This window comes from Periplaneta americana, chromosome 1, assembly GCF_040183065.1.
Source record: "Periplaneta americana isolate PAMFEO1 chromosome 1, P.americana_PAMFEO1_priV1, whole genome shotgun sequence".
In the NCBI taxonomy this organism is placed as follows: domain Eukaryota; kingdom Metazoa; phylum Arthropoda; class Insecta; order Blattodea; family Blattidae; genus Periplaneta; species Periplaneta americana.
In genome coordinates, this window is record NC_091117.1 from 151,239,029 (window position 1) to 151,311,117 (window position 72,089).

The window sequence follows — 72,089 nt, forward strand, 5'->3', positions numbered from 1 at the left end:
AATGAGTCCGGGGTCTAGCACCGAAAGTTACTCAGCATTTGCTCATATTGGATTGAGGGAAAACCTCGGAAAAAACCTCAACCAGGTAACTTGCCCCGACCGGAATCAAACCCGGGCCACCTGGTTTTGCGGCCAGACGCGCTAATCGTTACTCCACAGATGTGGACCTTGGATGGTGATGATGATTATGAACAAAATAATTTTCATATTTAGTCAAAATATTCCTTGATGTAGATAAAGAATAACTGAGTTTGCAGTAAATTTCTGACGAAATACTACACTAGGGTTAGATTCACATTCGTCATCGAAATATTTCACTCGACGTAGAATCGCTCAGCTGACGGATACGGTTCCCTCGGCCCTCGCTCCTGGCACGGAATTTTCCTAGCAACGCTGCACCTATAAACATAGCCACGTAAACAGGTGATGGAAGCAGACAGTTCCGTCGACGACAGCAGGAAGCGCTGCTGTTGCGTAAAGATTATTTACGTCACGCCACGTGACGAAATGAGTCATTGTTGACTGTTCATTGACAGGAATGTATGGTCCTGTCTTCTTTTAGAAGTTGAGCATGTTTTGTCACATAGGTTTTAGTATCTCGTTGGGGTTTGAAGATGAAAGTGCTAGGGATTTCAAGGATTTTATGTGCGTTGATTTCTTTACAAGCTCACGATACTTTAGTAGAAGCTTTGGAAGTATCCCAAGACACAAGTAACGCTCACGTTATTGAAATCAGAGGAGACTACAAAAAGACGATAGCAGGCAAGTTATTTCTGAATTTTTAGTTCATAATGTGTGTATATTCGGTGAAATACTGTGAAACCAGTTCGTAGATACCACGAGTAGTTTTTCTGGGGACAGACAGTTGATAGAGGTGACGGCGTATTTAAGGTGAAGGAATTTTTAATAAGGAAAATGATCTCATTTTGTAGGGTGAATAAATTATATTATGGTGAGTAGAGCTGGGATTTCTACGTAAATACATATTGTATTTGCTCGCCATTTAGATGCTCAGGAAATAAAATTGCCAACGAATTGGAGTAGTTATATTTGATTTTTCATTTTACATTCTTTTGCATATTTCGACAATTTCATGAATTTTTAATGATTTCTGTTAAAAGACAAGCAAAGACAAGTACATATTACGTGGTTTTCTATAGTGTGTATTAATTGTTTTTTTTTATTTATTATTAAATACTGTTTGGTTGTATAATAACATCCGAAAGGAATGTGAGAATGAACTGTAGCAAGGGATAAAACTCTTTTGGGATTGCCAGTGGGCAATACCCATAAATGTCAAGTTATTTATTTATTTATTTATTCATTTATTTATTTATTTATTTATTTATTGTTTTCCTTTCTCTGTTTCTGTTATTCCCAAATATAATATATTTATTTTTGTGCAATGAAGTTTATTTAATTAAAAAAAGAAGGGATAAAACCCAATTAGGTAGTCGAAGGTTTTCCCAAAAGAGTAGGCCTATAAAAATAAATCTATTTGGAGTGATGAGTAACGCAAGTACATTACCCCTCGCCCACACTCACGTTCACTCATGAGCCTTGGGATGGATATTTTTAACAATTTATTGAAAAAAGATAAAAATTATTGGTATTTATTTTGTATTGGAAATAACATCCTCCCCTGCATACTTGTCCAATAAGGCTTACAACTTGTATTCTTCTTTAAGTCTCAAAGTGCTTTTTTTTGTACATGTGCAGTTCAAAAAGTAATTAAGTCTAAGAGTATGCTTTTTTCGCTATGGCACCAGCCGCTTCTTCGAGGCTACAAAATTAAAATAGTGGGCAGTGATCAACCGGCGGTAAAGTTATCAGACTTGCTGTAAAATTTTGACATTTCGAAATTAATCGTGGAATTTGCCATTGAACTGCCTGATACTAATCATAATATAGGCCTAGTTTAGGAAAACCTAAGAGAAAAAACTGAATTCCAAGCTTTGGAGTACGAATCTTGTATGTTTATTGTTCAGATTTAAAGTTAAGTATGAAGTTTCACATATACGAGGCAGATACTCATTAATGAATCTGGGATTTTTATGTAGTGTCTTATAGCAAAAGATCTAGGCCTATGTAAATATGGAGTAAACTATAGTGAAATATGTAGTTGGCTATGTACAGTAGACCTAAAAGTTAATATCATGCATTCCACGAGTGGACGTGACATCTGGTAGAATATAGGCCTAAATATAAATAGTGTCCTATTTATTTTTATCCTTTATTTCTATTTGGTAATCACTATTTAAGCATAAGGAAAATAAAACATGATGGCAGTTATAACCTTCATTCTTATCTGTAATTTAAACATTTAATGATGTGACGGTTGTGACAGTGGTTGAACATCAGATGTCAGCAGTACAAATATAGGTAGGCCTAATTATTTCTGCTAATTCTGGATACTTATCAAATTATTTGTAATTTATATATGAAGTTCAAGCACTGAAGATTACACTCCATCTTAGTTTCATGCTGACTGATTTATAAGTGTAAGTTTTAAAAATTTTAAGAATTGTGTGACGGACGTGACAGGTAATATGACAGATGTAACACATCTAAAAAGGGGGTTTTGTTAAGATCATAATTAAGTTTATGCTCGACCATGCCGAAATGTAGTAATTATACACCTGGTAGTAGCCCTTTAATGCATCTCATTAAAGTACACCTCTTCATTATAGTTCAGTTGTTCAGCCAATGAGAAATCACCATTGTAGCATTATAAAAGCGCAAGTATCGATTATTCTCGGATATGCAATCGAAAGACAACTAGCAAAACGTCACGGAGGCTGGAAATCCAATACTGTTGCAGAAGGTTATGTTCTGTTACTATGATAATTAGCGTTAATTGTAAATAATATTCAAATAAATTCAATTTGTCATCTCTTTTTCAATTCTAAATCAATCTCCAGCTTATATCAAGATTAATGTTCATGTTATTCTTTAGATTATATCAAGGTCAATGACATTCGTTGCTCGGAAAAAATCAATACTTCCGCGTCTGCGCACATCTCACAATTTAGAAGGTCAGTTCCATTCCTCACTTCGATAACCATAACATGAATACTTATGAATAATTTCAAGTTAGAAATATGGTCGAGCATAAAAAGTCGTATGAAACTTGCCTATAATGGTAATTAAGACGTTCGTATGAAAAATTATGAAACTCGCTTGCGCTCGTTTCATAAACAAACATACTTGCGTCTTAATTACTACCATTATAAGCTCGTTGCATAATGTACTATTAACACATAATTATGAGAAAATGGCACTAATTAAAAACCCTACTGTAACATAATATTCAAGCAGTCACTGAATGAAATATATTCTTAGAGTAGTATACAGACAAATTAGTAATACACAAACAAATAATTTAAAAATACAAAGTCTTAAGTCATTAAACGTGAAAATTGCTGAAATAATTTCACGTCATAAAGTTTACCTATGAAAAATAATACCCCTTCATTCCATACTCAAGTTTAACCATAGTACAGCTACAAAACAGACAAATTGAGTAATTCCAGGAAAGTAGAGAGAGGTTCACAGTTGCTGTACTGTATAAAGAAAATCTCCTCTCATTACACTGTGCTAATTTTCCTTGTAAAACACAGGGTTCAATGAAATTCAACTATAAATATGTAGCAGAAATACATAATAGAACACGAGAATCGTCCATGATAGAATTATAAAGGGTCCAGCTTCCAAAATTGAAGGGTGTCCACCATAGAGGATATATTGGACATGTGAAAACATAGAAATTTGTCCGGTTCCGAGAAAATATGTCCAATATAATGGGGTGTCTAACATACAGAGGTGTCCAAATATAGAGGTTTCACTGTAATACCACAGTCTGGTATATACAGTCATGAAGCTTGAGTTGTGAGGGTGGCGGTACTATTTCGCATTGTCTGTAATTAGGCGATATTAGCGATCCTAGTGGTTAGCAACTATCTATGGATGCATATTTACTATGTATTGAGCTTCGTGACTGTATATACTAGACTAGGCCTGCAGAACTCGCAAAGTAGGGGAACTATGACGTCAGCCTCACTCCACTTCTATTGGGGATGATCGACTTCCGCCCCGAGAATGAATGTTGAGCGAAACTAGAACGCCGTGACCGCACAGGTAGAAAAGGTGGGTGGGGGTAAAAGAGGGGAGGAAAGCAGTCGCTCTCAGGAGCTACAGTTCTGCATGCCTGTACTAGACTATGGTAATGTAAATTGAAAAAAAATTGAATTCTTTTTTGACGAGTCATGTGATGATAGTGAAAATAACAAAATAACAGTACTAGTAGTAGTAGTAGTAGTAGTAGTAGTAGTAGTAGTAGTAGTAGTAGTAGAAGAAGTAGTAATAATAATAATAATAATAATAATGATAATAATAATAATAATAATAATAATAATAATAATAATAATAATTTACTATTGTTTACCAGGGATTTCAGACACATACCGAAGTGCAGTTAAGAACGAAGGACGAAACGATAAAAAGTTGAAATCAGGTAAGTTAAGATATTTTTAAATGTAGTTCACAATAACTTATGAACACTGAAATGTACTGAATATTATACTCGTAAATTTGTAAAGAATTTTAGTTTAATATCCAATTCTGATGAGTCAAATTAAAATGTATTATAATATTAAAACCTTTTTACCACTGTTTAGCAGATGTTTTGGACGTTTATGGAGATACTCTTACAAACAACATCCCTGATATAAAGGGAGGCAACAAAAAAGCAACGTCAGGTGAGATATTCACATATTTTATCATTCATAAAATAATAATACACGATTATTACAAAATATAATTGTGTAAGCAATAGTCAGATGGCTGTCAAATTATTATAATTTAAAATTTATAATTACTCAACAATAAAATAGTGTTTATTCTTTGTTTAGTAGTCTATTGATCTATTTTTTTAATACTTAGCAGGGTTTTTAAGACTTTGATATAATTTTTTCCATTCACACTCAATAAAATACGAATTCCCGGCAAAGTAGGCAACACTGCTGACTAAACAAATTTAACAAAGTATCCAACTTGCGCGAAAGAAAAATCCTAAACTATTACGATGTTCACTGGATAGACGCAGATAGGCCTAAGCTTAATAATTTTTGCAGCCACACTTTGAAGCAAGCGAGTTTCACATCATGTTACTTCTTTTAAAAAACAGTTTCTTATTATAAATATAACATTATCAAGCAATTCATTTTTGATTAAAGTGCAATTTCTTTGAAATCTAGACAAAAGGGCGTCCAATCCGGACACTAGCAAAAAGTAACCTGTACGGGTTAAATTCGGACGTCTGGTCTTTCTACTGATAATATTTATTTAATCAATTTTTGCTTTAGAAATTCTATCTTGCAATAACAACACCAGTCCACGAAATTAAAAAAAAAAATGCAGAAAAGTAGCAATAAAAAGTTTCATTCTGAATTTTGTGGTTGAATGGAAGGCTAATATTGCACCAATAGAAGACACCCATGCATCCACAGTTTTAGGTGAAAAATGATTTTATTTCTCTCCTGTAAAAGTTACTTGTTTGGACTAATGTTGTTTATGCAATTTTCGATTCAATTACGTACTTAATTTTGTGTGTATTTACATGATACAACTATTTGTATGTTGTAATCACTTCTAATGTTTTATGTATGATTATACGTTTTACGAGTATAAAAATAATATGAATATTAAAATACTCGTACATTGGCGGTTTATAATGATACATTGTTCTAAGTATATTCCTTTTTTTTTCAAATAACCAGGATGATTGCGAAATCAGATCGTTGAAGAGAAAGCTTTAAAGCTAATTGATTTTGTGAAAATTACAGTAGTCCATAACTAGAAGTCCTAGGACTAGGAATAGAAACAGCTAGGCCCTAATTCTTTCATAAAGAGCGAGTCTTTTTACCTGTATATTGCATGGTCTTTTGTGATTATTCTTCTGTACCGTAGGTAATAAAACGTAAAGACAAAAATCATATATTAAGGTGTAAAGTATAAATTTTTAAGGACATCAGCCAATTGACGTAAATTATTTTAGAAAAACAGAAACAAAAAAAAATATATAGGTCTATTAATTCAAATAAAGGTTTAAAAATAATTGTATTTTTTTCTGTTTCTTCATATGTACGAGGTATTTTGAAAAAAAAAATAGTACTATATTAATGGTTTATTTTTATGATTTTTTTAAATTCAAAAAGATGCAAATTAGTGGCTGATGCACTTGCAAAACAAACATTAAAAAACTACTTCCTAAAATGTTCCCGACATTAGATTTCTTGACCACTCACAGTTATATCTTATATTCTTATGCCAGTTAAATTACCAACTTCAGAGGATGTAGCCTATTACATTATTAAACGAGATCATAGGATCGAATCTCCCTTTCTCAACCTTCATCATTTGCTTTTATTTCGATTATCTTTTACTGATGAGTAAGGCCCAATATTTTTCTTACTTCAAGGGTTTACACATACAGTAGAGGCTCGTTAATCCGAACAAATTGGGACCAAGACTTATTAGGATTACAAGATTTTCGGATTAACCGAAATATTTCCTGTAATACAATGCATGCTATTCACGAGCGCTGAGAGACGGTAGTGGGAGTACCCTGTTGCTATTTTTAGAACCACAACCAACAAGTTCACTTCATTACAACAAAACATTACCGATTTTATGAACATGACAGATATGTAAATTATGTACAGAAAACACTAATTGTTGTAAGTACCCTTGAATGTGCTATTTTCATAATTTTTTTAAGTAAAAGAAATTGAGTGAATTTATACATATTTTCCTTTTCGCTACTTTGCATTATTACAATCAATTTCGTTTTTTCTTAAAATAATTTTGTTCGGATTAACCAGATTTTCGTATTATTGTAGTTCGGATTAACTAGACTGCTGTATTTAGATATGTTTCTCACTTACGTCCAACTTACAAATGGTCATAATTTGTTGCATCGAGAAGTGCATGAGTCAACGAAGTGAAAATTACAGTGCATATATTTTATCTTTCCACGCTCTCGTACGGGACTAGAGTCGGAAAAGTTAGCTGCGTGCGTTGCTATTCAAGGACACGTATAGTCGCTGATAAGACGATTGTCTGCTATTATGTGCAGTACAGAGTTGAGTTTCAGAGCAGTACATCTCCTTTGGTGTCAGGGCCGAATTTAGTTACAGTATCGCCCTTAGGCATTGCTAATATTGCCGCCCCCTAACTCCCACAAACAGTTTATGAGCAGTTATTATACAGATCACGTTTAGTTTAAATTAGTTTCAAATGAAATGTTACAATTCAGAAAACAAATTACTGGAATCAAAATACATGCATTTTACTTGTGAATTATAAAGATTTCCTTCGCACTTTCTTCACAGAGATAGAATTGTTGAGGTCATCAAACGAAGCACATTAGACTCGATTCAAAGAAACGTATTCAAATTTATTCACTTTTTTAAACAAAATTGATTTGTGAGAAGCAGGTTGGTTTATTTTTAAACATTGGTTTTGTTGGTGGTATAATTATTACGAGTATTTCTTACTTCGATAGAAAGTATAAAGTAAATTGAAAAAATAAACTCCAACTATTTGCGGAATAAACCTTTCATATCGAATTATATAGTGCACATGCTGGATAGTAATTAAATAGTATTGTTAACGATATATGTATATCGGAAATGTAACCGAGATTGTGGTCACTATTCATAGCGATGCCGATAAAATAATAAATACACATCCAATTTTATTTTCAAAATGCATTCTTGTTTATACAAGCAGTTAAATTTAAGCAATTTCATAGTATAATAACGCCATACCGGCATTACAATATAACTATGCAGCTGCACACTTTTCTTTTACTCTCGCCACGACTGCGACAATGTGATAAAACAACATCCGACTTTCACAAGGTGGTCAAGAACAAACTTCAGAAAAGATTTATCAACAAATGTTTCAAAAACAAATTTCACTGTAAAATGAAAACGGAAAAAAGGAAAGAAAAAATAAAGAGAAAGAGAGAGAGAAAATGCCCCCTCCCTCCTAGAAATTGCCGCCCTAGGCAACTGCCTAGGTTGCCTGGGCCTAAATCCGGCGCTGTTTGGTGTGCAATATTGAGTTTCATTTCTCTGTTTGTGTCTGTTACTTGAGTCATGGTTCAGAGATTTAATATAGAGCGAAGAATTTCATTGGCCGTACCTTTTCTTAAAAAAAAAAAAAAAAAAAGCAAACCCCTGCTCCTTGTCAGTGTCGTACAGAATACAGAATTGCAGGAACGTTTTCCTAGAATTGATCCACCAGAAAGGATTACAGTTCATAATATAGTGAATAAATTCAAAACTCGTATAGGATCAGTTTTGGACAAGAAAAAAAGGAAGGCATCATATTTTAACAGGGTAAACGTTGTAAGTTATGTTCAGGCTTCGGCCTAGGGACACAGAGTAACCAGTATGAGGTTTAGAGTACACGGAGTATAAATGACGTCATGACCCGTGTGCAGTCACCCTACTGCAACAGCACAGGTGGGTCCGTAATGTGCATTACCGTTGTGTGTAGGCCTATTGCTGCTTGGCTGCGGTACGTGTAACAGACTTCGGCGTAGGGACACCTGATTGAAGGTTACAACTCACGTTAATACTTTAATGGTAGACATTTATTGTCTACACTAGGATTGTACTGTATATACTGCATCTGTACAGGGTGAAATATATTTTTTGCCGTACTGTGACGGAGTGAGACACGAAGTGACGGCGCGCTCCATCTCCCACTCCACTCGACCAACACAACACTGTCGTCTGTGCGTTCCGAACTTCATGCGTTTCTGTGCCCAGGACCGAAGCCTGATTATGATATCGGTGCTCGATCATAACAATCGACGCGAAAATCTCTCACTAAGTTAGCATAACAAGCGGCGACCAGCCGTACATCAGCACATACAGCTTCTACCAGAAGTTTCAGGACACTCCTTCAAAAGAGATGTTTCGTTTTTGTTCTTATACACTTATGTCATCATCCCTCCAAGTATTAGGCCATGTGGCCCATTACGGTCTCAAACAAGAATTCCTGATGTTTATACAGAGAACAAATTCCTTTGCAAAATGAATTTTTTTCACTGAAAACCCAAACACTATCTTTCAAACTATGGATTATATAACAATTTTTCTGTTATGAAAACTTATTGAAAAATTAAATATTTTGTATGAAAAAATTAATTACTCCAGAATGAGTGTACTTAGATTAATGAATTTTGGCATAGAGTTAGACATAGGGGAGACTCTGATAATTCCGCAATATTAAGAAGTAAATCTATCATATTTTTATCAAAATGTTTATTGAAAAATATTATCAAGGTATGTAGACATGGACGAAACCTTTCATTAGCAAATGAGATAAACAGACCTATAAATGTCGTTCCTGTGGTTTACTTCCTACGTTCTAGACTCATAACGGAGCGATCAGCTGGCCGAGTGTAAGCAGCTGCCCCGTGCACTGCCGCTTCCACTCTACTACCGCTAGTGTGGAAAGATAAAATGTATGCGCTGTATAATGGTTATATAAAAGCTACTAAAAGACGACACTACAAAATAACAAATGAAGTGAATGTATGGAAACCATTCATAGGTCTATAGGCCAAACATAGGTCTAATCATCATTTTGTGATGTTAGCCTTTCAGCGGTTCACAAATGATTACGAAGTGGTATTGCTTTATTTAATTCATTACCTAACAACGCTTTACCAAGTGCGAGATTATTATCTAGCGTTGGAGAATTGACGATAGCGATATGGTATTCAACCAGATTAGTTCGAGGATTCGTTATGGAATTATCAGAAAGTTGCAACCAGGTAATCAATCCAAACGGGATTCGAACCCATGCCCGACTGCAGCATCGGGTTACACTGCTATGAATGCGTGCTTAAAGAACCCAATAACGGTTTCATTTTAAAAAGTCGTTTTTAGGACCGTCTACGCCAAAAATCTAAGTGTAGTGATCACTTCACTTCGAATTCTACAGCTTGTATGGGTTTCATTAGCATATCGCGTTTGTTAATATTTATTCAATCACATCAAGAGGAAGAAGTCTGTAGGCTATGACTCAATGTATGAGGAACAGGAGTGGTTTTAACCGTCTTAGTACGAAAGATAAGATTATTTTCGTAAGTTGTAAACAATGTTTATAAATTTATCATGACGGAGTAGAAAGTGAATGACGTTTCAAAACGGCAAATGTGTCGTAAACCTCAGAAACAGGGACAGGAAAGAAGCAACACGGAAATATAAATACAACAGACATGAGAATTCTGGGAAATTTAGCAGGAAGGATTCCACAGGACTTACGGATAGAACAAGGTAAAAGACGAACTAAATCGGATGTTGAGTGTGTTAAGGAAAACACGACAGAAATGAGCGTTGGAAGTAAGCAAATTTATTAGGCGTGACAAGAGCCGACCTGTTGAAATGGTTTATAAATGATGTAATTTTCTAGTTTTCACACAGTTCTGTCAAGACAATTCATAATTCCCTGTTTAGCATCAATTCTCAAACGAAGATATTCCAAACAGTGTAGACCTAATGATATGGCGAAAATGGAGCAAAGGTTTAATGATATAATTTTCGTTATAACATTTGGATAGGTGTATTTTTTTATTTTTATGAAGAAATTGCATTGCTATTACCTTCAAAAATCATGATACACACTTCAAGAATAGTCACCGGCGTAGCTTAGTCGGGTAAGACACTTGCCATCCGATCTGGAGTTGCGCTCGGGGTGCGGGTTTGATTCCTGCTTGGGCTGATTACCTGTTTGGACTTTTTCCCAGATTGTCCCTAATTGTAAGATGTCCGGTAATATATGGCGAATCCTAGGCCTCATCTTACTGTCACCAATTCTATCAACGCTAAATAACCTCTTAGTTGATACAGCGTCGTTAAATAACAAAGTAAAAAACTTCAAGAATAATTAACATTTTGAAGTTGTTACAATGGTCCTATTCATTTTAGAAGCGAAATATCTGCATCACAATCGATTTCTGCACCACAAACATCGCGGATGTAATTCTTGTCTTAATTCTATCATTATTAGCCTTAGTCTATCACTTCTTCCAGATGTTTGAGATGGGCAGGGCATGTAGCACGTATGGGCGAATCAAGAAATGCATTTAGAGCGTTAGTGGGAGACGGGAATGAAAAAGACCTTTGGGGAGGTCGAGACATAGGTGGGAAGATAATATTAAAATTTATTTTAGGAAGGTGGGATGTGATGGTATCTTGCTCATAATAGGGACTGATGGCGGGCTTATGTGAGGGTGGGTACTCTAAAAGTAATTTGTAAGTAAATATTATTATTTAATACTTATTTATTAGGGATATCAAGAAATATAGAATTTATATAATATGATATAATATAATATAATATAATATAATATAACATATATATATATATATATATATATACTGGGTGTTCAGTTCAAAATGTGTCTTGGCTCGCTGTATGCCGTCATGTGGCTAGTTGATGAGCCTAGAGAATTCAATCTTCCTACACTTCCGCAGCTCAGGTGTATAACCTAAGAGGCAGAGAAGATGGCTAGCAAGTACGACGTTCATTCTGAAGAGTACGTACCGATACGTACGATAACGCCGGTAGTGGCAGGAATGTGAACTGTTTGGAAATACGTACTGTCGGGATATGGGGAGAGGGTTAAGACGATTACTTACGTATTTGTTGACATTAACTTCGACGGTCAACATGGACACGGAGCATTTGATTTGTGTTGTGGAATGTTACCGTACGCAACCGATGATAACAAATACCCTGCGTACGACTTGCCGGCGCAAAACACAGTTCGAAAGAGGTTATGGTAGCACACAGACCGTACAGACCGCCATCTGTTGCTACGACGTTCAAGTTATACCGTACACGTTCTCAAGTTCAGATTGAAGAACGCCTTAAATAATAGGCAACTTCTCTAACATATCAGCTGAAACTCGCTTCAAATCGGTGACCCAACAACAGTGACGTGATGACACACTTTGAAATGAACACCCAGTATATATACACACACACACACAGTTTAAGATTTATAAAGGCGTACTTGCATTCATGTTTATTAGGTTCTTAGGGCATAACTTCCTGAACCTGGTGATCAATGTAGGGCGATATTCTTTATGATAATGTAAATAGTAGGCTAATTATACCCTATATGCAATGTAGGTCTACTTGACTAACTGCTCACGCGACTCATATTTGGTCAAGTTGGGCACAACAAAACATGGACCACTTTATTATTAGACTAATATTTACAATTAAAATTATTTACACTAAGACGTTAAGTGTAGCTTACAGCAGTAAATTTTGGAATATTCAAAATTTTTTCCTCCATTACCGTATCTTGTACAATAATGAAAATTAGTATGTGTAAAACATTGTCCTGCTGCAATATGCAAAAAATATTTTTACGATTTAAAAATATTAATTACTTTTTTTTTTTTTTTTTTCAAAATTCAGTTCACTGTGCATTGATGAAGCTTTTCCCACACAACTCAAAAACTATCCAACATTCTGTGATGACATTTTTTGTGTGTATTTATGTGTGTCATATCTACAATATGATGCCAGATCACTTCTCTACCTTTGATAGATGGTGTGATAACAAATAAATTCAATTTAAAAAATGGTGAAATATCAGTATTATCTTTTAACACAAAATAAAAAATATATTATTTAATAAGGAAAGTAGTTGAAAGAGCATGATATTGTAAACATGAGTTTCAGCAATAAAATAAAAGCTAGAACATGCAAAAGTTAGCAAGTTTATGAGTTATGAGGGAAACGCTTCATTACTACACAGTAAACTGCCATCATTTTGAATTAAAAAAAATATAAATAACTTTCTTTAAATCGCAAAAATATATTTTTTTTTCATATAGCAGGAAGACAGTGTTTCACACATACCAATTTTCGTTATTGTACAAGATACGGTAATGGAGGAAAAAAAAGTTGAATATTTCCAAAAATGTTACTGCTGTAAGCTGCATCTAACCCCTTAAGCAGCTGCTTATAACACGGCTAGCATATGCACTCTCACATGCATTATTAACTCTGTGTTTCAGGATGTTACATCGATATACAAACAGATTTGAGCCACAAGTCACCGATTATACTAAACGAACACCTTCAAATCATCATGCCAGATTCAGAAACAGGATTAATCACCTTGGAGAGGGATCAGGAAGTGATGCTTGCATGTGTCGGCGAGGAAAACTACTTCACCGACACAAGAATATCGGAAGATGTAAAACTACTCGAAGCCAGCTGTTATGAAGGTAATTCAATTAGTTAATTATTTACTTATATTTATTTCCTCTATTACAACCGCGATAGCGATTAAACAAATTGAAAACAATCCGGGCACTTGTAATAATATGTTTTAATCGAACTCTGGTTACTAGGAAAGAAATACCAGAAGAATTTCTGTTCCACAAGAGAGTTTTCTACAGTTTAATCGCCAGATTTGAAAACCAATTAAGTCCATCGAAACCGCAAAAACATTTTACACAGTTGCGGAGTCTTCTTGGTGACGCGAATCGTAGTAAGAATGTAAACGAAGGTAGTCCATCTCCAACCCAGTTCTCCAATTCTATAAAACGCATCAACAGCTTAAAATTTGTCAATAAAGTAATGTATGAAAACGTTTTTTGTCTCTCCTGTAAAACTTGGTTCCTTGGACTTAGTGTATTTTCAAACCTATTATTCGTTGTACTTTACTACTCCATACTTACAAATTACCAATGAAGTTTCGTGATTGTCTTCCACTGAAGTAGTAGTACTTGTAACTTACCAGCGAATTGTCAAGTATTCTCTACCAGTGAAAGGAGACTTATACATAATATTCCGTAAATAATGAGACTTATGATGTCACTGAAAGCCACCAATTTATAGAAAATTGTATGTCTCTCATATAATATTTCAAAATATTTTCATTATTCACAAATGTTTTTTTATCGTAATTTTCTACATTTCCTAGGAAACTACACCTTTTCCAGTTGTATTTCAGAAAATAGCAATTGTATTTCAGAAATTATCAAATGTATTTCAGATTTTTCAATTCAATTTCAGATAGTGTCAATTGTATTTCAGATTTATCAATTGTATTTCAGATGGAATCAAATGTATTTCAGATTTCTCAATTGTGTTTCAGATGGTATCAAATTTATTTCAGATTTGTCAATTGTATTTCAAATGGTACCGAAAGTATTTCAGAAAATAAGCAATGCATTTAAGATTATATAGTCATTTTTATTTCACAAAATAACAAATGTAGGTCTACGTACTTGAGATTTTAACATATATTTAAAAAATAGAAAATGGTTTTCAAAAATAAACTTTATTGCATTTTAGCGTCGGACAGGCATATTCACCATAGTAAAGCTGCAGCTTGATGAATTGTACTGTGTTGTACTGCACGAGCACAATCACCACCAACAATATTGTGTGTGTTACTTCATCAGTTTTACTCTTTACAGTAGGTAAATTAGCCTACAATACTAGGAACCATGATGTCAGGAATTTCAAGATGGGTTTTTACGTACGTCTTCACTTCGGACTCGCACTTAATCCAAGTAAGACTCAAGCCATAATTATTGGACATAAGCGTTTAGTTAACTCCCTTAATAACAGTAATCTTTCAATTGTTACCCTTAACAACACGCTAATTCCTTATTCATCTGTCGTAAAAAATCTTGGCTTCTTTTTTTATAATAATCTAAGTTGGAATTTTCAAGTTAAAGAAACGATAAAAAAAATCTGTTCCTCCTTTCACTCTTTGAGTCGCTTGAGAAACTTCTTGCCCCAGCAACTAAAACTTACCCTAGTACAAACCCTAGTAATGCCGCACTTCGATTATTGTGACGTTTTGTTAAGTGATCTAAGTTCTGAACTGTCAGTCAAGTTACAGCGAGCTCAGAATATGTGCGTCAGATACGTGTGCAACATCCGACGATATGATCACATATCACCGTCCTTCGCAAGTCTCTCGTGGCTCCGACTTAAAGAACGCAGAACTTTACACTCTTTGTCTTTACTCTTTCGAATTCTGCACACCTCAACACCAAATTACCTTTCGTCTCGTTTCTCTTATCTATATTCTAACCACGACGTAAATACCAGATCACTTATCTGTGGCACGCTAAATATACCTCTTCATAGAACATCTTGTTATTTCTCATCTTTTACAATATCCACCTCGCGTCATTGGAATTCCTTGTCACAAAGTATTAGGGGCTGCAAGACAACAAACACCTTTAAGAACAGCTTAAAAGATAACCTTATTAGCATTTCACTCCAATCATACTGATTTAAAATATTACTGACTACACTGTTGCTTTTTTCTTTAGACAGCATCCTGATTGTGCTGCATTTTCAAAATTGTCTCATAATAATCTCTTTCTATTATCTAATATCATTTGAAATATATTAACATTCTATGTATTTTAGTTTAATTCTGCTACACAGTTTATTTCAGTGTTTAATTAATAGTTCATAGTATTTTGTTGTTTAATTCGTAAATAACTCTTGTATACATGTAACTTTCATCTAAATCAAATTGTTGAATTCTTTGTAAGTTCATGCATATGTATATACACTTTCTGCTGGTTGAGTGGAAGAGAAGGCCTTACGGCCTTAACTCTGCCAGCTAAAATAAATCATTATTATTATTATTATTATTATTATTATTATTATTATTATTATTATTATTATTATTTTTAACCAAATGATCTCGATGGTATTTAACATAGGAGAATAAGGTGCCAACCGTAACTTCTGAAATACAAATGATAGTTTCTGAAATACAATTGACAAATCTGAAATAAATTGATACTATCTGAAATTGAATTGACTAATCTGAAATACAAATGATATTTTCTGAAATACAATTGACAAATCTGAAATACAATTGATACTATCTGAAATTGAATTGACTAATCTGAAATAGAAATGATACCATCTGAAATTAAATTGACAAATCTGAAATACAATCTATGTTTCCTGAAATACAATTGGTACTATCTGAAACTGAATTGACTAATGTGAAATACAATTGATATTTTCTGAAATACAACTGGAAAATATGTAGTTCGGTTCATATGGGTTCATTGTACCCAGCAAAAATTTTTAATTTGAGCAGGTGATACAAATTGGGTTTGTTAAAGAAGCAGGAATTTACCTACTAAAGTATATAGAAATTATTCGGAAAAGTTATTTTATCACATGCCAAAGATTTTAGGTGGCATGGGTAGATTCTTAGAAGCCTGAAAGTCAATCAGAATTACTTGCAGAGGATTCATCTGTATTACTTTTAAAAATTAGTGATATATTTAATTACAAGTCTCCAGGACATTCTGAGGTTCTTTTCCTTCTTCTTCTTCTTCTTCTTTTTTCCCTTAGTTTAACCTCTCCCTTTTATGTTCTTATTACACGACCCACGCCACCCGGGCGTATTCTGAGGTTCACTAACTCAAAAAAAAAACAGATTAACTTATGTTAAATGGAATTCTATTCTCACCACGACAAAATCAGCGGAAACTGCGATTATGGAGTGAACAATAAGACATTACCCTATTCACTGGAAGTAATTTTGTTTGCTAAGATACGAGTAAACAGTTCAGGAATATCGATTCTCCCCGGATTCAGCTTACCATTGTTGTTTACATGCTTCGTAAGTTGACAATATCGCACATCCTCTGGTTGCTAGCTGTTATAATGCAATTACTTACCACACTAGTGCAGTAAATAAAAACAAATTAAGCTTTATTTAGGAAAAATAAATGTTATTAACTTAGCGCAACCGATACTCCACGCCCCTTCAATCTCTTCATCCACTAAATTCTCAACTAATTCTTCTGCCATAATCAATAAATGATTGCAAAACTTCTAACTTGAACTCGTATATTGATAAAATTAATATAAATTTAATTACCAGAAACGACGATAGGCTAACTGTTTACACTGCATATTACACTTTTACTACGTCATATTACTTTTGACCAAAAAAACGGTAATAAATGACGTGTTTCAACCAATCATGGCTGCTTATCGCTACAATTTTATCACTTCCCTAGCATTTGTTTATTTTTATCACTTTGTTGTTATCACTTTCCTAGCATTTGTTTCTTTGTTTGCCAACATTTAAAACTACAAATTCTCTACGATATTATAAAAGATTTTTGCGATCGTCATTTGTTTCCCGCATAGATAGTCGACTGAAAATGGCGACTCCGTTTAAACGTCTTTGTGAAAGTAACATCAGTGACACATAATTTTAATAAGTCAATTAATATCTATTTTACTGTATTAGAGTACTTTATTTCTTCTAATCTTTATATATTTTCTTCAGTTTTTATCATCTCTCTATCATTTGTTTTTTTGTTTGCCACATTTCAAACTGCAAATTCTTTACGTTACTATAAAACATGCTTTGCGATCGTCATTTCTTCACCGCATAGACAGTCAACTGAAAATGGCGGCTCCGTGAAGCTAACATTCGTTAAATAGAACTTTAGCAAGTCCATTAATATTTTATTGTAATCTTTATATACTTTCTTCTAATCGTGTAATAGTCAATTAAATTTCACTCTAGTTTTGATTTTCGCTGGTGAGATTACTGTTGAACATAAACCTACATACTACCTTGGCAACGACGTTCAAAACTTTCTTACAGGAGAAAGTTTTTACTTATAATACAAATTTATACAGTAATTAAAATTAAAAATAAATTTATTTAAATAACGTTCGTTCAAAAGAAAATATTCAACACACATGCATTAAGTGCATAAGAGAATCTTAGATACTGAAAAAAGATTCGGCTTCATCTCTTTTTATCAAACTGTTTCCTTGATTCTATTATAATCCATTCACCACACTAGTATCGCAATATACTATTTCCATCGTGAAACTACTCATAAAAAGATAATTTACTTTAATTTAGAGATAAATGTAATATTTGTTGACTATTTAAAAGCTTTTGACAATGTTAAAAGAAAGTTTGTTTTGATATATTAAAAAAAAAAAACAAATATGAAGCTCTAGATTAAGATCTGTTATAGAAACAACTTTCCAGTATTCGTATAAAACTAAAACGACAATTTATTTTAATTGACTAGTTTCGACTTCATTTGTAGCCATCTTCAGATACTAATGAGGTCCTTACTTGTTTCCGGGTGTTTTTATGGTGGCGGATACAACAATACTAATCATAAATGCTCCCCTCATGAATTCGGTAACCTTCTAGTGGAGCGAGATCTATATTTTTGTACTGAAGAAACCCTACTACATTAAATTGTCGACAATTGAAAGTAGACCTACCCATTGAACGAATAAGCAAGACATCGTCCACATTCACTAAAACTAAGGCTTCAATACAAAAGCCAGAAATCCTTGTCTGAAATTAAACACCATCCAGCACACATCACGGAATGTTCCTGTAGCAGAAGTTAATCTGTGAAAATAGAGGATTGGACCTGCGTCACCTACCATATCAATGAGATCGTTAATCAACTGATAAATGAAGTGAAAATTATGTTGATCAATTTAACAACAGCTCATGGGCCGCTTGCTATGACAGCGTGGCAGGATATCCAGCATGGTTCAGGGTCTAATGAAAAGTATTACATGCTCGGAGAGAGAACACAAGCTTTGTTCAAATAATCATATGGAGGGATGGGGGATTCATCAGCGTTAGCTTTGATTACAATTGGAATTTAGTGTTCATGTTAGTGAAAGTCTGTGAACAGTTATAATTGTACAGATAAACTCCTAACTCCATTAGCTGTGTGGAGGTAGGCCTATACATACATGTTCCATTAAAAATTACAAATCGGTCCTCACAGCCATATAATTCTCCTTTTCTTTTCAGCTCACGAGCTTGTTCCAAATTTGGGTTTAAGCAACGGATCATATCATCCACTGTGATGATCCAAATTTTGACTTCAACATTATTTTTAACGTGAATCTATGTTTTCAGCATCCATGATAACGCAGAGGTTGTTTTGAACATGTCGGCAGTCTCTCTCTCTCTCTCTGTATTATGCACGTATGCAAAAGTATGTATGTTTATATACAGGATGTCCCAGTTATCTTGTGCACCTATTATAACTTTTTTGTTTGGATAGGTATTGCAACTTTTGTTTTTGAGCGTTATGTTAGAACGAGGGGCTAACATGAGTGTGAAGATTTGGTGTATGTAACTACATTATGGTATAAGATACACGTGACGTCATCAATTTTTCAAATAGCACTACATATTTTAATCATGTTACATTGATTACACACATTAAGACAGTTCAAAAATGTATCACAATGTCACCTTCTGAATCAACTTTTTGAGACGGCTTTTGGTTACTGATGAAACCTGGACCCAGTATTACATATCAGAGACAAGACAGCAGTCGAAAAAATGGAAGTACAGTGATTCTCCGCCTGCAAAGAAAGCAAAAGCTGTTCAATCAGCTGGGAAAGTCACTGCGTCCGTGTTGTTAAATTCTAAGGGGATAAGTAAAGGCGAGAACAGTAACTGGAGATTATTATTCAGATCTCTTGCAGCAACTGAAAAGAAAAATTCAGAAGAGGCCGGTTATGGCCAAGAAAAACATGTTATTTCATCACGACAATGCGATCACGGTTACTACACTACAGGAACTACCGGTACTGTTCGAATTGTTGCCGCACCTCTTCCCCACTCACCAGATCTCGCATCTCAGACATCTTTCTTTTCCCAGAGCTCAAAACTCACTCGACTGAGGAGAAATTTTCGTCAAATTAAGAAGTTATCGCAGCAGCAGAAGGCCTTTTTTTTTTTTTTTTTTGCATACCTCGTGGAATCTGTGTACAAGCATTGCAACACCGGTGGACAAAGTGCGTGTGTGAATCTCAGGGGGGATTATGTTGAGAAATGAAGATTGCTTGAGAATACTAGTTTAATTTCTATGTCGGGCATGAACTTTTCGAGTAACCCTCGTAGTAATGCCATCATTATTACTGCCTTATATTACAAGAGTTCCAGCTTATGTCCACCTTGTCAGTTGATAAAAGAAAACTACTAGTATTTTTTCCGATTATTATTATTATTATTATTATTATTATTATTATTATTATTATTATCATCGTCATCATCATCATCATCATCATCATCATCATCATCATCATCGTAGTATATCAAAATGAATCTTGCTAAATGTATGCCTATTTACCTTCATTTAAAATTTAGTCCTCTGAAATGCCAGGCTAAATAAATCATTATTATCATTACTATTATTATTGTTATTATCATTTTTTTTATTTTAGTAGGTTATTTTACGATGCTTTGTCAACATCTTAGGTTATTTAGCGTCTGAATGAGTTGGTGATAATGCCGGTGAAATGAGTTCGGGGTCCAACACCGAAAGTTACCCAGCATTTGTTCATTTTGGGTTGAGAGAAAACCCCGAAAAAAAGCTCAACCCGTTAACTTTCCCCGACCTGAAATCGAACCCGGTCCACCTGGTTTCGCGGCCAGACGCGCTAACCGTTACTCTACAGGTGTGGAATTATTATTATTATTATTATTATTATTATTATTATTATTATTATTAGGGTAAACTAGGGTCTGTTGGACAGTTGGACATGTTGGACACTCTGTACTTTAACGTGTTACCTCGCCACTTGTGGGCATCACATTCTGCTAGAAGTCAATGACGGAAGTAGCCACGAGTGAGGCTACTTCCGTCATTGACTTATAGCAGAATGTGATGCCCACAAGTGGCGAGGTAACACGTTTAAGTACAGAGTGTCCAACATGCCCGACTGTCCAACAGACCCCAGTTTACCTTATTATTATTATTATTATTATTATTATTATTATTATTATTATTTTTTTTTTTATTATTATTATACTTTACAAAGACCTTCATTATTGAACTTCAGTATTCAGTTTCCTGAAATATATTTTTAAACTACGTTAAATGGTACATTTTTGCGAACTCTTATTGTACATTGTAGGCTAATTGAAACATACCGGTATAATGATACAATAAATCAAAATATCTAAATTTCTTAATGTTTACCCTATTTATACTATAGGTCTATCATACAACATCAAGGAATTATTATGACGTCATCTTTAGCCCTCGGAAGCTTTACATTCTGCTCTGGCCGGATAGGCCCACTGAAATTTTCTCGTGATGTATTGTTTATTTTCTCATTCGACTTTTATTTAACATTTCGAATCGACAACAAATATTTCGGAATGTGTAAACTTTGTGAAACATAAGAATGAATAGGTAGGCATATATATATATATATATATATATATATATATATATATATATATCTTGTATTCCTTCTACAAATCTCTACAGTTTCGCATGTTTTCGACCTGTATAGAATGTCGGATATAAGATTCTTCTACACGGTACAAGACACAAAAATTTTGTTTTCGTCTCCTTTCAAGGAAAGCTATGTAATTGTTTTATCTCTTCAAAATCCTTCGCCATGGAAGAAATGCATAAAGCTGCAATTCAATTTATACACTATAACTTGACTACTGATATACAACTATAATAATAATAGTAGTAATAATAATAATAAATATAAAAATAATAATGATATTTCTATTTCCCACAGGCCCCATGATCAGCTTGAAGAACCTTGTTAACATCAGGAATATTTCTTGCTCGAAAATCCCTAGATCCACATTACGAAGAATAGGCTCTAAATGCAATGGGAACACTTACACGACTGCAGAAATTGGCTTCAAAATTCATAAAGATAAATTTATAAAACTAATAGACATCTGTTTCGACAACAATTTATTCAGAACAGTTTACACCACGCATATTCTGCATCCACATGCTCACAAACAGAAGGTTAACAAGCACTTCGACTTCAGAGACAGTGACCATGCCCTGTTTGATAAACCTCAGATTAATCCTTCCAGTTTCTATTCTTGTGAATCTCAGAAAGTCATGTTAGAGGTGACGCTTGGTTCAACCGAAGCAGCAACCAATTATATTAAATGTTCAGAAGGTTCAGTAAGTCCAACTCAGTTTGTAAGAGGCCATTTATCTCCAAATGAAGATTTCGTCTTTGCATATGAACAAAAGTCAACATATTATCATGCCAACGCTGCACCTCAGTGGCAATTCTTCAATAGCAGGAATTGGAAATCTCTTGAAGATAGAGTTCGTTTACATTCCTTTGCTGAAAAATCAAAGTTGTTAATTTATACAGGAGTATCAGAAGAAGTGACATTTTTACCAGATGTGAATGAAAATATTGTCGAAATTTTTGTTTTCAACGAAATGAAGAAAATTCCAGCACCATTGTTTTACTGGAAACTGGTTTACGATCCAACATCTAAGTCTGGAATTGGTTTCATAGGCTATAATATTCATTATAATCAAAGTCGACCATTTTTTGTTGCACCGAAGTATAATTCTGTGTGTAATAAGACTTTTTGGTTCAGTGACAACGAAATAAGTATGGAGAAAGGTTTGATATATTGTATCAATGTTAAAGAGTTCTTAGAAATTACCGGGCTGAAGGACTTCAACGTAAGTGTTGTCGGTGACTTAATGAAATATAATGGTAAAAGGAACAAATATTTAAACGGAACCGTAAATAAAACTCAATCTGTATTCATAGAACTTTTTCAAAATAAGACTAGATACAAAAATGCTATTACAAATACGATAAAAGAGGAAAAATATTACGAAAATGTTGAAAGAAGAAACAGGGTGGGAAAATTGATACGAGGAAATAGTGATATTAACTTAAGTATAATGGAGATTTCTGAACAAGGAAAGGTCTGAGAAATTTGAGTATACCGCAAGTAAGTAATACTGTTTTGAATATAATAAATCTCTGTACAGAAGAATGAGCCATACAAGAAAGACTAAGTTTCTTATATTAATTTCTGGAAATACAAGAATTGTACACTGATGTGTATGTACTAACGTTTTAAGAAACTGAAATTACGTGCGCATGCCTGATTTAGAGCTGAAAATCAAAATGATGTAGGTAGACAATATCTTTTGAAAATACAATAATATTTTTCACTGATGTAATTATAGTCGTCTATTTGGTTAACATTAAGGAAATAGAAATTGTGTGTAAAAACATAGTTAAAGGCCAATTAAAAAGAAAAATAAAGAACTTGAAAACAATATCTTTCTCTCAAAATACAAAACGGCGAAAAAGAATAAGTGGAGGCACGTTTCATTTAATATCTGTAAAGCAATAAGATAGTAGGCCTATTTGAAATTATTAAAACATGAAACTGTAAAGTAATCTGAAAATCTGTGTAACTGTTACAAAAGTGATGAGAAAAACTATCACTGCAATATTTTCTATTACACTAGTGTTATAAAGAAAAAACATTAAACCCTTCAATTTGTCTAAAAGTACCAGTATATATCTACCTAAAACAATATTACTGTATTTTAAGAATACACACTATTGCGATGGAAAATATTTGTAAAATACCTGAACTTATGACCAAAGGCTAAAAACAAAATTATATTTTAATAAAAGGGATGTTATTTTTAAGGGAGAAAATATTAAGCTGAAAAGGAAGTTCTTAAAACTGAACATTACACAAAAATAAGTTATTGCAAAATCAAGTAAACTGAGGTATGTACGATACAAAATGTGGTAATTCTTTAAGAATTATATAAATAAGTTGAGATGACGCCAAGACACAGATGCCTCTGAGGATGGTGTCAAGTAGCACCGAAACAGCTGTAAGCCGCACATGCTTACGTAATTAACACGAGTAAGATCGCCATTTAATCAATTATTTATATTCAAGTGTTAAAAGTAGTGTACGAAAGATTCAACATGAATTATCAAGAATTATATAAGCAACAAAAACATTATGGTAATCGTAAGGACAAAATACAAGGTGGGCCAAAAGTCGCTTTCCTCAATACTCGTTCTTAAGTTTCATACGTGTACACATATACAGATGTGATAACTTGAACAAACAAATAGCTGGTGTAATAAAAGTTGGGTTGACAACCATGTTCGTGCGTCAACTGTTTTTCCGATGTCATGCCTTGAAAACAGCCCTCGTTTTGCCGATATTCATTTGATATAACAGGATTGGTGTATGAGTGAGGGACTTCTTGAACCAGCAATTTTATGAATGGATTGGCCGTCGTGGCACAACAGAATGTCCACCCAGATCATGCGACCTGACACCATGTGATTTTTCGCTGTGGGGTATCCTAAAAATGATGTTTTTGCTCAGAAACCGCAGGATCTGCATCAGTTGCGACAGATGATCGAACAGTTAATCGTGAAAATCGATTAAAATCGTGAGTTATGTTCTGCCATCTCTAAATCAGTGTCTAAACGTTGTGAATTGTGTCTCTAGAAACAGGGCTTCCATTTTGAACAAAATCTGTATAGGAATGTGTAGTCAAATGTACCCTATTTAAATGTAAGGAAGTGTTTGGGCAAAGCGACTTTTATGTAAGCATTTGCAAAGAAATTTTATGAAAAAATAGGTATAATTTTACGTTCGAGTACCGATAAATAAAATAACGTAATTAGGGGTAAGTTGGACAAACAGGGTACTTTTTCTTTCAAATTTTTATTACAATTATTACAATCAGGAAACTACAAAATACATATTAAATATAATAGAAACAAAATACATTTAAAAACTATTATATAGGCCTACATAAATAAGAATGAACATGTCAAATAATTAAACAAAACAGAAATATAAATTAAAGAATTTACCCCCGTATGAGCAAACTCTCGTGGTAGGGAGTTGAAAACCGCACTGTAGATAAGCAGAAAGAAGAAGAAGATAAAATAAACAATTAATATAAGCAATAAAATAGCACAGATTCAAAAAGAAAAGCCTATATGATAAAAAGCAATCACAATTAAAAAAGTTTATAACCAATATCCATAAGTATATAAGATTAATATTAAGCAATTAATTATCTAACCCTATGTTAAGTTTCCTTAATAATTTCTTTAATTTTAAGTTTAAAATTAATCGTAGTAATAAGAAGTTAGTAATAAGCAGTATAATGCAAATAATATAAGAAAATAATTTTTTTTCTGGGAAAACTATCAAGTTTTGACCCTATGTTGTATGGACATTTTTTGATCCTGTAGACCATCCCCGATGACTGCGAAAAGGACGGTACTTATACCCCTTACATCCTGTAAGATATATAGTATGTATGTATATTTATATATAAAAAATACGTATTTTGTTATTATATTTGCTTTATACTGCTTATATCGTTAGTAAAATTACGAAAACAATTACATCAGTAGGTATATCTAGCAAAGAGTTAATATTAGTTTAAATAAATATTTGTGTGTTCTATTACGTTTTCGTGAAATTAAATAAAATTGCATGCTTAAATTTGTTAATATTCTGGCGTGAGAGACGTGGCAACGTTCAGCAGGCAGTACTCTGCACAGACATAAGTACGACTCAGCTGAGTTCAAGATGCCTGTCCATAGTTCTACTGCCGAGCGGATGGCAGTTCAGTACAGGGTATTCGATAAACAACTTACAATGTCATTCATAGTTTAGGAATAACATATTTTATTAATTGATGGAGAAAGTCGTCGTAATTCAAGTGAGGCAAGACGGATGTACCGTCAACGTTTTCCTCAAAGAAGGTTACATTTTGGCGAACTTTTGTAGCAGTTTCTCAATGATTATTAGAAAGTAGAAGTCTCTTACCCCGTTTCGACAATCACACAACCAGAAATTTGTTTAAAAATGATACTGCTTTACGGAAGCGGGAGAGATTAAAATGTTGCATTAGAAAGAAGTTCGTGTGGTTTTGTGCAGAAAACCATTATTGTTTAATCTTTAGACGTACAATTAAAAAAGGGACCAATATTGTTACATAAAATGGAAATTTACCATAATGTTCTATTAATGAGATTGAAAGTTTGTATTTGCTGCTCTTTTTATGTAAACAACAGTATTGTCATGCCGCTCCTGCATTAGAACAGAGCACCTGTTTTTCACGGGTATGTCTGCACCGGCTTGAGCTGTCCTGTGTACTTCTAAACCCCCTCCTCCCCTGTTGAGCTGTGCTTTGTACTTCTAAACTGCCTCCTCTCCATCCATCAACGTTGCTAAACGTCTATTATCGTAAACTTTAATAATTAGTTAAATATTGTAATTAGAGAAAAATTATAAGGACATTTTTTCTTTCTCATGATATGAATAATCATCAATAAAAATAATGGCACTTATACCCCTTACACCCTGTATATGGTTTTTTGTATGTCTCGAGATTTCATCTGTAGTTACTTTTTTGTTTCTTTAATTTTGCGTTAGGTTGTAACAGTAATAAATTAATTCCATTTTTCTGTTATTGTGTAAATACAGGGTTTTATCTGAAATAAATTTCCTTTCCTTTTAATCTCATACTAGGTTGTAATAATAATAATAACAATAATAATAATAATAATAATAATAATAATAATAATAATAATAATACATCATTTAATGTTTCTGCTATTGAACAAAAATGTGGATTTCACCTTTAAGTTTATTTCAGTATTATGTTAAATGTCTCTGTGATGCATATGAATATTACAGAGAGTCTTAGGGAACGTTGACGTGTCATGTATGTTTGTTTACCAGCAATAAGACAACCATGCTACTGTCGCTGTTCGATTCTGCTAAGGCTCGGTGCAATTCCGTCATGGATACTTTAGTGGTATGAGTTGTGGTGTTATCCTGCTAAAATAGGCAGCGAAATGTTCCATATATTGTAATTCATTACGCAACATTAGACTTCCCTTTTGTAATTGGATGTTAGGAAACCGTTAATAACTGGGAAATCGATCCCAGATCAATTTTGTTTTCGGAGTAAACTTCATTTCATCTGCATGGCCATGTGGAATCACGTAACAACAGATACTGGACAGCAGGCAAGTCAAGAATCGTGAATACGTTTCCATAGTATGATAAAGAACCTGAGATCTGATGTGCTGTCAGTGACAATGGAATTATTGGACCGTCTTTAAGAAACAGTTAAGAGTGTGAGATACGTAACTCACATTTTAGAACCGTTGCATAATGAATTAACATACGCGAAACTTTTCATGTCGAATTTTCAGTAGCAAAACGTCACAGTTCGTATTGATAATGTATAGGTGACAGAAATGAGCCGAACGTTTAAGGAGGCAAACAGCGTGGGTTTTATCGCTGGTTGGCCGATGTACTTATAGTCCGGATCAGCTTACTTAATACCGTAAGGGTGAAACCTAACCATTTTTCCCCCATTACTACATATGCTAGTGGATTATGGTGATTTCCTAGTTTGAAGGTTGAATTTTCTTTTGCCAACTTCGTTTCGAATTTCGGTACTGAGAAATAATGCAACTGGTAGTGAATTTCTAACTAATATGTTGGCAGCAGTAACAGCCGTTGACAGTAGTGAAATATTATAAAATTAAACTTGTTCTGGATTTCTCAGCCGATTACACTGATCAAAAAATTTTTACTTTTTGTCTTGCTCCGAAATAAAAATAGCTGAATATTACTAGTATTTGTGCCCTAAATCTGAATTTAAAATCCAAATTGCCCCATAACGTACCATTTTCCGGGGAAAATGAATTCAATTTTTTATGACAAAACGTATTTGTTTTTCATTTTTCACTGCTACTGATAAAATTACAAATTGTTAGGAATTCAAAATTCCTCATAATACTTGAGAAATGTGTACTGGATACAAAATTGTTACATAGTTTAAAACAGAACAATAATAAAAATATTTCATGCGTATAATGAGAAAAATCCCGGAATTTGAACTTACATTTAAAATAATTTTCTGGATGACTTGTGTTTATAACTAGACCCGGGACTGTATTTTACAAGGAACCAACAATAGTCTGCAAGCATTGCTGGATGATGATCTTCCTTCATATCGTCTTTCCACTTCAGATATTTCTTATTAAATCTTTCCTTGCTTACCGCTCCAAAGTTAGGAGGAAAGAAATCCAAATGAGAATGTAAAAAGTGTATTTTGAGAGACATATTACACTCCATCTTGTCATATGCACTTAACATGATTTCCACAACAAGTTCTATGTAATTCTCTGCCCTATAATTTCGAAGGAAATTTGAGCAAACGTCTTTGAAAGCGCTCCATGCCATTCTTTCTATAACGGAAAGTTTTTTTTTTTTCAAACATAGGGTCATCCGTAACTTTGTGAATCTATGAAAATACCCTCTTTTAATTTGCCTTCACTCACACTGGTAAACTTTTCCTATAAGTACTGAAAAACCTCTCCCTCATTTGTTCATTGCATAGACCTCACTTTGAACTGTTATGAAATTTACTTAATAGAAGGGACCAATATAGGTTTATTTATTAGAATTATAAAATAACATTCCAACAACCATGAGAAACCGGAAATCAGACATATACTCATAAAATGCATTAGCTTTTGTTTTGGTTTGGTTATCCGCAACCCGCGCCAGATGTTTCCTCGGGGAGCGCTTATCGAAAAGTGAAATTATAAGGTAAGGTCCCGGGTTCGATACCCGGCCCCGGAACAATTTTTCCCTCGAAATTATTCAAATTAACTTTACAGGGAGTTATTCCTGAAAGCTTAATTTGCATAATACACGTCACTGTACGTAACAGAAAACCACAATTTAAAGTCACACAGAGTTAGTGTGCACTCAAATGTTGGTTGCTTGACGGTTGTCAGCCCACTTTGAGGTCTGTGGATATAGAGGGAAAAATTGGATCGGTGTCGGGTAGAGTTCCCGGGTAGCTCAGTTGGGAGAGTGTTGGTACGTTTAACCAAAGGTCCCGGGTTCGATACCCGGCCCCGGAACAATTTTTCCCTCGAAATTATTCAAATTAACTTTACAGGGAGTTATTCCAGAAAGCTTAATTTGCATAATACCAGTGCTGTTATCAAGGCGTTAAATGTTGCTTGTCGTGTGATAGACTCGAAAGCAGGGTATTACGCACAGTGGCACATTGCATTCCGGACAGTAGTATCTGCTCTCCAGTATGAGAGCGTTTTGGGAAAAATGGTGTAGCAGTCATTGAATATTTGTACCAGTACATCTGTTCTTCAGGTTTGTGAATAATGTTCTGCAGTATCACTATGCCCAAAAGTACACGTATTTCAGAGTCTATAGTAGGCCGCCACGAATTATTTTCAGCATTCTGTGAACACTTCTTAGCATGCCGAATTGTCTCCTCGAATATAATGTTGATGAGGTCATTATTAAAGAATAATTTTATAAATTGAGAATTATCGTTATCAGAAACAATGTTAAAATTTCAGGGAATGGGGACCTCGGAGGTGCAGAAGAAATGGTGCCAGATGTCTTCTATTCAAACCACTGTCGAAAAGACGCGACATCAACTGATCTGAATTTGTTTGTTGGTCTATAACTTCGTCTTCTGATACCGATGTTTCATTTCCTAATCTTCTACAGGAATATATTCCTGATCAAAAGTTTCGGAATCACTAACCTGATCCATCTTTACACAAAACAGAACAAAAAACACTAAACACAAACAGGAACCGCCAAAACTAACTAGTATCTACTCACTACTGTGTGTGAATGCTATATGAGCATAGAATTCCACGCGTAAGGAAGAAGTACAAAAAAACCACCAGATATAGTAATATCACTAACTTCTGTAGCCATCTAGTGAGGAAAAGGTTAATGAAAGAATGGAAACATATATTCGGGATATAATCCTTAGCAGCGAAAATGGGACTCAAACGAGTTAACTCGGGTTAATAAATTTTGACACAAGTTAGCAACCCGAGTTAACTCGGGTTAAGGCTCATTCACAATGAAAATTAAACATAACGTAAACGTTAACTTAAGAATATAAACGTTACGGTAAAACCAAGAAGTCATACAATCATTCACGATGGAAACATAAGCATAACCGCAAACATACTTGGTAACCAAGGAAACATAACAACGTCGCCATTTCCTCATATCCTGTCGTATACTTCAGCGCTCCACGATTGTGTTCTGTTTGCAAATCACGTAAGCATAAGCATGAAAGTTTGGAGTTTGCAAACTTTCATGTTAACGTCTTACGGTAATGTTTATGTCAATGCTTATGTGAATCATTGTGAATGATCCCATTTGGTAGCCTGGGCGCAAACGTCTATGTTTATGTTACGGTTATGTTTAATTTTCATTGTGAATGGGTCTTTAATCAGGGCAGTGGTTAAAATACCTACTTTTGTAAAGAAGGTGAGAACATTAGATGTTTGCTGTGCCAAAAAGTGTTTTTTTTTTCTTTCGGAAGAGGGCCCGTATGCAAGCACCGCAATCTTAGGCTTATTGTGCAACCTACTTTTATTGGGATGATTTTGAAGTCATTGGGATCGCTCGTCAAGCACATGATTCACTGTGTGAGCCACCGGCGTGGTTCAGTCGGTTAAGGCGCTTGTCTGCCGATCTGAAGTTGCGTGCGGGCACGGGTTCTATCCCCGCTTGGGCTGATTACCTGGTTTGGTTTTTTTCCGAGGTTTTCCCTAACTGTAATGTGAATGCAAGGTAATCTATGGCGAATTCTCGGCCTTATCTCGCCAAATACCATCTCGCTATCACCAATTTCATCGACGCTAAATAACCTAGTAGTTGATACTGCGTCGTTAAATAACCAACTAAAAAAAATGCATCTTATCGGTTCAGCCACAGTATCCAGGTCTGACGGAGTCCGCGTCAACAACAACGTCCCTCCGCCTCTCTGTGATGTTCCTCTGCGGCCTCCTCAGATCGATGGCATCTGTTCGCAATTCAATCTGCTGCATCCTTAACCAGAGAGACATGCCGCGTCTATTCCACGACTCACCAAGGCGCCATCTATCCGAGAGACCTACAATTCCCCCATCTAACCCCAATCCGCCTACACCTACAGAGGCATCAACACAGACATGGAAATTCTACACATCTAACCAAAAAGCCGGAAACTAAACACACTAGAACAATATGAAATATACAGACACACAAAAACACATCCAAAAGAAATTCTCAACACACAACTCAATTTCAGAACACACACACTCTTTGACTCCACATTACACTACACAAACACACCCTCACAGGAAACAAAACAAAAGGCTCCAAGACCAGCAACAACCAGTTCTGAAGAAGGCCAATAACAGGTCGAAACATGTTAACCAGATACGGTAGAATTTAACACGAGAAAGACATATAAATACATATTACGAAGTGATATAGTGTTAAAAGTTGTGTAATCAAGATGTATAATCCCGTATTATCAAGAGAAATAATTACAACAGATAGACGTAATAGGCTTGATGGTCGGAGCAAGAGGATCCATCCCTAAGCAGTTTGTTGATTTTTGCAACATTTATAATTACCAATGTTTGTTTACTTGAAATGAAAAGTTCGATTGCACTGTTAAGAAATCACCTCAGATAAGACATTGCACTGTAATTTATTTCTTTCTCTTTCTTGCATTGGTTTTTATATTCATAACAAATTATTCATGTAATAGTTACTATTCAAATTTTTTTTCGTAAATGGTATACTTTGTCTTCTAGGCAGTCCCTGTTTAGGGAAAGTATTTGATAACTAATAATAATAGATGTTGTGTTAGTTTTCTCCGGCTTCGTGAGTATATTCCAAAATTTTAATGTGTTTATTTCAATAATGCTAATTACAATTGAATTTTATGAAATACTTACATGTCATTTACCGTTCATCTATTAATATATCACCATTCCTTGACATGAAATTTCAATACATACAGGAGAAAAGGATTTTTATTTTCATTATACCAATACTTACTTACAAATGGCTTTTAAGGAACCTGCAGGTTCATTGCCGCCCTCACATGAGCCCGCCATCGGTCCTTATCTTGTGCAAGATTAATCCAGTCTCTATCATCATATCCCACCTCCCTCAAATCCATTTTAATATTATCCTCCTATCTACGTCTCGGCCTCCCCAAAGGTCTATTTCTCTCCGGCCTCCCAACTAACACTCTATATGCATTTCTGGATTCGCTCATACGTGTTACATGCCCTGCCCATCTCAAACATTTGGTTGTGATGTTCCTAATTATGTCAGGTGAAGAATACATCGCGTGCAGTTTTCATTATGCCAATAAAGTTAAAAAAAAACATGTAGTGAAGTAACATGAAATTAACTCTTTCCTAAATTTTATTGTAAGCTTTCCAAATAGATTATAGAATATTCTGTCTTTATAATGAATGATATTATCCTATTTATTTTTTCAGGCTCAACATTCGAAATAGAAGACCGCTTCCTTTCGAAGCAAGTTACGTGCTCAAAAACACCTAGATCGACCCTGAAGAGGACAAATTCGAAATGCAACGGCGGAAACTACACTGCTGCAGAAATAGGATTTTATATTACTGAAAACAAATTCATTAAACTGATTGATATTTGTTTTGATGAGAAAGAATTCAGGACTGTTTATACGAAACACATCCTACGTCCAGAAGTAGAAATACGTCAGTATAAAAAAAAATTCAAATTCAAAGAGACTGAAGATAATTTATTTGAAGAACTTGATGAGAGCCCTTCCGTTTACTACACTTGCAGATCTCAAGAAGCTATGTTAAATGTGACACTTGGTTCAAAAGAAAGAGTTTCTACCTATCTGAATTGTTCAGTAGGCGTAGGAAGTCCGAATCAACTTGTGAAAGGCCATCTGTCCCCAAACGCTGATTTTGTTTTTTCCTATGAACAAAAAGCAACTTACTATCATGCCAATGCAGCACCACAATATCAGTTCTGCAACAACAGGAACTGGAAGTCTCTTGAACAAAGAGTTCGGGCTCATTCCATTGCATTGGATTCTGAACTTGTTATTTATACTGGAACATCTAAAGAAATGACTTACTTATCTGATACAAACAACACATATAAGAACATTTTTCTCGATTATAAAATGAAGAAACTTCCAGCGCCACTATATTATTGGAAATTAGTTTTTGATCCAGTTTCTAAATCTGGGATTGGATTTATTAATTACAATATCCATTTTAGGCAAAATCTGAAGTTTACCGCAGAACCACATCACGGACATAAATGCAAAAACACATTGTGGTTTGATGGTAAAGAGAGAAAAAGAGCTAAGTGTTTGATATACTGTATGAGTGTCAGTGAACTTCTGCAAATTACCGGTCTCAAAGACTTTAGTAAAAGTAATGTTCGCAACATAATGATGTACATGACTGAAGGTAATAACTTGAGAAATGAAATAAATCGTTGGAATCTCTCATAGACTCCCGCAAGCTCCAGAAATGCCATCAAAATGGCAATGCCTTTTATAACACTGAACAACAAGAATTTTGCTCCGACTTAAAACAATATGTCCCTTATGGTTTGGCGTGCGCCGAATCCGAAAATGCATTTCCTTTCTTCTTATCGCGTAAGGTGTTCAAGATATACTATGATTTCACTTTTCGATAAGCGCTCTTCCAGGAAACATCTGGCGCGGGTTGAGGGTTGTAAACCAAAACAAAAGCTCCAAATCTAGTCTTTCAGGTAAAGCTTCCTGTGAAGCAGATTTGAATAATTTCAAGGGAAAAATTGTTCCGGGGCAGGGTATCGATCCCGGGACCTCTGGTTGAACGTACCAGCGCTCTGCCAACTGAGCTACCCGGGAACTCCACCCGACACCGTCTCAACTTTTCCCTTTATATCCACACAACTCGCGTGGGCTGATGAAACACCAGAGACCCACATCGAGTGCACACAAACTCTGCGTGACTTGGAATTGTGGTTTTTCTGTTAACGTACCCGTCCCGGGATCTATACCCGGCCCCGGAACAATTTTTCCCTTGAAATTATTCAAATCTACTTTACAGGAAGCTTTACCTGAAAGACTAGATTTGGATAATATATACGTCACTGTGTACGTTAACAGAAAACCACAATTCCAAGTCACACAGAGTTTGTGTGCACTCGATGTGGGTCTCTGGCGTTTCGTCAGCCCACCTGAGTTGTGTGGATATAAAGGGAAAAGTTGAGACGGTGTCGAGTGGAGTTCCCGGGTAGCTCAGTTGGCAGAGCGCTGGTACGTTCAACCAGAGGTCCCGGGATCGATACCCGGCCCCGGAACAATTTTTCCCTTGAAATTATTCAAAACAAAAGCTAATACATTTTATGAGTTATGACTTATTTCCGGTTACTTATGGTTGTTAGCATGTTTGTTTGTACTTGTAATAAATAAACAGATTCTATTCAGTAAATTTCTGAACAGTTCAGAGTGAGGTTTAAGCAATGAAGAAACGAGAGTGTGGTTTTCAGTACTTAAAAGAAAAGTTTACTATTTTGAGTGAAGGTAAATTAAAAGAGGGCATTTTCATCGGTCCACAAATTCACGAAGTTATGGCCGACTCTTTGTTTGAGCAAAAATTTTCCGTTAGCATATAGAAAAATTGACATGGCGCGCTTTCAAAGATGTTTGTTCAAATTTCCTTGGACATTCTACGGCAGATAACGACATAGAACTTGTGAAAACCATGTCAAGTGCATATGGAAAAATGGGGTGTAATATGTCTCTCAAAATACACTTTTTACATTCTCATTTGGATTTCTTTCCTCCTAACCTTGGAACGATATGCGACGAGCATGGGGAAAGATTTCATCAAGAGATATCTCAAATGGAAAGGCGATACAAAGGAAAATCATCATCCAGCATGTTTGCAGACTATTTTTGGTTCCTTGTAAAAGACAATGCCTGGTTTAACTTAGTTATAAATGGAAGTAATCCAGAAAATTCTTATAAATGTAAGTTCAAATTGCGAGATTTTTCTCATTGTATGCATGACATATTTTTATTGTTGGTGTGTTTTAAACTATGTAACATCATTTTTGTATCCAGTACATATTTTTCAAGTATTATGTGGCATTTTGAATCCCTAGTGTGTTGTAATTTTACCAGTAGCAGTGAAAAAAATAAGTTTTTCATAAAAAAATGAATTCATTTTCCCCGGGAAATGGTACGTGATGGGGCAATTTGGATTTTAAATTCAGATTTAGGGCACACATATTAGTAATATTCACCTATTTTTATTTCGGAGCAAGACAAAAAGTAAAAATTTGTTGTTCAGTGTAGGCTAATTTTACTACTGCACATATTCTATGTGCAAGATTTTAGAAAATGAATTCCAATTACTAACTAGATTTGTGTAAACTATTACACTGTAAGGATTGTAATTGAAGAGTCCACTGCAAGAATGATGGATGTCATTTGGAATACATTTTGCAGGAGAAGCAATTGAAAGCTTGAAATGCTTAGCGCTCAAAGCTTAACTGAGATTTTTCGATCATTACTGGACAATGACTATCAGTGTTAATGCCATATAACTCTCTATGTACATTCTATATGTCTTAAGCTATGCATTGACAGTCTTGGTTCATTTTCGACAAGAAAGTGACCTCATTCTTGCAGTGGACTCTTCAATTATCATTCCCTCTTAGTGAATGTAATAGTCAGTGTGTATGTCTGTATCTAGATCGGATACAGGCAAGTGATGCTGTGCAGAGTACTGGTAGTTTTAAATAACATGTTAAGAAAACATGTTCATTGAAATGCGTGAAGTTGTAATGAATATATCTACTGCTGTCATCGGAGCCACTTGACATCATTACTTTCTTTGTAATATAGGTACCATTCTTCTTCATTTTTCCTCATCATCCCTCACTAACCCTACTGCTACCCTCTTACGTCTAGTCTGTCTTAAGTTTGAGTTGAACAGCTGCAATCATATTTCCGACATTTTCTGTTCTTGGGTGCCCATCAACCGAAGTAATCGGGTTAAATGCCTGGAAAAAAGTATTTTAGCCACTTTGTTTAGACGTCATTTCTTAGAACAATCCCGTGTCACATTTTCAGTTACTATCGGTCAGTAATATACAAGGTAATTATAAAGTAAATACCAATTTTTCTGAAAACGGAATTTAACGAAACTGAAATGATAATAATAAAGTAGAGTGCTTTCAGAATAAGAAGGCATATAAGTCGGAGCTAATTCAGGCCGGTCGACTAGCCAGTGACAGTGAAGCGGTGTTGCCTAGCTGAATCGTCGCGAAGTCTCGCCGGAGCGTCGAGTATTAGTTTCGCACAGTACTTATGGTTAGGAATGAATTTTAAGCTGTGCCATTCGATAGAGTTACACATACTGAAATCAACTGTACAAGAATGGCAATTTTATGCCAACTGGTTCGCGTGTTATCGCTTTAAGACTAAACAGAGATATCCAACCTACAGCATAGAACATATTTTGCACTGAAGTCCCTCTCTATAAAAGAAGATAGATTCTGTTTATTTTCAAATTCAGATGTGGACTGTTTTCTCTTGTGTGATGTGTAACTTACCGTAACAAAGTCTCTTGAAGGGACTGCAATTGGCTCTGGTATTTCATCTGTTATACTTAAAAGAATAGTCCTACAATCATGAGCGAGGAGTTTGGTATTTTCTGTATATAATTTTTCTAAAGGACTAGCTTATGATGCAGTGCGTGTCAGTTTTTTACAAACAAAGAATCTGACTGCAGAGCCGTGTGGTTTAGAGGTGCATACGTTATCTCATATTCTCGGAGAAGACAAAGAGACAAAATAGGTGGTATAATTGAATTTACCTCTCCTGGAAAATAACGCAAAACAAACGTGTTAATTATTTGTACAATTTTCAGAACCGTGTATTACTTCATCGTATGATATTTGAAATATATTAGTAGTATGTTTTGGCAGTACCATTATAATAGAACGTGGAAAGAAGAAGAAAGCTGAGAATAACCATAGGTACGATTTTCATTTTTCATTGGAATATTATACATGGTATAAGACGAAATATTGCATAAACATATGAGATACTTGGATGATATTGTAAAAATAAACACTCCTGCCTCTTTTTCCATGAATTATACGAAGAGTATTAGCAACATTCTTCCTTAAGAGCATTAGAAAACCTTATAAGATGAAGCAACTTAATTACATTTCACTTTTAAAATATATACAGGCATGCTAGGAACGAGAAGATTTTATAATTCCAAAACTCAATTCCTATTTTAAAAGCCTTTCTTTATATATTATAATACACTTTATACGTTTTTTTCTAATATACAATTTTACCTTCAATATATTAACGATATTATTGGGTTACGATTTTCACATTCACTTCTGTGTAACTACCTTCACTCGTAGGTTTATATTGCTACAGGCCAGAGTTATAGAACATAGAATCCTGGACCTCTAGGTAGGTATAAGTTTGAGGATTAAATTAAATTAGATAGGCTTGATTTAGCAAAGTAAAAGAAAGTAATCTTCTAATATTTCATACAAATATATACTTACTTTACAATTACCCTGTATGTGCACCTCTGTAATACAACTGTGCATATTTTAACAGCTAATTCATTTGCTTAGAGTAGAACAAAAATTTATATCATTAGAAAGAGTGGGTGAAGAAATAATAATGTTGAAGCTGATCAGGAAGAGAAAAAGAAATCGGCTGGGCTACTACTAAGAAGAAATTACCTACTGAAGAATGCATTGGAAGGAATGGTGAACAGGAGAAACGTTTTTAATCGATTATTTTACGACGCTTTATCAACTGCTATTGTTATCTAGCGTCTGAATGAGATGAAGGTGATAATGCCAAAGAAATTAATCCAGGGTTCAACACAAAAAGTTGCACAGCATTTGTTCTTAACGGTTTAATAGAAACCCCCGGAAAAAACATCAGCCACGTAACTTTTCCCAACCAGGATTTGAACTCGGGTCCGCTCGTTTTACGGTCAGACATGCTAATCATTACTCTATAGCGGTGGACAAAGTGAAGTCCGGGGCAGAAGAAGATATCAGTTGATATACAACATTAAGATACATGCGAAGATTAAGAGGAAGTCAGTAATTGGGAAAAATTGGAAAATTCTAGGTTTGCAATGAAAGATCTGCCCTTGGTTAGGAAACTATGAATGAATTAGTCTCAAATGAATATTCTTCTCAGAAAAAATAATTTTTTTCCTAAATGTTAACACTCCGTAAGCACTGTCTGTACTATTCTGTTATCCTTATCATTAGAGAAACTGATAAAGAATTATTTATCCCTTTTCAGTTTTCCGACACAATTACAGTTTTGTTGATAGGCGCAAGAGGAACTACTGTATGTCACAAACTTTCATCAAATGGCGTGAAAAAAAATATATAAAATTCTTAAAGAAGTACAGGATGAAATCGTGACATCAGTGATAAAATTTTTTCTTGTAATAGTCGGAAACCACTTATATAGTATCCATGGTGTGTAAATTTCATAAATATAGAAAAAGTTACAATGCTTTTATATTCAAAACTGCATCCATCTTTTTTCTTTTATTACTTTGAAAACAACTTGCATGGTGTCCGTAAGTTTTTCAAATAACTCAGAACATGGAATTATCTATATTGTTATTCTTAAATCAAAATTAAAAATCTCTCGTAAATTCATTTTTGATATCGAAATTTACATTTTTCTTGAAATTCACTGTTTATCATCTTTGTTGAGCTGAAAAATAAATGTAAATTATTCTGCGTGTTTTGGCAAAAGCATGTATTGTGTCAGACTAAATAATAATAAATGGACGGTTTTCTTGCAAATTAAATAAAGAATATTAACATGTATCGTTATTTCCTGTCATTAGAAAGTCTGGCAACACCACTACAGTGACTAAGGGATGGAATGGTGCTATTCAGAAATGAATTCATGTGTGTATTTGTAGGTGAGCGACGATGCGCTGTTGTCAAACTACGTAGACTTTCAGCCTAATTTTCTGATCAACCATGCACTTATATAGGACAGTAGTGGCAAAAAAACTGGACCGACCCTTGTAGCTGATTTCAGAGCCTTGTTCACAGTGATAAGACGATAGGCTGGTAACTAAAACTTTCGTGGTTCGAATCCTCCCTGAGGAGGAAACTTTTTTTGTTCCTTATTCAACTTTATTCCCAATACTTTTCGATTGCAGCGATATTTTACTACTTAATTAACTTATTATTCTCAGAACACGAATTTTACCAGCTTATTTTCTAATGGCTTTCGAAATGGACTACGTAAGCAGTCGAAACTACAACAATTTCAATAGATTACTCGCTATCTTGTGAATGCGGGCGTGGCATGCGCAGTGGCTCATTTCGGGGACTTTGATTATTCCGTAGGTCCGGGTTTTTTTTGCCACTACTGTACTTAATTGCAAAACGCATCATAGTTTTTTTTATCTGTTTTATGTATTATGTATTTATGTACAATCTCACCATTCCATATTACCTCCAAAACTACCGGCTAGAAGAGCTTCAAGTAATCGGACTTCTGGTTGGAGCAAGAGGTACTGCTACTCTCTTCATGAAAGATGTATTTAAGAGGCTTGGAATACCTACATCTACAGTATTATTCCGATTGTAATCTTAGCTGCATTGAAAGGATCAATATTTGCTCTACTGAAGCATCACCTACATTCGAAATGAAACTAAGTTCATTAGCATTCTTTACTATTTTGTAACACTTATTTCTCTCTCTAAAACTGGGTATATTTCCACTAATCTAAAAATATATTTTCTTCTCTGTACTTATAGGAGTTTCATTGTCGAAACAAAATCAATGGTTCAATGAACTTGTAACCATTTATATGGTTAAGTAATCTTCGTCCCTTGTGGCAGCTCACGAATGGTGAGAAGATTCCTATTTTCAAATTTCATTATGAGCAGGTGATTTGTAAAACTGTCCTTATTCATAGAAGATATTCCACTGAACATAAAAATCGTGTAACACAAGAAATTTAAGTGATTAATGAAAGGAACGTTCTTCTGAGGCCTATTTCAATAATATACTATTATAATATCTGCAGTGCTTGGGAAAAGTGACATGTCAGTTTTCACAAACCTTTTTTGATAATTAATTAACAACTTACACTGGTTTATGTCAATTTGATTTTTTCTGTATGAATTATTGCAATGGGAGGAATACCTATGTATTTTTTTTTCCAAGCGAACAGATCTTCCGTAAGTTTTCAATAAATTATCGAAAAAGTTTTGTGGAAACTGACTTGTGTCACTTTTCCCAAGCACTACAGATATACAAGTTCACAATGTTATACGTTAAGGCACGAGTCAGAAACTAAACACACTTGAACAGTACGAAGTATATACACACACAAAAACACATCCAAATGAAATTCTCAACACACAACTCAATTTCAGAACGCACACACTCTTTGACTCCACATTACACCAGACAAACACAACCCTACAGGAAACACAAAGGCGTCAATACCAGCACCAACCAGTTCTGAATATGGCCCACAACAGGCTGAAACATGTTAACCAGGTACGGTAAAATTTAGCATGAGAAAGACATATAATATAATCCCAATTTATGTAATTCATTAAACGCATAGACGTGAATACTCTCATAATAAAATTATATAATAAAACAGTTGTGTTTTATTTAGTCTGTCGTTGCACGTATACAATTGTTCATTTGAAGGTCAATAATTCTCCTCTGCACAACATTACATAACGGTATGCATTTAAAGCTGTTCAAACAATACTTGTAGATGACATATGCACTCTTTATCCAGGGTGATTCAAAATATTTTCTCAAGACTTCTGTATCTTCCACAGATCTCCAAGTAAAACAATCTTCGTAAATGAACTCATCTATGCTGAATTCAGCTACAGAACTATGAGCCTCTTGGTATTGACGCATTTAAACTACAGTACTTTATATTTTCAGTTCAGTAGAGCAAAATAATAAGTGGCTCATCGTATGATTGCTTCTGATTGCTGTGGCACTTGTTTTGCCATTATTAAAATGATGGAAGAAAAATTATTAATTTTTTTATCTGCCCCCATGTGAATGTTTGCTTGTAGGCCTAAGTATCAATTAGAATACCATATTTACGTTCTTCATTGGCATATTCAGACAAAATCGTGGCAATTCAAAGAGAGAAGCTTAACGATATATGCAAACTAATGAGTTATATACCACATGAATATCAAGAATTTTACAGTAATATTCTTCAGTGGCCTATTGTTGAAAAATAAGTTCATTTATATGCTGAACTTATGTATTAAGTACACAGTAGGTCTATGCATATATTATATCCATAATTTGACAAATAAACTTCAGTTGAACTGAAATTATTAAGTTATACTACAATTTTGATTCCTTGCAGAAACAGCACATGTCAAGCTAATACATATTGACTTATTTAATTAACAATTCATTAGATTCCAATAAATTTGGTATAAAACGACACATCTATTAGGCTTCTGTCTAAAGAAGCCAGTACTATAACCAATGATGTGGTCTATCAACCAGTAATACCGTTTTTTTGTGTCTACTGAAAAATTTAGTTTTCATGGCATGTGCTGTTTCTGCAATCATTTACACTTTATACCATACTTTATTAAATTTACAAAGAATGCGCTTCTGCCTTCTCCCAGACGTGTAATATATGCTGTTAATAGACAAGAGAGAGCACATTCATTTCCATAGTACCAAATATTACTGGTATACTTAACATAGAAATTGTGCAGTCAAGCCCAAAAGAGACTAACATTGACTAAAGTTAATCATATCCACTGGTATATTAATTAAAATTATGATATTAAAATGCATAGCATTTCACTTATACAATTAACATGTTGTATGAGCTTATATTTTATCGTCGTCTTATATACGACTAAACAATATCATTGTCTTCTAAGTTACAAAGTTTATAACTAAACATTAAAAAGATGCATTGCCGCAGTAATTACAAAATGTCTTAGAAAATGCAAATTAACTAACTTGTGACTTATGTATTATTTAATTCTACTGGTAGGCTATACTAAAGTTACTAAGGTCCTTGATATCTTGGTTTCCTGGAACAGAATAATCAGTTCCAACATTTATTAAAAAAATCTTGGAATATTTCCAACAGCTTCTATAAATGTTGAAGGTCACTATTAAGACTTGGCACTTAGCACTCTTACGTCTATTCTATTGAAGAAATGCATAAATGCTACAAATCTAAAGGCCATTAGTAAGCTTCAACGCAAAGTTTATATTCCACAAGAACTAAGTTTATGTTCTTTGTGTAGTAATTTTCCTTTTTTCTCTCAAGCAGCGTTCTTTCGCTATGGTGATCTTAACAGCAGGTAATTTCACTATTTATGTCCAGTTTGATTCAAAATCCTCGAAAACTAGGATGGAACGTGCAGAAGAGCCTAGAAATAGATTCTGAGTAAAACTCGTGAGCTATTTGCACTCCAAATCCAAATATTGTTTTCTGTATCGACCTGATACCAAAATGGATACATGATAGAACTGCAATGATGTAATGTCAGCACAAAGTCGGATGTCAACTGAAGACAACTGTGAGACAATGTAAGAATGGGGCTCATACAAGGATGTATTGAGTAAGTGTTCTGATAGTAAGCCTGCGAACGCTACCAAACCGTTGACGCAGACTTTTGAGTCACCCTATACACAGCACATTTAAACTATAAAAAGGCATTGTCTAGGACGACAGGATGTTTCTGCGCCATTTTGATGTCGCATTCACTCACGAGAGGTTGTCTTGGATTTTACCTAAGTTTCGTATTCTAACATGAACCAACTTAAGAATTTATTTTTTTCATGTCTTGTGATTCTTTTACTGGCAGTCGTAGCCGCAACAGCTGAAGGTAAGTTTCACGACTCGACTTTCGTATTATTTAATTGTAATAACTTCTGCCTGCTTTCTTTTCACTTAGGTCTATATCACAGCATAGGAATTCTGAATTTCTATTTATGTCCATTTAATTTTACCAAAGTATCTATACCGAGCTTTATAATTCTGCAGTGCTTGGGAAAAGTGGCATAAGTTATTTTCCACAAACTTTTTTAAATAATTTATTGACAACTTACGGAACATCTGCTCCCTTGGGAAAAGAGACATAAGTATTTCTCCCTTTACAATAATTCATACAGAAGAAAATCAAATCGACATAAACCAGTGTGAAGACAGTTTTTTTCCTTCTCCTGTAAAATTAACATTTTTGACTTGTGCCACTTTTCCCGAGCACTACAGAATTCTAGCAACGACATAATAATTATTGAAAGGGAGGGGAAATAATTATTTTTATAATTTTACCAGTGTCAGTTAAGTAACATACAGTAAAATGCATGTAAAACGCATGTGAACTTAGCTATATCTTGCTGTTTACGTATCAAGGTTATAAATTGGTTGTTTAAATCAGTTATTAATTTTTAATTTCATATATCCTCCTATATGGAAAGTTTATATTTACGTAAAGTTAGATATGAGAATATACGAGTGCTTTTTAAGCCAAAATCAAATCAAAGTTTGGAAATTCTGTACTAGCCCATGGATACTTCTCGCTTGCAATATCAATGTTTGAAACTAAAACATAACAGCTAGCACAATTTTGTTGACTTAGTTTTTAAAAAAATCTATAAAATAAACTAGATTTATAGTATTCCAAAATAAACCTGCGATATTTAAAATTGTTTCAAGTAATAATTTTTTTTTATATTTACAATAAGGTAAATTATATAGGCCTACACACATACATTGTTTTCAACTTGCATTTGAAACTACTCAGAAAATTGTAATAAGAAAACGATGAAAGACATGAAATAAAGTTTATAGGCAAATTATAGGCTGTTATCTTTTGAAGCATTAAGTTGCAGTATTCTGACAGCTTACGAATAGACCTATATTTGTGTGTGTTTTCTTTTTTTAACTCTACGTGTATACTCAATATTCCATACCTTAGCCTACGTCTTCCAGAACGTTGTAAATATTTAATTTCTCCTTCATTATTGAAATGCTGGAACTACAGTATTGCTGTGCTACACGTTCACTAACGACACTTTCACCCTCAACTTCACATAGCCTATCCTTCGAGTCGCGGCAGCACCTTTATAATCTTATTTAAAGTAGTGCTTTAGAAGAACTCTAATCTCAACTTTATCACCTCAATTTTGTATTCTTTGTATTAACAATTGTCGACTGCCACGTCACAATACGGAATAATAATCATTGGGTCCTGTAAATTGCATTGCCAAACTAAAGACAATCATTAAAATTTTTATGCTCGACCATGCCGAAATGAAGTAATTAGACACCTGGTAGTAGCCCTTTAATGCACCTCATTAAAGTACACCTATTCATTAAATTTCAGGTGTTCAGCCAATGACAAATCACCTTTGTACCATTATAAAACCGCAAGTATCGATTATTCTCGGATATGCAATCGAAAGACAATTAGCGAAAAGTCACGGAGGCTGGAAATCCAATACTGTCGCAGAAGGTTATGTTCTGTTACTATAATAATTAGCGTTAATTGTAAATAATATTCAAATAAATTCAATTTGTCATCTCGTTTTTCAATTCTAAATCAATTTCCAGGTTATATCAAGACTAATGTTCATCTTATTCTCTACTTTATATCAAGGTCAATGACATTCGGCCTCGGAAAAAATCAATACTTTCGCGTCTGCGCACATCTCACAATTCAGGTCAGTTCGCTACTCACTTACATAACCATAACATGGCCTACTTTTGAATAATTTCAAGTTATAAATATGGTCGAGCATAAAAAGTCGTGTGAAACTTGCCTATAATGGTAATTAAGACGCTCGCATGAAAATTATGAAATTCGCTTGCGCTCAAACAAACATAATTGCGTCTTAATTACTACCATTATAGGCTCGTTGCATAATGTACTATTATAAAATTTAAGAAAGCCAACATTATTTTTGGATGAGCTAGTATCTTAATTTGTGAAAAATATTTCTCGTAAACTTAGTCTATATGCAGTCAAAAGCAGTATATTCAACATCTTCGCTAGTACAAACTCATTTTTATTCTTGGACGAGGATATCTATTGTAGTCCCTATCACATTATTTGTAAGCCAATAAGCTCTAACTGCAGTTCTGAAACAATATTGTTTATTCATATTGACCGAATATAATGTACCAAATAGCTGGAAATATTACTAAAGAAGGTTTAGTTCTCCCAATAACAGACCATAATGCCGACCAAAATTACAAAGATGATCTGGGCGCATTAAAGACCTTTGGAATGACTCCAAAAGGAATATTAAATTATATCTAACCCTATACCTTATAATGGTGGTGGTGGTGGTGGTGGTGGTGGTGGTTGTTTCGTCACAAAATTTAAGGATCTGAAATTACACCATTCTCCAACAAAAGATTTGAAATATTCAGACTGTGTTATTAGATTAGATCAAGATATTAGCATCAAATCACCAATGATGATGGATGAAAATTTCCAATTCCTCATGCCGGACGCCGCAAGTGGGAATATCACGATGGTTCCGGGGCAGACTGTGTTGTTTGCCTGCGCAGGTGACGGCAACTATTTCACGGAGGAAAGAATTCCAAGAAGTACACAGCACGTCAACGGATCCTGTGTGTCAGGTAAGTTCTGAATGTGAAATCCTTTTCGATAATAGTAAAATTTTGGTTTACTAGATCCCGGTTAGATAAAGTTGACATTTCACGTAGATGGTCAGAGTTCAATTTTATGCATATTTACTACAACGATGTTGGAACAGAATTTTTCGAAATACTCTGGTTTCTTTTTTATATATATATAAAATATTTCATATTGTAAAAGTAGGCTTAATAATTATCCAGTTTATATAAAATTATTTACCGGGATTTCACTTCAAAGCTTCCCACTCTAAAGAAATATTTTCGATTCCATTTAATTTAAACAAAGCAAAAAAAAAAAAAAAACACGTCAATTTTGATGGGCCTATTGAAGCGGGGGAGTTTAAAATCAATGTTAATTACATTTCATGTTATACATCCTATCACCAACACACTTTGAAATTTAAAAAGGCTCCCATAGTTTTCTACCCAAGGTTAGGTCTTTCACTGCTGCATTCTCCTGTCTTTCCAATTTTCTGCTTTCCTCTTAGTCTCCTCGTATTTAGTATTTAGTATTTTATTACTACATACAATACAAAATAAACGCACATTATGAACGTAGCGCACAGCCGTTTGAGCAAGCTCTTGTTCGGGGACAGTTCCTATTAATAACCATTTTGTATAAATTCCAGATTAGCCTGGCGTAACGAGTCCAACATAGAAAGCGACCTCTCTGGTCTTACCTTTTGCCCTGATGATGGAACCTGTATGTATTTCAGAAATGTTGGAAATGTTAACTTCCAGTACATGATGGATTACCCAAAAGCCTAATTCCAAACGACATATACCTCTTTATTTTTCTGTAGGTATCTTTCGCCGATTATTCGCAGCAGTCCAATTGCATATATGATACGTAACTTTGAAAAAGTATTCAATTGTTCCTACATTTCATTCATTAAATTTTTCCTCACATCTTTTGATTTATATCAGTCAACCTGGATTATTGTTGTTATCAGTTGATTGCAAAATGAAGACCCAGTTAATTTTTGGAAATTTCCTAAATTTAACTAACAAATTTACTAAATTAAATGTTCAAAATGTACTCCGCTGTTGGATAGACAGTAATACAGCGTATTTCGGAACTCCTCTGCATAAGTTAGCACCAAAGGCACAGGCCTATACATAAATAAAATAATCTAAAATTCGGCTTTTCTTCGTCTTGTTCTAAATTTGTAAAGAATAGGCGGTTTATAATATAGAACCATAATATTCCTTAATATCAGTTTGTGTTATGAACTGAAATAACACGTAATCAACAATAGTCTTTGCAGTTTTATTCTCTTTCGCTCTAATCAACAATAACAACAATTCATTTAGCCAGGTGACGACAGAAAATAAAAGATGAGATCTGTAAAAAAATTAAGTAATATTTAAAATGTACATGTCATTATAGGGGTTTTAAGATCCCCCCAAAAAATGGTGTAGGCTACGGAAAGCAACGAGGAGGTACCGCAGTTAATTTTTCCAAGAAGAAGTGCAGAGAGATTAAGATATCAGATGATAGGCAACATTAAGATAGATAGATCACATGCGGAGACTAAGAGGAAGACAGGAATAGAAAAGACTGAAAAATGCTGGATTTGCAGTGAAAGACCTGCCCTTGGGCAAAATTGAATGAATATAATTGTCACATTTGAAATTTCATAGGAGTAGAGGGTAACGGAGTGAAATCTGAAATGCAATTAACAATAGTTTTAAACTTTTCCCCTCAATATCTCAATTTAGGTATTTTTTGGTTAAATTGAATTTAAATGAAATAAATAGTTGTGTAAAATGGAAAGTTTTGAAATGAAAGCGATGTAGGGTAAAGTTATCTAATTCCGTGATACTCCCAATTCCGTGATGTTTCTTTCACTGAATATCACGGGATTGGGTATCTTGCTATGAAGTTCACCGATGTCTCAAAAGTAGGCGAAAGATGCACTCTTTCGAGAAAGATGTCTGACGAACAGCAAAGCTTTGACTGACATTCAATTTAAAAAATTATCAGGGATTAATGGTATCACGGAAACAGACAACTTTACCCCATATCATATGTATTTTCGAAACATTTGATGTAAAAGGAAATTCCTCTGTTAGGATTGGGAACAGTAGGCCTAAGTTAAGGTACATGTGTTAAAAATTGAATTTTTCTACGTATGTTTGATAGAAGCTGAAAAATTGTAATTTAAAGTTACCGGTGCTGACTTAGGTCGTTTCGAACCGTCTTAAGTTTAGAAATTACATAGTTCCATATAATTTTATGTGTGTATGTATATAGACTAGACCTATCAAATTTTTTGCTGTGTAAAAGCCTATTAACATTCTATTTATAATTAGCCTACTATTATTACCACAATACTTGATACTATCTAATATTGAAGTTTCGCTGTTACTTACAAGCTTAATACTCATGGGAAACTAATAAATAACTTAATAAAATTGTTAATGCAGATTGAATAAACAAAATTGTATGCCAGTCTGTTATTCCTACACAAATAATTGTTTCTTAATATTTAACATCCTAATGCCACCGGCGTAGCTCAGTCGGCAAAGGGCTTGCCTGCCGATCCGGAGTTGCGATCGGGCGTGGGTGCTGAGTAGCTGGTTGGATTTTTTTTCCTAGGTTTTCCCCAACCGTAAGGCGAATGTCAGGTAATGTATATCGAAACCTCAGTCTCATCTTGCCAAATACCATCTCGCTATATCCAATTCCATTGACGCTAAATAACCTAGTAGTTGATACAGCGTCGTTAAATAACCAACTTAAAAACATACACATTATTAAAAAATTATAAGTGACGCACTTTCAATAGTTTTCATCTGACTGGCTTATTGGAGATTCTTTAAAATTTTGTACAGCTTTTGTATTTATGAAGCAGTTATAACTAAAGCCCTGCGTTTGGTTACTTCGAGTACAAGTTAGATGTACATGGATCACACTAGCTTCGCTTTGCGAGCCAGACCTGTTCAAGGCTGTAATGAGTCCGTCTTCTCGATCCGTCTCGTGTGTCTGCCTCCAATGGACACTGAACAATGAGAATAGCAGACCTACTCACGTACAAAATATACTGTCACGTGTATTTAATTACAAACTAAATATTTATTGAAAGCCACCTTAAGGGCAACAGAAGATTATTCTCACAATAAGTAAGACGCATTTAAATTCTAGATACTTTCTGTTTTATTAGCTATACATTTTTCATCCAAAGAGTAAAACCAATGCTCATTATTTGTCTCCTATTTACAGAGTTTTGAAAATTAAAATTGCACTTTTTGAAAGAAATTGATACGTATATTTTACCAAAGTGAAATGAATTTAGAAGTTAATAATATAAGTTATTGAAAAGATCGAAATTTGAATATTCACAATTTAAAATTAGTTAATATTGAAATATATAAAATGTACTGTATTTCGGCTCTGATATCTAACTTTCGTACAGTTGGGAATGTTTGTAGGTTTTCTTTTGTCTCCATGTATTACGGTCTCTAATGTCAGAATGTAGAAAATTAATTATTATTGCTTGTTTTACACGTCCGGAACTGGACATAGCCTACGTATGTACACATCTGTAAATAAATACATGGTGGAAATTACAATAATATAACAAATCACGGTAAAAAAAATATATATTTACACGGACTACTTGGTTCTCATTTTGTTTCGGCATGTTCACTGCCTTACTCACTGAACAGCAGACCTCAACTGTGTGTCTGGAGTTCAATGCCACTGATCTATACGGCTGTTGCAGATTGATTGGTGACTCAAGGTAACTAAACGCAGGATTCTGGTTATAGGCCTAACGCAACAAATTCAGAACTTCTTGAGAATTTATTTTGTATTAATGAAAGTTATGAAGTTCACGTTATTTTTCACTACAGTATTATTTGTAGGCCTAAATATACAACTTAAGCGCTCTGGTGATAACTGTGTTTTCTAGACTTTGTAAAAGGTGTATTAACTTTTTTCATGTATACATCTTGGTTACACAACTTTTAACACTATATCACTTCAGAAAACGTATTATTTGTCTTTCTTGTGTCAAATTTTATATTACCTTGTTAACATGTTTCAGCCTGTTATTGGCCATTATCAGATGATGTATTTCTTGAACTAATTTAGTCTCCAAAAACTATTAATTTTTTTACTAGGTTATTTTACGACGCTTTATCAACAGCTTAGGTTATTTAGCGTCTGAATGAAATGAAGGTGATAATGCCGGTGAAATGAGTCCGGGGTCCAGCACCAAAAGTTACCCAGCATTTGCTCATACTGGGTTGAGGGGAAAACCACGGAAAAAACCTCAACCAGATAACTTGCCCCAACCGGGAATCGAACCCGGGCCACAAAAACTATTAAAAAAATGAATTTTACTAAAGATGTTATTATTCTGTTGGACCAAAATAATAACATCTTTAGTAAAATCGTCTAGCTAGCAGTGCATGTTTCTGTACAGATTGCTGTGCACTTTACTGCGGAATCCCAGCCACTAGTCACTTAGCTGAGTGCGCTCCTTGTATAATGGCAGTTGTCTTGAAATATAAACGTCAACGTATATACCCAACTTGGAGTCAGGCCACAAAAGGGAAAATAACACTGTAGGAGGAGAGTTCGATCCGGTGCTGTGGATTGAATTCGGCGTAGCTCAGTGGTCAGAGCGCTTGGTTCGTAGAACCAAGGACCCGGTTCGATCCCCGGCGCCGGAGCGAATTTTTTTCCCTCAAATATTAATTAAACGAATTTTAATTTTCAGGCAAAACTTTCTACATCAGCGGCTTCCTTATTCTCGTCTACGACCTGACATGTTCAAGAACACCCTCATCAACACCCCGAAAAACAGGAGAAACATGTAACGGTGACTACACTGCAGCAGAGATTGGTTTCAATTTCGGGAATACATCTGTTAAGTTGTACAGTATATGCTTTGACGAAGACAAGTGCCGATCTGTTTACAGCAAACATATTTTGACACCAGAAGTTGCAAATAGACAGTTTAAAACAATTTTCGCCTTCAGATCTACCGATGGTTTCCTTTACGAGTCACTACCTGGCAGACGTCCTTACAATCTGTACACTTGCAAGACGGAGAGAGATAATCTGGAAAGCGTTCTTGGGTCAGCAGAGAAAGTAACGTCTTACATGAACTGTTCAACTACTGGGAGTCCTACGCAACTGTCCAGAGGACACTTAACACCTAACGGTGATTTTATATATCCATACCAACAAAATGCAACCTACTACCATGCCAACGCCGCGCCACAATGGCAGTTTTGTAATAACAGGAACTGGAAATCATTAGAAGAGAGGTGTCGTAACTATGCACGTAATAATAAAATAGTTCTTACAATCTATACGGGAACGTCTGGCCAAAATAGTTATTTGCTAGATGACAATAATAATAAACAGGTACTATTTCTTCTTCCAGGACAAAAAATTCCGGTTCCGTTATATTACTTCAAAATTGTGTACAATCCATCCAAGAAATTTGGAATTGCATTTATATTATACAATGTACATTATAATCAGAGCCCACAATTCTTTGAGATTCCAGAATATGATTCTATTTGTAAGGAGACAGGATGGTTTTCAGACGACGAGATAAATTTCAATAAAGGAATAATTCAATGTTTAACTATCAGAGAATTCCTAAGTGTTACAGGATTCAAGGACTTTAAAGACGAAGTACTTGATACAATCAAATATTATTAAAAACTAGCTGTACCCTTGCGCTCCGCTGCACTTGTTAGAAATAAATATAAAGTAATTACATACTTAAAATAGGACATCTGGTGCAGGGAACATGCCTGTTTCATAGAACGATAAATCGTTTAATATTTCACTTAATTTAAATTGTATTTAAAAAATTAAAATGAGATCATTTTGCTCCAGAGACCACTCATTTAGTGCAATGATAATTCATTTAACATGTTATTGTTATTACATGCAAATAATTAAAATATGATCATTTGGTTCAGAGAACATTCGTTTTTGGTGCAATTGGTCCCATAAAAATTTTGCTTGGAATGAAACGTATCGGAAATCATTTTTAAAGAAAATTTTGTTATATAATATTTTTCACAAAAATCAATAATAAGGACGATATTTTGGTTTATTTAATTCAGGCCCCCTTATAATCTCCATTTTAAATAAAGTATTTTGAATGCCATATAGCTTAAAATCTAACTTACAACGAACTTAATTTATATTCCAATTTTCATCGAAATCCGTTCAGCCATTATCGCTGAAAAGGTAACAAACATCCAGAGAGACAGACATACAATCAAAAATTTCAACAAAGCGATTTTCGGTCTCAGGATGAATAATTATACGTGTTAACACCAATCTTTAATTTTCTGAGATGAAAATGAATGTATTCATAATCATTACTTTAAGAAATACAGGAAATGAATATACAGAATCGCCTATGAAGTTTTCTGTACATAAGAAGCTATTTTAATTTTACCTGTCCTGGATTCAATCAGAAGTTACTGTAATAACATTATAGCATTATGTCCATCTGGAGAAACTACACTTTCCAATGGTGAAATAATAATTAATTATACAAATCGGTTAATTTAGCTTCCGACAGTACTTCATACAAACACAGAAACATTCTCTGTAGGCTAATTATGTTTAATAGCTTTCGATCGTTGTTGTCTAAGGCTCCTTATACACGAAGTCATTTTTTTTATTTCATTACAACGACTTAGATGGCGTTGTTATCTTAATTTTAAAACTCATTTACCTCATTAAATATCAGTCTTATCAAAATTTTGCATAGAGTAAAACTTATCGGAAATCATTTTTAAAGAAACTTTTGTTATATAATATTTTTCATGATAATTAATAATAAGGGAGATATTTCGATTTATTTAATTCAAGCCCCATTATAACCTCCTCCTTTTTAATAAAGTATTTTGAATGCCATATAGCCTAAAATCTAAGTTATAACGAACTTAATTTATATTCCAATTTTCATATAAATCAGTTCAGCCATTATCACGTGAAAAGGTAACAAACATCCAGACAGACAGACAGACAGACAGACATACATACATACATACAAAAATTTCAAAAAAGCGATTTTCAGTTTCAGGATGGTTAATTATACATGTTAGGACTAATTATTTTTGCAAAAGCGAAAATTACCAGAAAAATTTCGGCTACAGCTCTATTATTAGTATAGATTCTATAAATATTTATTATGATATAATTTAAATCTGAAGACACTAACTTTGTATGATTTAAAATTTAAAATTATCCGTAACTATATGGCGTTCGAAATGCTGTTAAACGAAACCATTCAAGATTTCTTGATGTTAAAATTTGATGAACATAAAATTAAATACAGTATAACTTTTAACTCCCTTAAAATTAATTTTATCCTCTTTCATACGTAACGGCGAGGCCAGAAAGATGGACCTCATTGTACAGTACGCTTATTTAGACCTGACAGTCGCCAGCAATGTGCGCCTTGGTCAGGCGAGTCCATTAAGTTACGGCAAGGTTAGTCTGTTGCCTGAAGTCAGAGCGATCGGATGTCACGCATGCGGTATAGCGTTGTGTTTCCAGTACAGTTAAGCTGTACTGCATTCCTTTACCGACCGCTTGCCCTTATCTCTACTCCAAAGCTCTCCCCTACTCTTATTACTTCCCCTCTTTCGCGTCGCTGAGCTGTCAGGACTAAATAATCGGTCTGTACGCACAAGGTCCTCGACACTGACCCTCCCTAAATCATCCACGTCAGAATGCCCCTATCCTACATTCTTTCAAATTTTTGGCTGAGAGAGCTGAATTTGGTTAGTTTTTCGACCAGGTTCCACTCCAGTCCACCTAAAGTCAAAATATCCCCTAACCATAAGTTTTGAATTAATTTCTTGTTTTTTTTCTCTTTTTTCCTTTTTTTTTGATTTTTCTTTTTTGTATCTAGTTTTTTGAATCAACTTGGTAGTTTTTCGACTCCAGTCCACTAAGTCAAAATATCCCCTAACCATAAGTTTTGAGGATTTTGCGGAAATGTGACATTGCGTTGTCAAGCAGATTTATCGCAAGCACTACTACAATCTTACCAGGGTGATGAATTTGAACAAAGTTTTGTACCACTTCTCACTTTTTACACACCTCGTCTAAATACACGTTGAATACAGTTCCAGAAGGCTGTGGTTTAGATTTACAAATCGAACAGATAGTACTCTTTGCTGTGAAGAAATGTATGAACAAATTTTTACGATCACATACAGTATTTTCAGTGACCAATGCCAATGCGAAATAAAAAAATAAACATGAATAATTTTAAAGGGAACAATTATTGAAAAGTAGCTATAATTTGTGAATTCGAATGTTTTAGTGGTTGGTGGTTCAGTTGATGTAGGATATTGGACGTGTGCGTAAAAGAAGTGGAACTCGTTGATGTACATGGCTTATTCCTCAACTTATTCATAACTATGCATCTTCCCTGAAACCCTATTTACAAATCAAATGAAGAGCACCATTCGGAAATCCTGACCAGTGGTTTTTATTAATTCTTGTTCTTGAAATGCCAGACCAGTACAGTTTGAAATGTTGGCAAACAAAGAAACAAATGCTAGGGTAATGATAAAAACAAACAAATGCTAGGGAAGCGATAAAATTAAATAAATGCTAGGAACGCGATAAAATTGTGCGATAAGCAGCAATGATTGATTGAAAGACGTCCTTTCGTACCGTTTTATTGGTATGACATAGTAAAAGTGTAATAGTCAAACAAAAATGTTTTCTCATTGTTCACTCATTTTGCAAACCAAGTTACTCGTAATCCAACGTTTTACTGTATTTTTTGGATCAGTTTCTTAATATTTTTATTAAAAAAATTAAATACTATTTTAAAAATTCTAGAGACTTGTCTAATGAATCTACATTGAAACCCAGGGCTATTTAAAGAAGTAGGCCTATATGTATGGTGAGCCAATTCAGTATTATGAGACCGTAAAAAAGATAATTTTATGCAAGGGACTTTTTGAGTTACTCCCCCCCCCCCAAATGTAAACTTGTCCATAACTTTTGAACCATGAGAGCTACAAGCACAATTTTTTTAGAGTTCTATAGTTGTAGGCTATTAGTAAATACCCAGTGAGGGAAGTGAGACGGTATGCGACGGTATTGAATACCGCCACTGGTTTCTATGGCGAGAAAACATACCGTTAGTGAAAAATGACATACCGTCACTGAAAATATGTGATCGTAAAAAGTTGTTTATACATTTCTTCACAGCAAAGAGTACTATCTGTATGCTTTGTAAATCTAAACTACAGCCTTCTGGAACTGTATTCAACGTGTATTTAGACACGCTGGAATGCTTACAACAGTAGTATTTCAAGTAGGCCTATAGAAGGCTATGGTCTGTACCTTGTGATGATCATTGTTGCCAATTTAGTGATTGTCATTTTTGTTGTTGTTGCACTTTTTATTAATAATTAAGTAAGGCACTTTGAAGCTTTAACATTATTTTAAATGATGTCTCAAAGCACATTGTAAAATGATCTAGTAAATAACTGAAGTAAATTGAAATTATTTTATTAAGAAATTTAATGTGTTGCGTAAGCTTCAAAGATTCGCGTTACTGACTGCACGAAACAATTTATTGTATACATCATTTACTTATAACTATGTTGTAAGGGAGGTATGTCAGAGGAAAATCTTGGGGTAGCATACGCTTCCGGTTTTTCCCCACTTCCGTCACTGTAAACACCTATGGTACAAATTTGAAAAATCTATCTTTCATATGCCTAGTTTAAAATTTCGTAATTTCACTCACGGGTACTCTTAAGAAGGTATTTGTGCCTAGTTATACAGAATTATTGTTTTTATCTTTCTAAAGCAAGACGACAAGAACATCAGTTTACACTAACCATCTGTCAATCACAGCTTGAATAAGAGTTTACGCACCAAATAGTTAGAGATTTTGTGCTAGGCAGTTGTGTTTCCTTCACCACACGAAAATGTTTTATCAGTTGGGTTAATCAATTAAAACACACTTGATCGGTTAATCTGATTTTAAAATTATGGTTATTCAGTTCGATTAATCCATTAAATCGACAGTTCTAATTATTGGGAGTTTTATTATTATTCTTATTATTATTTATTAGCCTATTTATTTTGGGCAAACTATCCTACTAAATGTAGGCCTACATAGGCCAAATAGATATGATCAAATACGAACTGCTAAGCCATTTATATCCGAACCCACACTTTCTAGCGGAAGACGTAAATATGTACTTAAGGAGAAAATACACTAACTTTTAGGGAAAACATGGGAACTTTACTTAAAGTAATTAGATACTTATGTTTGGAAGTAAATCCCGAAAAAACAAAGTAGGCCTCTATGATTAGGTTTCGTGACCAGAATATAGTACGAAATGGAAATATAAAAATTAGAAATTTAGCCTTTGAAAAGGTGAAAAAATTATGTTGTCTTGGAGCAACAGTAATAAATATAAATGATACTCGAGAAGAAATTAAACAGAGAATATATTATTCGATTGAAAAGCTTTTGGCTTTTGTCATCCAGTCTGCTTTCAAAAAAGCTGAAAGTTAGAATTTATAAAAGTTATATTACCGATTTCTGTATGGCTGTGAAACTTGGACTCTCACTTTGAGAGAGGAACAGAGGTTAAAGGTATTTGAAAATAAGATGCCTAGGAAAATATTTAGGGCTAAGAGGGTTGAAGTTACAGGACAATGCAGGAAGTTACATCACGCAGAACTGCATGCATTGTATTCTACACCTGACATAATTGGGAACATTAAATCCAGACGTTTGAGATGGGCAGGGTATGAAGCGCGAAACCAGAAATTCATTCATTCATTCATTCATTGTGTTCTGCCCAAGGGCAGGTCTTTCACTGCAAACCCAGCACTCTCCAGTCTTTCCTATTTTCTGCCTTCCTCTTTGTCTCCTCATATGATCCATATATCTTAATGTCGTCTATCATCTGATATCTCCTTCTGTCCCGTACCCTTCTCCCGTTCACCATTCGTTCCAGTGCATCCTTCAGAAGGCAGTTTCTTCTCGACCAGTGACCAAGCCAATTCATTTTCCTCTTTCTGGTGCATATAGAGTGTTAATTGGAAGACTTGAGGGAAAAAGATGTTTTGGGAGGCCGAGACGTAGTTGGGAGAATAATATAAAATGGATTTGAGGGAGTGGGATGTGATGATAGAGGCTGGATTAATCTTGCTTAGGATAGAGACCGATGGCGGGTTTATGTGAGGGCGGCAATGAACCTCCGAGTTCTCTAAAAGTCAATTGTAAGTAATAATAATAATAATAATAATAATAATAATAATAATAATAGTAATAAGAGACCTAATAACAATAATAGACTAATGTCTTTGTACCTCTGATTGAGATTCTGGCAGATATGTAGGCCTACATCTATTATCACAGAGCCCGGAATTTTAGGTAGGCCTACTAAAAGTTAATATTGTTCCTCGCTATGGTTTATAGATAATTATAGAAGCCATGCCCCCACTTCTTTGAGATGTCATTATTGTCTTTCAATATTTTCCCTTTGCTACCGTTAAAGGTTTTTAATCCTCTTAACCACGACTTACAAATTAGCGCGCGGTTTACAAGTTCCATCATCGAGTCCTTGTGACTGTTGTCTATCATTACATATCGAACTCTTGTTAACTGGGCTTAAAACGCTCCTTACGAGCAGCACATCCATTCATCTACACTCAGTGTCATTATTAACTTATAACACTTAAAATTCCGAGCTCTAAATTTATCAGGCAGTATACGTCTCACTTGACGATATGTGTTAGAAGAACAATTGTTTGTATGCATCTGAAGTTTGATTAGTGTATTATGTATCTAGTCAGCGATGTATTCAATGGAGGGGGAAAGGAACTGACACCCTATCCCATCCCATTATCTCCTGGCCTAGTTGTCTCATAAATGATGTTAGTATTACTTGTAGGGTCCAAACCTGTCTTCGGACAGTTGACTAAACAACAACAATGTCTTTATTATTAGACCCTCTATTAATATATCATCATCATCATCATCATCATCATCATCCCCCCTTAAACCTAGATATCCACTACGGTAGTTCGTTCTATTGATTGTTTACATAAGAGCGATTAACTTACTATGCAACTTTCCTGAAAACGGTATCACAAATAAACGCTGGGGGCCACGATGGAATTCCTATGACGCAGGGTGGGACAAGGGGAGGTGCGCGAAAATGTTTTTGTTTACGCCAGTACACGGACTGCGTACCACGCTCGATAGGTCGCCACCCCGCGTGGACACGCCTACGTCATAGTCACGAGAGCCAATAACAGCAGGCGACCACACCTCCTGCACGACCGCACAGGTGATTTGCTGCCCCCAGGTGAGACTCGCGACAACACCTGCCATCTACTGGCCATATCCAGACTTGACGTTACGTCTCTGGCGTCGCAATGGCAGGTGTCTTACCCATTGTACCTGGTGAAACTGCCAGAAAAATTTAATTTCACCATTCTAACGTCAAATCACTGTTCATTTATAGCGGAAGTTGTCAACATTGTCAAATCTTGCAAGTAATAAAGGGTTGTTAAGGTTGCTAGTTGAAATTACGTTCAACAGAGGTTTGAAAATCTGGTAGGCCTAAATGTTTTTATTGGTTATTTTACGACGCTTTGTTAGCGGTAAGTAGGTCTATTGACCTTAGAAGAATTCATGTTTTTACATTTAGGCTTATTATTAACCTTCGACACTCACCTGACGTCATTTTTGACCCCACATCATATTTTATTCTTAATAGCTACATCAATATAATTTACTCCGAAACGTTCCAGTAACATAGATAGGCCTATGATACCCTTTGTTAGGCGTATTTTAGCTTCCTTTGCAATCACAAATAGACCTATTATTTCATAATTATATCGGGTAAAGGTTGGTAATTTTGCGATACTAATAATATTATGATAGTTCTTTTTGAGAATTTTTTTTTACAATTTTACAGAGCGAGAGAAGGACCGGATTTGTACTGGCACTTGTCCACGAACATTCCCTTAATACGTTGACGCGAAAAACCGATCCTCTCGCTCAGTAAAATTGTAAAAAATTCTCAAAAAGAACTATCATAATAATTATTATTATCACAATAGTACCAACTTTTACCCTATTGATTATTCTTTTCATATTTATTGCTTGGGATCGTGAATGTTCCCAGCTATAGAACACGTCTTTATTTTGTAATTAGATTTATTTTGCATTTAAACTTTCACTTATAGGCCCTAACAGTTACAGATAGAAATAAATTCAAATACAACATGAATAGCGTGCCATGTGGGCTATGGTTAAAACAACATGAGTGGGACTATTAGGACCTATGTGTATTATGCTTAGTTTTAGTATGCTACTTAGGACTTCTAATAGACTACTTGTGCTTAATTTTAAATGTAAGAAAATTCGTATACCTACATTTATATCTTATGCTTGTTATAAAAATGTTAAAAGTTTTAATATATTTAATTATTTTAACCCATTATATTTATCAAGTAATTCTTCATTTATGTCAAAATTGCATAAATTCTTGCTTAACAGATTAATTATTGATTAATATTTATTACTTATAATGAAACTAATATCTGTCGTTTCTTATTATTATCATTATTTTTTAAATACAATAGAAAACATCTAATGGCAAAATCTCATTACATTAATTTTATTCTCATTATATGAATTTATTTTAGAGTTATATTTTTCTTCCTATAACATAGTTCTAGTAAAGTATTATTAAATTAATTTTCATAATCTAACCAACTAATTAAATAAACATGCACTAGTCGTTAAAATTTAACTAAAAAATATCGCTGGAGAATCTTTAGTGTAACTTATTGTAAGTATTCATAATTTAAATATGTACGTCACTATTGTATTGATTAAGGCTAGCTGAGTCGAAGAGAAAGCCTTATGGCCTTCACTCTGCCAGCGAAAATAAAACATTAAATTCTGTTCTATATCAATGCATTCAGTTGCTCTACTGTATCTTGTTAAGGGCAGAGGGTTACAAGCGCATACAAAAAATTATGGGAAACATGCAGTGACACTTTTGACAATATCTACCACAAGATTTATGATAGCCATATAAATTTTACCACTGAATCTTGAAAGAATGCTGAAATGAATGGCTTATAGTTTACTTAATTTAGATTATTAATTTGTCCTTTGCAATTTGTTTAATTGTTGTAACAAATCGAAAATATAGTCTACTCGAACATAAGATCACATAGGTATATTTTCTTGGTAAAGTAGGCCTAATGATGCCATTGGTCCCAATTTTTTACCAGGTCTTACATATTGCTTTGTAATAGCCAAATTCAGTTTTTATTTTTATAACTTGAAAATTAAGTTAGTTTCATAATTTTATACACGCTGTGGAAATTATTTTTTTCAAAACTCTAATGTTTTAAAACATCTCAAAATAGATCTTTCTCAAATCAAGTAAAAAAGTGAGTTTCTTATAGTTGTATGTATAAGTAAGATCTGATCAAAACTTAGGACCAATGAGATCATTAGTTTCCCAGGAATTTGTACCTATGTGATCTTACGTTTCAGTGTATTTTCGATTTGTTGCAATAATTAAACAAATTATTTAGGACATATGAATATTCTAAATTAAGTGAATTGTATGTGGTTAAATTTAGCTTTCTTTAGAGATTCAATGATAAAATTTATTTATGGCTATCATAAATATTGTGTTAGATATTGTCAAAAGTGTCAGTGCATGTTTTTCCATCATTTTTGTGAGCTTATGCTTTCATAGCACGCTGCCCTTAAGAGTAACGATTTTGCATTCTACGGATTCAATTTCTCATTATGACAGTATAATATCTCCATATCGAATGACTTTCTGTTATTTTAAAAATAGTCTAACTCTCTAAGTTGCAACCAAAATTTTTAATTTTCAACTAATCTAATTATCAGCATTTAACTTCCTATATTTAATTTGAAACAGTCCCCATAACGCTTTAATTATTATGTGATTAATAGTTCAGAAGAAAACTGTGGGAAGTCTGTCTGAACAAAGGAAGTAGATTTAAAAGATGTCTTTCTATGCAGCATTACAATCCTGTAACATTTCCTTTCTTAGTTGAGGGTAGGGCGAATCTTTGCGTTCATGCTCGAACGATTCACAAAAATTCCGATGTGAAGGGAAGGAAGACAAAAAGAAGAGTGAGAGTGGAAGAAGCCATACAAATAACAAAAGAAATAAAAGTAGAAATCTTATTTTTCGGCGTTGGAAAGCAGAAGAAAGCAGAATAAATATAGAAGACAGGAATTGCTGAGGTACAAATGTACACAAAGAAGCCGTATGCTAAATATAACCTACAACTGATAGCAGAGGGATGAATGACTTCGAAAGGGAGAGGGTGCAAATCCGGCCAGTATATAATGCAAACGTGACCCCCTTACGAATCAAGTCAGATGGACAGAAACGCTGATAATGTGGAGTGTAAATCCGAAAAATAAATTTCGAAGTCTGCTTTCCCTGAAGAGGAACAAAAACATGAGTTTTCATGGTCGCTACTAAATGAAAATCCGTATTTAGTTGATCTCCCCAGTAGTTTAGATGAGTACGAACCGGAAACAAGATTTAGGCCACAAACACGCAAATATCCGAAACATCTTGTATCTTTATATCTGCCTATCCACCCATTAGTTTGTCTTTATTTTGCCTCTTTAAACGAAACGAATCAATTCGCATTTGGGAAATTCTTTGAGAAATTCTGTATGCAACAGCTCCAAAAATTTTTCCAGTACCGGTGTGCGGAAAGACTAAAGTCTGGTTCACAATAAACCGGGAACGGAAAAGACAACGAGAACGAGAACGGAAATAATGTTAAAATAAATGTATTTAAATGTAAGTATTCACAATATTTAATTGTGAGTGCTCACATTTAAATACATTTATTTTAATAATATTTCCGTTCTCGTTCTCGTTGTCGTTTCCGTTTCCGGTTTATTGTGAACCAGTCTTAACGGGTAGAACTTTAATATTGCATAAATTCGATTCCGAATCCCGTCTAGAGAATGGATCTTTATCTGCAGTCAGTGTCCTTTAAGAGGAAATCCATCAGAGTAGGGTCCAATGGGATCCAATAGTCAGTGGGGGTGTTTAGTTTTTAGTTTAAATGTAGTTCTGTTTATAAAAATGAATAAGGGTGTAATTGTTTGTCTTATTTTAACTGTTTTATCAGTGAAGCGTGGTGAGTCAGTGAAGTTGTGGTTATACAGTGCAGTGAATAGTTTCGATCAGTGATAATTTATAGTGTCAGTGAAATATGTTCTATAGTGCCAGTGAAATGTGTCATAGTGCTAGTACAGTGAGTAAAATGAGAGTAGAGTGAAAAATTATCAGTACCAAATGAGAAACTTATGTAGGGCCTATACATATGTAGGTTGTAATGTAAAATTATATTCACTTATTAATTAGGTTATTTTATGTATTATTGTAGTGTGTAGGCTATTTTAATTGTATTGCATATATATAATTGCATTGTGTGTTCTAATTTTATTGTGTATTTCTTATATTGTAGGCCTATGTAGGTACTACTGCCACCGGTTACTTGCCCACTTGTAGTCTACATACATGCATACATACATACATACATAGGCCTACATACATACATTATAGTCTTTCTTAAGTGGTAGAACAGCAGAACTAGTTTAAGTTTAGCCCAGTACAGTGTTGTAAAAGTTTATCCCAGCATATTCTTTTTTTTTTTTTTTTTTTTTTTTTTTTTTTTTTTTTTTTTTTTTTAGGCATAGCATAGTGTTGCTTAAGTATACCCAGAGTAGTGTGTTGTAGGCCTAAAGATCCAACGTAATGTTCTATGAATGTAAGCACAATGTACCTATTATTGTTTAACTGGACATCAAGTGTGATATTATTGAAGTATAGTCACAGAGCATAAGTTAGTTGTTTATATAGAGAACTAGCGTAGTTTTATTTAAGTCTACTGTGTTGTTGTTTAAGTGTAAGACCAACGTGATGTTAGTTCAGTCTAGTTATAGCTCATTGTAGTTTAGGTACAGGTTCAGCGTGATATTGAGTATAATTGCTTACTTACATACAAATGGCTTTTAAGGAACCCGCAGGTTCATTGACGCCCTCACATAAGCCCGCCATCGATCTCTATCCTGTCCAAGATTAATCCACTCTCTATCATCATATCCCACCTCCCTCAAATCTATTTTAATATTATCCTCCCATCTACATAAAATTCCTGAATCCCCAAACGGCTACAGACCAATTAGCATCTTACCAGCTCTGTCAAAAGCACTAGAGCGCGTAGTACATAAGCAACTGACTGACTACCTCAATGAGCATTGCTTACTTGACGACTACCAGTCTGGTTTCCGTGCAGGACATAATACTACTACTGTCCTTTTAAAAGTGATTGAAGACACTCGAGAAGCCAGCGACAGAGGAGAATTAACACTACTGACATTACTAGACTTCAGCAAAGCTTTCGACAGAGTTGACAGGGATCTCCTTTTATGCAAACTAAAAAACTACAATCTTTCTAACAGTGCCGTTGCTTGGTTCGATTCCTACCTTCGCGAACGCCAACAAGTGTATCAGCCGGTGGTCATTCTTCCAATTGGCGTACCGTCAAGGCCGGAATCCCTCAGGGCTCGGTTCTTGGGCCATTACTTTTTACGCTTTATATAAACGACGTAACAAAGATCTTAAAATATTGAAAACACCACCTATACGCTGACGACTTACAACTTTACATTCATTCCCGAACTTGTACAATCAATGACTCTGTGACCAGAATTAATGAAGATCTAGCATCTGTAGCTCAATGGGCGCAAAAATTTGGAATCAGACTAAATCCAGACAAATCACAAGCTATAATAATGGGCCACCAACGAGCATTAAACAAAATAGATCTAGCCACTGTATCAAATACAAAAATAAATAATACTACAATTACATATAGTAAGACAGTAAAAAAGTTAGGGGTATATTTAGATTCAAATTTAAATTTTCAAAGTCAAGTGACCTACATATGTAAGAAAACTTTTTCCATAATTCATTCCCTCAGACACTTAACCATCGTTTTACCTCTCAGCCTTAAAAAGAACCTGATCCAAATTTTAGTGATGCCCCACTTCGATTATTGCGATTCTCTGTTCATGAATCTAAATACTGATCCTGCCCATAGACTACAGCTTGTTCACAATATCTGCGTTCGTTTCGTTTCTAACATTAGAAAATTCGATCATGTAACACCGTCACTAGAATTGTTGTCTTGGAGTCCACTTAAAGAAAGAAGATTCTTCAACTCTCTCTTATTACTATTTAAAATCATCCACACCTCCACACCCTCTTACCTAGCATCTCGTTTTGTTTACCTTTCACTACCTCGAACCCGGAAAATGTACCTTCTCTCTATTCCTCTGCACAGAACATCCTTCTACTCATCATCTTTCAGCATATCTATTCCACGCCTCTGGAATTCTCTCCCTGACCATGTCAGAGACTGTCGGACAATATCGAAATTCAAATTTAAATTAAAAAATCACATTCTAGTTCGTGGAATTGCTTGTTGAACACATGTCAGGTTGCGCAACTTCGGCTTAACCCATGACATATAGTAAATATTGTAACTATGCTGTTGTAAAATTGAAAATTAATATGTAATGTATTTATTATTATTATTATTATTACTATTATTATTATTATTACTATTACTATTACTATTATTATTATTATTATTATTATTATTATTATTCTCAGTTATCAATATCATCATTGCTAATCTCTGTTTTCTTTCTTTTTTCTTGTATTAGCTCGATGAGAGCTCTATAGTGTTCTTTTGACTCTGTTGACCCTCTATAGGGCTTTAACTTAATTTGTATTATTTTCATCAGTGTTTGTATTTATTTTTTGTATTTATATGTGCTATCTGATAGGATGGAAGAGAAGGCCTTATGGCCTTAATCCTGTCAGATTAAATAAATAAATAAATTATTACGTCTCGGCCTCCCCAAAGGTCTTGTTCCCTTCGGTCTCCCAACTAACATTCTATATGCATTTCTGGATTCGACCATACGTACTACATACCCTGCCCATCTCAAACGTCTGGATTCAATATTAATGAGTAGGAGTTACAGTATATTTTATTTAAGTGGATTTTATTTATTTTAGTAGATTATTTTACGACGCTTTATCAAAATCTTAGGTTATTTAGCGTCTGAAGATGATAATGCCGGTGAAATGAGTCCAGGGTTCAGCACCGAAAGTTACCCAGCATTTGTTCATATTGGATTGAGGGAAAATGCCAGGAATAACCTCAACCAGGTAACTTGCCCCGACCGGAAATCGAACCCGGGCCACCTGGTTTCATGGCCATTCGCGCTAACCGTTACTCCACAGGTGTGGACATTATGTGGAGACCCAGTACAGTAGGCCTATTATTTAAGAGGACACTCAAGCATTTTAATCAATTTATTTCATATTTAGATTTGTATTAAAATTCCTAAGAGAGGAAATAGCATGGCAACAACTCCTCCAAGAAAGGAAGTGCTTGCCATTCAAAGTACTTATATTTCACGAGATTATAGTTAGTATGATGTAATGAAGAAAGAAAACGTTAAAAGAGATATTATGCTCACAGACACGGCAATTATAACGAGAATAGCAACATTTTTAGGAGTAAGTATTTTAAGTAGGTTATACATAATATCAAAGTGGTAGACTTATTCTGTTTTTGGAATTTGTACTAATTATTTCACGTGATCAAACAAAATACATTTTTAGGTTAGGTCTCATGAATCGTAAACTGTTTAGTCAAAGCAATGAATTTCATGCTGTCAGACTAATACTAGTTACAACATCCCAATCTAATAATTACCAACATAATATGCGAGATGTTCAGGAGGAAAATATACTATTTCAGAAATTATTGAACCATGCAGAAAACACCTCCCAACATAAATCTGAGATGTAATAAATAAGTAAATTGTCAATACTATAATATTATTATTATTATTATTATTATTATTATTATTATTATTATTACCATTTCAGTATTTGTGATTTTACCCTCTTTGGTGATATATGGTATTAGTTGGAAACACTGAAAAGACGATGAAATTAGTCTTTTAGGAACTACCCTTACGTGATCCTCACTATACAGTAGCAGTAACAGTAGTATTAATAACCAGTCAGTTATAGCAACAATAGCAAAGTAGTAATAGTAGTATCAGCAGAAATAGTAAGTCAGTAGTACTGGTATCACTTGCAATAGTAAATTGATAGTAATAAAAGCTAGTAGTAGTAGCAGTAGTAGCAACCGCAATTTAGTAGTAGTAGCAGCACAGTCTAGTATATACAGTCACGAAGCTTGAGTTGTGAGGGTGCTAGAAAGAACAATATACTGTGTCGGTACTATTTCGCATTGTCTGTAATGAGGCGACATTAGCGATCCTAGTGGTTAGCAACTATCTATGGATGCATATTTACTACGTACAGAGCTCCGTGACTGTATATACTGGACTGTAGTAGTAGCAGTAGTAGTAGTAGTAGTAGTAGTAGTAGTAGTAGTAGTAGACTAGTAGGAGTAATATTAGTAGTAGTAGTAGTAGTAGTAGTAGTAGTAGTAGTAGTAGTAGTAGTAGTAGACTAGTAGGAGTAATAGTAGTAGTAGTAGTAGTAGTAGTAGAAGACTAGTAGTAGACTAGTATGTGTAATAGTAGTAGTAGTAGTAGACTAGTAGGAGTAGTAGTAGTAGTAGACTAGTAGGAGTAGTAGTAGTAGTAGACTAGTAGGAGTAATAGTAGTAGTAGTAGAATAGTAGTAGTAGTAGTAAGTAGACTAGTAGGAGTAATATTAGTAGTAGTAGACTAGTAGTAGTAGTAGTAGTAGTAGTAGACTAGTAGGAGTAATAATAGTAGTAGTAGTAGTAGACTAGTATTAGTATTAGTAGTAGTAGACTAGTAGTAATAGTAGTAGTAATAGTAGACTAGTAGGAGTAATAGTAGTAGTAATAGTAGACTAGTAGGAGTAATAGTAGTAGTAGTAGACTAGTAGGAGTAATAGTAGTAGTAGTAGACTAGTAGTAATAGTAGTAGTAGTAGACTAGTAGGAGTAATAGTAGTAGTAGTAGTAGTAGTAGTAGTAGACTAGTAGGAGTAATAGTAGTAGTAGACTAGTAGTAATAGTAGTAGTAGTAGAGTAGTAGGAGTAATAGTAGTAGTAGTAGCAGTAGTAGTAGACTAGTAGTAGTAGTAGAAGACTAGTAGGAGTAATAGTACTAGTAGTAGACTAGTAGGAGTAATAGTAGTAGTAGTAGACTAGTAGTAGTAGTAGTAGTAGTAGTAGTAGTAGTAGTAGTAGTAGACTAGTAGGAGTAATAGTAGTAGTAGTAGTAGTAGTAGTAGCAGTAGTAGACTAGTAGTAGTAGTAGTAGTAGTAACAATAAGGATCTAATAGTAGACCTTATAATAGCAATAATAAGTCAGTAATACTGGTATCTCTAGCAATACAGTAGTGAATTGATGATGATGATGATAATAATATTAATAATAATAATAATAATAATAATAATAATAATAATAATGCAAAGTTGGTAGTGGTAGCAGTAGCAGCAACGGAAAGTTAGTGACAGTAATAGCAGCAATACAAGCAGCAATATCAACTTATAGTAGTAATAGCAAGCCAGTGTACTTGGAGTAGTAGCTCAATAGTAACAAAGACGGCTGGCCGTCGAACCCGGTAACTATGGCTTAGGGGAGTGGATTATATATTTCCGTCTCTGCTGGCTATCAAATACATGACAACATTTCCCGTAATCAATAGGGTTCGATGCCGGTGTGCATTTTTAACTTGTCCTGACTGTACACATGTCATTTCCTCATTCCGCGGTGTCGCATCATTCACCAATGTTCATTTCCGGTTTGAACCAACATCACTTTTGCTGCATGAAGCGGACAGTCGTGCGCACAAGAAAAGTGATCCCGCGTCTGGGATTTCATTACTGTTTCTACTAACAAGCGAGTACGTCTGTAAAAGAATTAAATCCCATTTATCCTTTCCTTTCTCCCCATTAGATTTTCACAAAGTCTAGCGTTGGCTCAGTCAGTCAATATCTTCACCCAATGTAGACCAATTTTCAAAACCGTACAGATCCTGTGATCGACTTCGAAAGGGGTTGACTCTTAAATTCTTCGAATAACATCACCATTCACCATTTATCACCGCTTCATTACACTATATTACTGTATAATCTCATCATCTTTCAGTACTCTCTGTGTGTGAAAGGGGACGTTCGATAAAAAAAAAGTCATGTGGAACAGCACTAGAGCGCTGGTCTTTCATGTCGGCGACCCGCGTTTGATCCCTAACCAGGTCGTGATGAAATTTGTGGACAAAACAGACGGGAAACTGTAAATTCGTCCGATGAAAATAATTACCTATAATCTGACATGAAGACTCGGCCGCATTCCTACTAAATATCGGTATCATGGAAGTGTAAACTCGTCCGCATACCTACTTAATGTCAGTATCATGGAAATGTAAACTCGTCCGAATGCTGAAGAGAACATCTTCCTTCAAATTTTATCCAGACTTAGGACTGGCAAGTGGCGTGTTAAAAATGTTACTCATGAAAAGAAGTACTTTTAATAAAATCTACCATGGACAAATATTAAAAAAAAAAAAAACCTCGGGCATAGACTCCAAGTTTCTTAGGCCCAATTGTATAAAGCTCTCTGACTAAAGATGAACTTTGATCGAAGATTGGAAAGTGAACCGAGTTCAGACACTTCTTCTATTGTATAAATCTTTTCCGCGATCAAATTACCTTGGTTCAAATGCAATCTAAGTTCACGTGAAAAGGATTTGGCAACATCGCATAAACAGGTGAAGTATGTGATGCGCGGGCCATGTTGTACAGGTTTGTTCAGTGTCGCCAATTTAGCGACTTTAACTCTTTTTCAACGACAATTTCTTTTAACTTTTATATTGCTTAAATAGCGATTTAGCAACCTTATTAACACCCCATAGTGACAAAATTTAATCTTTCTTTGTTGATAATGAGAAATCTAGCGACTTTCCAACTACTTTTTGGCGACTTTCCGTACACTCTGTTGGAGACACTGGTTTGTTTTGTACATTGTAAATAATGGCGGACAATAAGAAGAAGATTGACCGTTTTCCAAATTGTTATCATATTATGGTGCTTGATACTACTAAACATAATAAAGCTTTATAAAACGACAATTTTCGTTTAGTAATACAGTTGATTGAAAATTTATGAATGTACCTATCATATCCATTAATAATAATTAATGGTTATAAACATAATATAATTATTGGTTATATTATTTGATACTGTTGAACACGATAAAGTCTTATAAAATATAAGAACGTTTGTGTATTAAGGCCAGAAATTGAATATATACACATATATATATATATATATATATATATATATATATATATATATATATATATATATACCATATGTATCAATAGTAGGCCTAATAATAATGGTTATTCTTTTTGCACAGTCTGCCACTCGTATATTTCAAACAGAAAAGAAATAACTGAACTTGGATCATCTAACTTAATCGGAGAAATTTCTTCAGTCAAAGTTGACTTTAGTTTAAGACAAATTAATCTCAGATTAGACTTTATAAAACACAAAATTCCAAGTTCAGCTAGAACGAGGATCAATTTAACTTCTGATCTAAGATTAAATGGTTTATACAATCGGCCCTTAATCGTCTGCGCCACCCAGGTCGACTAGACAAACTTATCTTAGATTAAAATGATAAGAAGTAATTTTAATAAAATCTACCATGGACAAATTCCCTGCTCTATAATTTTCTAGGGCTTTGCATATACGCAGTTGCTTATTCCTGGTAGCTCGTTTAATTATTCTTAGTGAATTTATACTTCGTAGCTTGATGTACAGTTTCCCTGAAAAGGAATGAGACGATTGAATATTCCTAAGTCTCAGATGTAAAACACTGCGCATGATCAGAGACCAGAGCACTGATACACAAGATAACGAATAATGAGTTACTTAGATTCAAGCTATTTGGTTTGTTACTAGCATCGTTCCGGAATTCACTTCAAAAACTGCAAAAAATATGATATTACGTAAATAAGAGATAAATATATACGTAAATCGTGTAGTTAAATCGACCATGGACCTTCATGACTAGATCGACACTCCGCACAGAAAGTAAAGCTTTCGTGTCGTTGCGATAGCTCAGACGCTAAGATCTCTGCGTGTTGCATAGAAGAGAGCGAGTTCGATTCTTAGTCTATATCAACGATTTTTTTTCTAAATAACGTTGAAATAGAGTTTTACAAAGTCCTCAGATTAAGTGTTAATGATCACATAAATTACAAAATTACAAGTTATAATATTATAAACGTTAATCTAATGAATGCATTTATACACACACATACAATGTAAATGCAATGTTAAAAACTAACAATTAAAATGAAATTAAAAATATATTCCTAAGCCACACAGACAAACGATTACAAAGGTTTAGAGTCCTTAGGCCATGTCATTTGTTGAGTAATTATTATAATATTTTATTAGAAGCTTTCCCATATGTGTAATAAATGCACTCGCACGAAACAATTTTTGTTAAAAGTATGGCTTTGGATTATTTCATTCTCACCCCTTCAGTTGATTTTAACTATTTTATCTACGTGTTTAATTTAATGTGCATTCAATTTTATTAATGTTATGATTGAATGTATAAGCACTGTTGCAGTTATTGATTAATTACATATATTAATACTAACTATTAAATGCATGTGTTAAGTAACTAATTGCAGTATCTTTTGCAAAATCTTGAATGTTGAAGTTGTCAATAATATTTCTGTACTATATAGTATAAGACGTTAAAAGAATTTGCAATAAAGTTGGGATCCTCTACTTTATAATCACAAATTTTAATGAAAAAATATTTTCTTTCTTAGGATATCTACAAGTTTAACTTTAATAATATTCCAAATAGCTTTAATTTCATTATCTGGATTTTGTGCTTTTCTATTCAAATGTGTTCTATTTCCCTCTTTCATAAATTTTGATAAATTACACTGTACTTCTTGTAGTATTTAAGAATATGAGGATAGTTACATTGCAGCTCATTACATATAGATTCTTCTTTTTAATACATGAGATTTGTAAGTCCCTGCATTATCTACATGATTTTACTTTTGAATTTTTTCACAACATTGAGTGGAGAACATCCACTGAAGTGATTCTGAAATGAAGTGAAAAATACAATACATTTACTCTTAATATCAGTAGTACCAGTAACATATACGTTTTTCCAAGATTCATTTTGTAGACATAAATGTAAATAATCACTAGATACAGCATTTGCGACCCTTTTTTAGTTTTTAAATTAATACTTTGAAATTGTTCAGTAACATTGGAAACAGGATTTGTTTATCATGTTCATACAAGCCATTGATTATAGGTGCTCCCGAATAGGAATTCAGTCTAATTCAGTGTACAAAACTTTTATCAATGGCTGTGCTACTTCAGCTTGTATGCTGGTGGGGAAAATGAGTCTACGACTAAGGTTTCCAGTTTCAAGGAGTGAATTTAATTTACTTTTATGGAAAAGTTCCGAGAGATAATCTATGTCTATGTCACTACAGATCACAAATTCCATATGAGATTTCTAAAGTCTTTTCTTTACAAATTCAATGTTGGCTATAAATATTAATAAATATTAAGAAAAATGAATGATTGTAGTTATAAGTCTGATTTACATTATAAAAAGCAGGAAGTTACATTACTCGGGAAAATTCGAACTTTCGATGTTTGGTTTTGTCGTCCAGTACATAAGCACGGACCTATTCAATGCTTATGTTAATAACCTACAATTTAGCTGTAGCAATGCGGTGTCATAACTTGGGGTTTGTTTACTTAATGTAATTAGATTTAATTTGATTAGCTTCGCAACAATTGGACTTCCTGTTATATCCTGTCATTTAAATATTTAAGTTAGAGTTGATTTATTAACTCTTACTGTGCAAGATGACCCTTATTAAAATAATTCTATATCACGTTAAATAGTCATTGTCTACACTAAAGTATTATCATCATCCCTCATTTCTCATCTTAATGGCGAACCGACGAGACGTGAGACAGCGAGTTATAGCTCTAGTTGAGGCTGAATATGGGGCTAGATCTGCTGGCCGTTTGGTCGGTGTTTCTGGAAGTACAGCCGAGAGGTGGGTTCATCGTTACCAAAATTCAGGGGAGGTCGAAAATCGCCCTATTCCTGGACGTCCCCGGATTTCTTCATTGGAAGAGAATGCTCTCTTATTCGAGGAAGTTCGACAGGACCCCTTTTGGACTGCCAACGAAATAAGAGCAGCATCTAACTTTCCCGGTTCTTCACAGACTGTGATCAGCAGGTTGAGGAACCGCGGTATTAGGAGCCGGAGGGCTGCGCAAATGGAAATATTGGGGGAAGCACAAGCTGTCGGCCGTCTTGCCTTCGCTACCAATAGAGTGGATTTCGATTGGAGAAATGTAATTTTCTCCGACGAAACAA

The 72,089-nt window shown here is 34.3% G+C and overlaps 1 protein-coding gene across 1 annotated transcript; it reads left to right on the forward strand.

Annotated features, from left to right (window-relative positions):
* Positions 1 to 526: 526 nt before the first annotated feature.
* On the forward strand, positions 527 to 51,416 carry LOC138694290 (uncharacterized). Its single transcript, XM_069817873.1, has 7 exons — positions 527 to 762; positions 4,448 to 4,513; positions 4,677 to 4,757; positions 13,119 to 13,331; positions 32,299 to 33,307; positions 45,305 to 45,504; positions 50,253 to 51,416. The coding sequence occupies exons 1-7, from the start codon at positions 615 to 617 to the stop codon at positions 51,206 to 51,208; spliced, it is 2,673 nt and encodes an 890-aa protein (XP_069673974.1). The 5' UTR covers positions 527 to 614; the 3' UTR covers positions 51,209 to 51,416.
* The last annotated feature ends 20,673 nt before the right edge of the window (positions 51,417 to 72,089 follow it).

Coding starts and splice junctions, on each gene's coding strand:
- LOC138694290 (XM_069817873.1), top strand. CDS start 615: ATGAAAGTGCTAGGGATTTCAAGGATTTTATGTGCGTTGATTTCTTTA. Junction 33,308..45,304: donor ATAAATCGTTGGAATCTCTC/ATAGACTCCCGC, acceptor CTGTGTTATTAG/ATTAGATCAAGATATTAGCA. Junction 45,505..50,252: donor CAACGGATCCTGTGTGTCAG/GTAAGTTCTGAA, acceptor TTTAATTTTCAG/GCAAAACTTTCTACATCAGC.